At 42.8% G+C, this 72,089-nt stretch overlaps 2 protein-coding genes across 10 annotated transcripts; both read left to right on the forward strand.

Moving 5' to 3' along the window:
* Positions 1–4,104: 4,104 nt before the first annotated feature.
* On the forward strand, positions 4,105–46,921 carry LOC110487638 (protein PRRC2A). Of its 8 annotated transcripts, none has more exons than XM_036971664.2 (16): positions 4,105–4,426; positions 7,431–7,582; positions 16,411–16,588; positions 16,903–16,999; positions 17,095–17,188; positions 17,329–17,472; positions 19,177–19,433; positions 23,729–23,969; positions 24,495–24,618; positions 24,868–25,072; positions 25,250–25,348; positions 27,655–28,249; positions 31,003–31,259; positions 41,854–42,196; positions 42,452–42,674; positions 43,117–46,921. In XM_036971664.2, exons 2-16 carry the CDS (start codon positions 7,468–7,470, stop codon positions 46,157–46,159), a joined length of 6,015 nt encoding a protein of 2,004 aa, XP_036827559.2. In that variant the 5' UTR covers positions 4,105–4,426; positions 7,431–7,467; the 3' UTR covers positions 46,160–46,921. The 8 variants fall into 8 exon arrangements, with proteins under 8 accessions (XP_036827559.2, XP_036827561.2, XP_036827562.2 ...); XM_036971666.2 differs by having other exon boundaries at positions 23,774–23,969; XM_036971665.2 differs by having other exon boundaries at positions 4,108–4,230.
* A 9,790-nt stretch (positions 46,922–56,711) lies between these two features.
* LOC110488421 (casein kinase II subunit beta) lies at positions 56,712–63,842 on the forward strand. Of its 2 annotated transcripts, none has more exons than XM_036971229.2 (7): positions 56,712–56,850; positions 57,553–57,633; positions 57,903–58,005; positions 61,438–61,553; positions 61,670–61,745; positions 62,088–62,277; positions 62,526–63,842. In XM_036971229.2, exons 2-7 carry the CDS (start codon positions 57,562–57,564, stop codon positions 62,614–62,616), a joined length of 648 nt encoding a protein of 215 aa, XP_036827124.1. In that variant the 5' UTR covers positions 56,712–56,850; positions 57,553–57,561; the 3' UTR covers positions 62,617–63,842. The 2 variants fall into 2 exon arrangements, with proteins under 2 accessions (XP_036827124.1, XP_036827125.1); XM_036971230.2 differs by lacking the exon at positions 56,712–56,850 and adding an exon at positions 56,944–57,071.
* Positions 63,843–72,089: the final 8,247 nt, after the last annotated feature.

A 72,089-nucleotide genomic window follows, 5' to 3' on the forward strand; every position in this document is an offset into this window, starting at 1 on the left:
GCAGGTCCGAGATACTGTTGTGAAGAAGTTTAAAGCCGGATTTGGATACAAAAAGATTTCCCAAGCTTTAAACATCCCAAGGAGCACGGTGCAAGCGATAATATTGAAATGGAAGGAGTATCAGACCACTGCAAATCTACCAAGACCTGGCCGTCCCTCTAAACTTTCAGCTCATACAAGGAGAAGACTGATCAGAGATGCAGCCAAGAGGCCCATGATCACTCTGGATGAACTGCAGAGATCTACAGCTGAGGTGGGAGACTCTGTCCATAGGACAACAATCAGTTGTATATTGCACAAATCTGGCCTTTATGGAAGAGTGGCAAGAAGAAAGCCATTTCTTAAAGATATCCATAAAAAGTGTTGTTTAAAGTTTGCCACAAGCCACCTGGGAGACACACCAAACATGTGGAAGAAGGTGCTCTGGTCAGATGAAACCAAAATTGGCAACAATGCAAAACGTTATGTTTGGCGTAAAAGCAACACAGCTCATCACCCTGAACACACCATCTCCACTGTCAAACATGGTGGTGGCAGCATCATGGTTTGGGCCTGCTTTTCTTCAGCAGGGACAGGGAAGATGGTTAAAATTGATGGGAAGATGGATGGAGCCAAATACAGGACCATTCTGGAAAAAAACCTGATGGAGTCTGCAAAAGACCTGAGACTGGGACGGAGATTTGTCTTCCAACAAGACAATGATCCAAAACATAAAGCAAAATCTACAATGGAATGGTTCAAAAATAAACATATCCAGGTGTTAGAATGGCCAAGTCAAAGTCCAGACCTGAATCCAATCGAGAATCTGTGGAAAGAACTGAAAACTGCTGTTCACAAATGCTCTCCATCCAACCTCACTGAGCTCGAGCTGTTTTGCAAGGAGGAATGGGAAAAAATGTCAGTCTCTCGATGTGCAAAACTGATAGAGACATACCCCAAGCAACTTACAGCTGTAATCGCAGCAAAAGGTGGCGCTACAAAGTATTAACTTAAGGGGGCTGAATAATTTTGCACGCCCAATTTTTCAGTTTTTGATTTGTTAAAAAAGTTTGAAATATCCAATAAATGTCGTTCCACTTCATGATTGTGTCCCACTTGTTGTTGATTCTTCACAAAAAAATACAGTTTTATATCTTTATGTTTGAAGCCTGAAATGTGGCAAAAGGTCGCAAAGTTCAAGGGGGCCGAATACTTTCGCAAGGCACTGTATATGAAATCCCACTACGACCTCCGACGAGCCATCAAACAGGCAAAACGTCAATACAGGACTACTACACCGGCTCTGACACTCATTGAATGTGGCAAGGCTGGCAAGCTCTCACAGATTACATGCGTACTCAGAGCATGAGCTGACCAGCTGGCAGGTGTCTTCATTTTCAACCTCTCAACCTCTCTCTGTAATACGTACAGGTTTCAAGCAGACCACTATAGTCCCTGTGCCCAAGAAAGCCAAGGTAACCTGTTTAAATGACTATCGCCCCATAGTACTCACATCTGTAGCCATGCTGGGCATTTATGAACATTTGAACATCTTGGCCATGTCCTGTTATAATCTCCACCCGGCACAGCCAGAAGAGGACTGGCCACCCCTCATAGCCTGGTTCCTCTCTAGGTTTCTTCCTAGGTTTTGGCCTTTCTAGGGAGTTTTTCCTAGCCACCGTGCTTCTACACCTGCTTTGCTTTCTGTTTGGGGTTTTAGGCTGGGTTTCTGTACAGCACTTTGAGATATCAGCTGATGTACAAAGGGCTATATAAATAAATTTGATTTGATTTGTAGCCATGAAATGCTTTGAAAATCTGGTCATGGCTCACATCAACACCATCATCCTAGACACCCTGGACCTCATATAGAGATGATGAGACCTCATATAGAGAGAAGGTGAGTGACCTGGCATTGTGGTGCCAGAACAACAACATCTCCCTCAATGTCAGCAAGGCAAAGGACCTGATCGTGCAATACAGGAAACTGGCTGCTGAGCACGCCCCATCCACATCGACGAGATTGTAGTGGAGCGGTTCGAGAGCTTCAAGTTCCTCGAGGTCCACATCACTAAAGAATTAACATGGTCCACACACACCAACACACGGTAGTGAAGAAGGCACGACAACGCCTCTTCCTCCTCAGGAGGCTGAAAAGATTTGGCATGGGCCTTCAGATCCTCAAAAACTTCTACAGCTGCACCATTGAGAGCATCGACTGGCTGCATCACAGCTTGGTATGGCAACTGCTTGGTTTGATTAATAAATGCATTTCTATAGCTTTCAAAAAAAAATTACAATAGTGAGGGAGTGCAAATATTTAGGTATGGTGGCTTCAACACAGCACCCCTTGATAGTCATCTAGTTAAGATATAAAACACTGCGAAAATGGCTGAACTGATTTTTAAGCTTTACATTTTAAAATGACACTAGTGACCGGGGCTTTCAAAAAATTATAACACACAGACAGGCAAAGAAACTTCAAACTTATTTTACAATGTATTTTCCTACTGGAAACAAGTGAAATAAATGAATGATGCATATGGAGGATAATTTCAAGGTAATGACACATTAAAAGTGGATGGAAAAGAAATGTGTTGCATTACGATGACCACCAGGGTGTACCCTTTCCATGCATACAAAATGTTTACACTTTTGGTGACTTGATCTAAATTGAACATGACCATTGCCACTGGTGGAAAAAGTACTCAATTGTCATACATTAGTAAAGATACCTTTAATAGAAAATGACTCAAGTATAAGTGAAAGCCACCAAGTAAAATACTACTTGAGTAAAAATCTAAAAGTATTTGCTTTTAAACATACTTAAGTATCAAAAGTAAATGTAATTGCTAAAATATACTTAAGTATCAAAAGTAAAAGTATGAATCATTTCACTTTCCTTATATTAAAGCAAACCAGACAGCATGATTTTCTTGTGTTTTAATTTGCTGATAGCCAGGGGCACACTACAACACTGACATAATTTACAAACAAAGCATTTATGGTTAGTAAGTCCGACAGATCAGAGGCAGTAGGGATGACCAGGGATGTTCTCTTGATAGGTGTGTGAATTGGATAATTTTCGTGCTTGCTAAGCATTCAAAATGTAACGCAAACTTTTGGGTGTCAAGGAAAATGTATGAAGTAAAAAGTACATGATTTTCTTTAGGAATGTAGTGGAGTAAAAGTAAAAGAAGTACAGATTTAAAAAAAAACGATTTAAGTAGTACTTTAATGTATTTTTACTTAATTACTTTACACCACTAACCATAGCTGGTGATTTACGGCCTCTGGCCAAAATTGACAGAGTGGGTACCACTTAAACTCCGCTCAGAGTTTAACAGGTTGAACTTCTGGTCTAAAAAACATGTTAAAAACCGCTACAAAACACTCCAAGCCAACTCACAATACATCAATCAACAATAGGTTTGGAGTGTTTTGGAGCGTTTTCTAACATGTTTTAGACACATTTTCATAATTAATTGTAATCAATGGCAATGTGACAACCATTTTTTTTCTGTAATGAAACAAAATATTTAAAAACTGTTTGGGTGATCAGCTACAAGCACAGAAAGATTGAACATGTAAACATGGGTGAACTTCTCCTTTAATTATATGGTCATGCATGAGAGATGATCAAGAGGGATAAACCATAAACTATTGAATTGCATTATAGTGAGAATGAAAAACACACACTTGATTTTGTTTTAGTGTTCATAAATAGCAGCCAGACAGTGTGACACGATAAACAGTGCGTTCAAAACAACTGGGGACTCTGGAAAAATATGAGGTCAAATCAGTGATCTTCAAGTACGACAGTCAAAGTTCTCGAAAGTGGTCCGAGATCCCCAGTTGGAAATTCGAGTTGGGATGACCGTTCAAAATGAGTTTCCCTCGTCTGACCACATTTTTCCGAGTTCCCAGTTGTTTTGAACGCGGCAACAGTAGACTGTTCACTGGATGAACTGCTACAAATACATTACGTAAATGTTTCCACGACATGACAATGTAGGGTACAGGGCGTGATTTAAATCCATGCAAATTGAAAATAATCCAACATTTTAGATCTGATAGGCCAAAATGCGGATTCGGAACTCATTATTTTAATCTGACCCCGCCCTCTTTGCGTGCCCTCCGCCCCCCTCTGCACTACGGTCTGTAGTAGCCGTTGACGGCTCTTGTAGTGACGGATCAAGTTCTCCTGTAATATTTTTATTTTGTTTTGTGGAAAAAGAAAAAGGAGTACAAGTAAGCCGCTTTTACACACGTCAATCTACAGTACCCCCTCTCTGGTTTTATAATATAAATACATTTGTAGTTTCAGCTAGCAAGCTAGGGTAAACGTTACTTTATAGCACCAGCGTGAGCAATAAGCTAGTGTAGTGAGCTAACGTGATTACATTATTCTGCCGTACAACCTCGAGACAAGTCGGGACAAGACCAGGTTAGTAGCTACATATTGTATTTCCTGATGTAAAAAAAAGCTAGTTATATTATAGTGGATATGTAACGATGGCAACCGCAATAGATGTGTGCTAATGAGGTAACCTTAGTTAGCTAGCTAATGTTAGCGTCGGCTAACAGTCACTCGCTAGCGAGAATAGTGTTGTTTAACAATCTGCTCAATTGCTGTCTGGTTTGGTTCTTAACAGGACGAGTTGTAGGAAGATATATTGGAGATGGCTAGGTTACTATTTTCGATTCGATAGTTATACAATAATCTGGTTACACAACAGCCAATTGTGTTTTCACAACGTGGGTGAATGTTCAATGTTCGTATCGTCAACGCAAGTAACGTTAGCTAACTAGCTAGATTCATTTCTCACCGGTTTGTTCTAAAGATGGGCCTACCCGCACCGCCATTTTGTTTTGTTATCTTAATGAAATAATTTGCCAAATCGCCTAGTTCCTAGTATTTGGGCTTTATACGATCATTATTATCGCATTAAATGTGAGTTATGATTGACGTATCCACTGTGATTCCACGAGGAATGCAACTAAATTCATTTCACCAACTGGATATGCATTACGAAACATCGCAGCCCCCCCCCCCCCCAACGTGAATATGGAGGCCGCATTAACTACCTGGCTAGCTGTTCACTGAGCTAACGTTGGCTACAGTGAATTATATGTGCTAACAAACGTTCTTGTTTAAGCATATTCTTGGGATGTGTGTGTGTTTGACTATTGCCGTTGAGGGTACTGTGTTGGCGGTTATGATGCTGATGATGACAGGCTGTAGCTGGTCCTGAACTCCTTTCTGTGTTAAAGGCCCTTTCCTGGTGTATTGTAGCGATGGCTTCCATAGCTGCCCTGTTAATCCCCGCACAACATGCAATTTGCCGGCCATCCCACGACCTAATTTTCTAATCTCATTGGGCTACTTAGGCACACGAGGTTCATTGCTATTTGGTAGTTTTTGAGACAGTAGTATGACTTTCAAGTATATTTAAATCATTAAGGCAATCTTCACTAAATACAATCGTGCATTGAAAACATTCTTGATTCATCATCTGGCATAGTTATTGATGGGTGCCTTCCTGTCTTTATTGTTGCAGTCTTTAAATGTGTCAAGTTATCTTGTCAATTGCTCTTGTGGTTTGCAGTGCACTATTGAATACCCATCTAACATGACACTGTTTATGCTGTGTACTCATGGCTTGTCACTGCTCCTTCTCTCTTGATATAACTACATGAAATCACAGTATAGTGATGCTGCCCATTTTCTGGCAAGATTGTCAGAGCTCAACATTTCAGTTACAGCCTAAACAGTTACTGTTTATTTCAATCTTGCAAGAAAATGTTACCGAAATGTTGAGCTCTGACAATCTTGCCAGAAAATGGGCAGGATCACTATATATATTATGTGTTTGTATATATATATGTATATATATCTCACACACACAAAAGTTTGGATACGCCTACTCATTCCAGTGGTTTTAAATGTTATTTTACTAGAATAATAGGGAAGACATCAACTATGAAATAACACATAACTATCCTGGCATTGCAAATACCATGCTCTACCACCTGAGCTACAGAGGACCTCCGATAAGCATATATTAATTTGATATTCCTCAACTCATTGTGCATCTTCCAATTTATCTCCATCTTGTTAAATTACATTGAGGGCAACATTTACCTCTAACAAGATGGCACTGCCTACAAGACTGAGATTGTTTTTGTAATGTTTGACAGGGTTTGTACTGAACTAAATTATAATCAATCGCAACATGTAAGGTGTTGGTCCCATGTTTTAATGAGGTAAAATAAAATACCCCAGAAATGTTAAATCTCTCTCAAATTGTGTGCACGGAGTTGTTTACATCCATGTTAGTGAGTATTTCTCCTTTGCCAAGATATTTCATCCACCTTACAGGTGTGGCATATCAAGAAACTGATTAAACGGTATGATCTTAACCCAGGGACACCTTGTGCTGGGGACAATAAAAGGCCTCTCAAAAATGTGCAGTTTTGTGACACAACACAATGCCAAAGATGTCTCAAGTTTTGAGGGAGCATGCAATTGGCATGCTGACTGCAGGAATGCCCACCAGAGCTGTTGCCAGATACTTTGTTAATTTCTCTACCATAAATTGCCTCAACATCATTTTAGATAATTTTGTATTATGTCCAACCAGCCTCACAACTGCAGACCACGTGTATTCACGCCAGCCCTGGACCTCCACATCTGTCTACTTCACCTGCGGGATCATCTGAGGGGTGGGGGGGTGCTGAGGAATATTTCTGTCTGTAATAAAGCCATTTTGCGTGAGAAAAAAAATTTCTGATAGGCTGGGCCTGGCTCCCCAGTGGGTGGGCCTATGCCCCCCCCCCCCCTTGCCCACCCATGGCTGCTCCTCATGAAAAATCTGTAGATTAGGGCCTAATTTATTTATTTCAATTGACTAATTTCCTTCTATGAACTCAGTAAAATCTTTGGAAGTTTTGAGTGTTGTGTATATATTTTTGTTCAGTATACATACACATAACACCTCTAGCTGTCACCAAATCTTTGAATTGGACAGATGTCAACCCAGTGGATTGTATTGGTGAGCAGTACAATTGGCTCAACCCTGGTGTTGCCATGGAGGCAACCCCTCTCAAGGCAAACCTAGTAGAACTGAACATAATTTATAATGCATCACCATGGCAACTGTGCCATGGATTGCATTATTCTCTCGGTACAGTATTTCCTGTGTTGACGTGTTTATGGCAATGTACTAGCTCTGCTCACACACACAGGTCTCTGTAATGCTACTGACCTGTCCTGAGCACGGTCTTCTCCCTCTTTGTCCACACTACAAACTTTGTCACGCACACACTGCAAACCAAAGACTGGATATCTGGACGTGTTTTGTTTAGATACCTGCGTGAACTCAACACCACATTTACCCCCACGTTCTAGTGCTGCATCAAATGTCTCCATTTCTTTCTCTCTCTCCCAGTCTCAGGGCTCACCATACTCAATGAGCGGACAGCGCAATGTCAGAGCGCTCTGGGCAAACTGCAAAGGGGAAGGATGGCAAATCCAAGTATGCGTCTCTCAACCTGTTTGATACCTACAAAGGAAAGAGCCTTGAAGCACAAAAGCCTGTTGGTGAGTATTCTCGTTTCCGTTGTCCAAGTTTTCTGTGTGCGGATAGTGCAAAGCCTTCCCTTTTAAAAGTCGAACATTGTCAGGTGTTGATGGGAGGTGTCCCGATCGGACCGTCGTGTTCTGATCATAGTTTGATTGTTCTTGTTGATACAAGTTATAATAAACGGGTCATATTATACACTAATTTTGTCAACATAGGATCTATGGGCCGACTTGGTTGTGCATGCACACCTAGTCCACTTGTTTTAGCACGTTGCATCAAATACATCCTTCACAAGAACTGGAGTTATTGTGTCCCCATTACATATGAATGTCTACATTATTTTTTCCCCCTTTGATCACTTAAACTCGGTTATTGATTTAAAAGAAAACAGACTCTGGCATTGTGTTGTGTGACAACTGCACATTTAAGAGTGGCATTTTATTGTCCCCAGCACACCCGTGTAATGATCATGCTGTTTAACCCTAAGGTCGATGTCCACGCCCCCTCTGGATTCAAACTTTCCTCCACATCCGCCTATGAAACATTGAATGGCAGTATATATGGAGACAGTTTAGTGCCAAAAAATAAGGGGATAAGTACATCAACAACAAAAAAAGTTTCCTGATCTCTCACATGACAGACACTTCAAAACAAACTTCCTTTTGATTTGTTTTGGGACTTTTGTGATCTGTTGTTCCATGTAGTGAATCTGTTGTTGACTTGATTTGTGTGGGCTAATAGCAGGTGGGTCCCAAAAAATGTTTTTGTCAAATAATTGTTATATATTTTCTTAAAATTCTAAATCAAATAGCAAAATGATCCTTGGTATGACCTTGAAACAATTCCATATACAGTGCATTCAGACCCCATTACTTTTTTCACATTTTGTTATGTTCCAGCCTTATTCTAAAATGGATTAGATAGTTTTCCCCACCCCCCTCATCAATCTACACACAATACCCTATAATGTGAAAGCAAAACAGTTTCAGATTTCTTTTGCAACTAAAAAAAAAATAATAATAACTTAAACATCACATTTACGTAATTATTCATACCATTTACCCGGTACTTTGTTGAAGCACCTTTGGCAGTGATTACAGCCTCAAGACTTCTTGGGTATGATGCTACAAGCCAGGTTGGGTGCAGATCATTGGTGCACAGCTATTTTCAGGTCTCTCTGATTGGGTTCAAGTCCGGGCTCTGGCTGGGCCACACAATGCCATTCAGAGACTTGTCACAAAGCCATCTCTTGGCTGTGTGTTTAGGGTCGTTGTCCTGTTGGAAGGTGAACCTTCGCCCCCAGTCTAAGAACCTGGTCCCACCGTAGTTTCCTCCAGACAGGATGCTTGGCATTCAGGCCAAAGAGTTCAATCTTGGTTTCATCAGACAATAGAATCTTGTTTCTCATGGTCCGTTAGTCCTTTAGGTGCCTTTTTGGTAAACTCCAAGCTGGGTGTTATGTGCCTCTTACTGACGAGTGGCTCCGTCTGGCCATTCTACCATAAAGGCCTGATTGGTGGAGTGCTGCAGAGATGAGCGAACCTTCCAGAAGGACAACCATCTCCACAGAGGAACTCTGGCGCTCTGTCAGAGTGACCAATGGGTTTTTGGTCACCTCCCTGACCAAGGCTGCAAACATTTTTTGTTACCATTCCCCAGATCTGTGCCCCAACAAAATCCTTTATCGGAGCTCTACGGACAATTACTTAGACTTCATGGCTTGGTTTTTGCACTGACATGCACTGTCAGCTATGGGAACTTAGACAGGTGTGTGCCGTTCCAAATCACGTACAATCAATTGAATTTACCTCAGGTAAACTCCAATGAAGTTGTAGAAACGTCTCAAGGATGATCAATTAAAATGTGATGCACCTGAGCTCAATTTTCGAGTCTCTTAGTAAAAGGTCTAAATACTTATGTATGGTATTTCTGTTCAAAATTTTGTTAATTCAATAATAAAAAACTAACAGCCAGTTTTCGCTTCGTCATTACAAGGTATTGTGTGTAGATTGAGGAACATTTTGTATTTAGTCAATTTTATAATAAGGCTGTAATGTAACAAAATGTTGAAAAAGTCAAGTGGTTTGAATACTTATCGGATGCACTGTAGTTTCTTAGAACCTGTCTCCCGGCTTAGACGGGGCTTAGACTCTTATGGGTTAATGAGCTTCATGATATGCCACACCTGTCAGGTGGATGGATTATCTGGCAAAGGAGAAATGCTCACGAACAGGGATATAAACACATTTTTACACAGAATTTGAGAGAGAGGGCTTTTTGTGCTAAAGAAAACGTAGGGGATTTTTTCCCTTCAGCTCATGAAACTTGGGACCAACCCTTTACATGTTGCGTTAATATTTTTGTTCAGTGTATGAGAAAATGACCCGTTCTATGCAGTGTTGTTATCTTCTTATGGCTTGAATCCCGTTAACAGCCAGTGAAAGTGCAGGGCGCCAAATTCAAACAACAGAAATCTCATAATTAAAATTCCTCAAACATACAAGTATTTTTACACCATTTTAAAGAAACTTGTTGTTAATCCCACCACAGGGTCCGATTTCAAAAAGGCTTTACAGCGAAAGCACACCAAACAATTATGTTAAGTCACAGAAAACACAGCCTTTTTTCCAGCTAAAGAGAGGGGTCACAAAAAGCAGAAATAGAGAAAATTAATCACTAACCTTTAATCTTCATCAGATGACACTCATAGGACTTCATGTTACACAATACATGTATGTTTTGTTCGATGAAGTTCATATTTATATCCAAAAATCTCTGTTTACATCGGCGCGTTATGGTCAGTAGTTCCAAAACATCCGGTGATTTTGCAGAGAGCCACATCAATTTACAGAAATACTCCTAATAAACGTTCTTAATTTTTTTTTTTTTAAACATAAATCTTCAGTAATGTTCCAACCGGAGAATTCCTTTGTCTTTAGAATTGCAATGGAACGCAGGTCGCTCTCACGTGAGCGCGCGTGATCAGCTCATGCCACTCTGGCAGAGCCCTTACTCAAACAACTCTTATTCCCTCCTCCTTCACAGTAGAAGCCTCAAACAAGGTTCTAAAGACTGTTGCTATCTAGTGGAAGCCTTAGGAAGTGAAATATGACCCCATAGACACTGTGTATTCGATAGGCAATGACTTGAAAAACTACAAACCTCCTTCCACCTTCCTGGTTGGATTTATCTCTGGTTTTTGCCTGCCATATGAGTTATGTTATACTCACAGACATCATTCAAACAGTTTTAGAAACTTCAGGGTGATTTCTATCCAAATCTACTAATAATATGCATATATTTGCAACTGGGCCTGAGTAGCAGGCAGTTTACTCTGAGCACCTTATTCATCCAAGCTACTCAATACTGCCCCCAGCCATAAGAAGTTATCTAGTGAACAGTGTTCAGTTCAATTCAATGTATTTTGTATTGAGTAAAAGTGTGAATATCAGTGACCATTTCTTTGTGTAGCACATGCTCATAATGTTTAGAAAACGGGAACAAGCATAAGGGAACAAGCATATGCTATGCCACTGAATTTTTCCCTTTTGGTATTGCAATGCTACTCGCTATCGTGATACTTGGCCTGGTATTGGATCTTCAGTAAAATGTTGATATTGTGACAACACTGTGTTGTGCTATTTTTGTGAAACCAAATGAGACACTTCGCCTATAGCTGTGTCCTCAACTGGAATCTGCTGCCTTTTGCACTGAAACATACCAAGCATTTAGGGTGTCATACATGACTCTTACTGTCAGTGAAAGAGAGATCTCCAATACATGGTGACAAGCCATATTAGCTGCCATCTAGGCCCCTGTATAAGGAATATCGATGGAATTGTTTTGGCTTGGTGCAGTCGATTGCGCTGATTGCAAAAAACTGTCTCTAGAATGATTTCAGCATTCGATGAGTCTGAGGAAAAGTTAACTGAATATTCACCTTTTCTTCACTGAAAAGCAACATTATATGGGAAGTGATTGACAAGCCTTGTATGAACTGTAGTCGCTGGGCGCAGGCCCCATGGTCTGGTGGTCTAGGCATATGCAAACTCAATTATAATGTAAAAAATGTTTTGTCACATTCCCCGGTGCAGTGAAAGGTGGTGTTTTACATGATCAGCCATAGTAGTATGGCATCCCCGGATAAAATTAGGGTTTTACGTGCCTTGCTCAAGAGCCAGCGACCTTTTGGTTACTGGCCCACCGCTCTAACTACAACGCTACCTGTCACCTTACCAGGGCACTTAGAGCTGCCCCGGTCAACTATCAGGGCAGAAAGTTGACGAACTGACTTGTTGGAAAGGTTGCGTCATATGACGGTGCCACTTTGAAAGTCACTGAGCTCTTCAGCAAGGCCATTTTACTGCCATTGTTTGTCTATGGAAATTTGAATAGTTGTGTAAGATTTTATACACCGGGCAGCAATGGGTGTGGCTGAAATAGCCGAATCCACTCATTTGAAGGGGTCTCAACATACTTTTGTATATACAGAGCACTCAAAACATATTTAGATCGCTTCCCAATTTTCACATTTTGTTACGTTACAACCTTATTCTAAAATGGAGTAAAAAAAAACAACTCTTCAATCTACACACTACCCGATAATGATAAAGCGATAATAGGGTTTCAGACATTTTCAAATGTATTTAAAATAAGAAAACAAATACCTTATTTACATAAGAATTCAGACCTTTTGCTATGAGACTCAATTAAGCTCAGGTGCATCCTGTTTCCATTGATCATCCTTGAGATGTTTCTACAACTTGATTGGAGTCCATCTGTGGTAAATTAAATTAATTTGACATGATTTGGAAAGGCACACACCTGTCTATATAAGGTCCCACTGTTGACAGTGCTTGTTAGAGCAAAAACCAGGCCATGGGGTCGAGGGAATTGTCCTTAGATTTCTGAGACAGGATTGTGTCAAGGCACAGATCTATGGAAGGGTACCAAAAAATGTCTGAAGGATTGAGGGTCCCCAAGAACACAGTGGCATCCATTATTCTTAAATGGAAGAAGTTTGGAACCACCAAAGCTGTGTTCGAATACCCATACAAACATACTGTTTACGCCATACTTAATGAGTATATACTTAAACTATGTACTATTATTTCATTTTAGTATACTGTAAACTAACAGTATCCTTTCAGTTGAGCGTACCAGCGCTTCGTCTGTCTACCGTAAGTTAATGCAGTTTCTATGCAACTTCTAGCTAGCTTGTTAGCATAACAAATTAATAGCTAGATATCTTACAATTTCGGGTGTGTTCGTAAATTCAATCTGGAGTGCCAAAGTGCGCTCTGGGTGTTCATCAATTCAGAGCGTTTTGCTCACGGAGCGTTGAGAGTACACACTGGACGCTCTGGCCAAGGTGTAGTGAGGTCAGAACGCTCTGATCAACCCAACGGCACCCAAGCTAACTTGCTAACAGATTCCAGGAAACAAATGAGAGAACACCTCACTCTGACCATTTTACTCACCCTAGCAGAGCTGGTTAGGCTGTTTTCATGTTATCCAGCGTGTTGGTGACTGTAACTGTGCTGCTGGCAGCAATTTAATGACACTTTTTTGCCGGCGTTTACTCACCGGCCATATTCAACAGGTGTTGTGCGTTCGTAAATTCATCTGTTATTCTGTGCTCTGGCACAGGTACACGTCAGACGAGGGTGCTCTGAAGTCGGAGTATATAGCCAGAATTAACAATGTTCACTGAGAACGCATAATGACTTTACCATTTAGATAAGCTAAGAATTACGTGAATAATCAAGTCAATAAATAGTTACATAGCATACGGTTAATATACTGGCAAGTTCGGCAATCTATTAGTAGCCAACTAACGCTAGCTAACATACTGCTACATATTGCTGTAGCTAACAAATTGACAGACAACGTATCCTGTAACGTAACTTATTTGAAAAGTCATTACTTTATTACATTGCTCAACATATTTTCTTTTGTCATAATTAGTTAATTTAATTTGTATACACTCTTGTCGGACTTCGGCTGCATATTTTCCGCCATTTTCATCAAATCTGATAACGTTATGAAGTCATGACATTTGCATTATTGGCTCTAAAAGCACAAGAATAGTGTCCAATGCTTATATACTTTGTGTATTTTGGCGAATTTAGTACGACGTCCGGGAACTTTTGGCATACTAACGATATCCATGCTATGACCAATAATCATACTCAATTTACGTCACAATAGTACAGTTAGTGTGGTTAGTATGAGTATTCGAACACAGCTCAAGACCCTTCCTAGAGCTGACCGCCTGGGCCAAAATGAGCAATCGGGGGAGAAGGTCCTTGGTCAGGGAGGTGACCAAGAAGCCGATGGTCACTCTGACAGAGCTCCCGAGTTCCTCTGTGAAGATGGGAGAACCTTCCAGATGGACTACCATCTCTGCAGCACTCCCCCATTCAGGCCTTTATGGTAGAGTGGCCAGATGGAAGCCACTCCTCAGTAAAAGGCACATGACAGCCTACTTGGAGTTTTCCAAAATGCACCTAAAGACTCTTACACGGAACCCAAACCGGCTGCGCTCATGCGCCATCGTGCATAAATGTATTTTGTCCCCCCACACCAAAAGCAATCACGACATGCAGGTTAAAATATCAAAACAAACAATAAACCAAATATATTAATTTGGGGACAGTTCAAAAAGCATTAAACATGTATGGCAATTTAGCTACATAGCTTGCACTTGCTAGCTAATTTGTCTTATTTAGCTAGCTTGCTGTTGCTAGCTAATTTGTCCTGGGATATAAACATTGAGTTGTTATTTTACCTGAAATGCAAAAGGTCCTCTACTCTGACAATTTATCCACACACAAAACGGTCAACTGAATCGTTTCTAGTCATCTCTCTTCCTTCCAGGCCTTTTCTTCTCTTGACTTTATAATGCGATTGGCAACTTTCATAAATTAGGTGCATTACCGCCACTGACCTTGTTCGTCTTTCAGTCACCCACGTGGGTACCTGCTTCTATAAACAAATGAGGAGATGCAGAGAGGCAGGAATTGCAGCGCAATCTGCATCAGAAATAGAACTGACTTCTATTTTAGCCCTTGGCAACGCAGGCGCTCGCGAGCTGTGTGGGTGCAATAATTGAATAACATAGACTTCTACATTTATTTTGCAACGCGCGGCGAGCAGTGTAGTCACTCTGTCAGACCATGAGAACCAAGATTCTCTGGTTTGATGAAACCCGAGCTTGAACTCGTTGGCCTGAATGCCAAGCGTCACATCTGGAGGGAACCCGTCGCCAACCCTACGGTGAAGCATGGTGGTGGCAGCGTCATTCTGTGGGAATGTTTTCCAGGGACTGGGAGACTAGTCAGGATCGAGGGAAAGATAAACGGAGCAAAGTACCCAGAGATCCTTGATGAAAACCTTCTCCTGGGTGCTCAGGACCTCAGACTGGGCAATGGTTCAGCTTCCAACAGGACAACGACCCTAAGTACACAGCCAAGACAACGCAGGAGTGGCTTTGGGACAAGTCTCTGAATGTCCTTGAGTGGCCCAGCCAAAGCCCGGACTCGAACACGATCAAACATGTCTGGAGAGAGCTGAAAATAGCTCTGCAGGGTAGGTCCCTATCCAACCTGACAGATCTTGAAAACTCCCCAAAAACAGATGGGCCAAGCTTGTAACGCCATACCCAAGAAGACTCGAGGCTATTAACACCGCCAAAGATGATTCAACCAAGAAATAGGTAAAGGGTCTGACTACTTATTTAAATGTGATTTTTCAGTATTTAAAAAATAAATACATTTGCTAATTGATATTCCGTAGACTCACTTTTTACAGAAGGTGCCCGTATAAAATGGCTGCAGCCTTTCCAACATTGCTTGAGCACAATTTCTTTCTACTGGCCTCGAGCAAACAAAAACTAAAATCTTCTATGCAGTTGAAGGCAACTGCTACATTTTAGTGATGGGCACGATTATTTGAATATCCAAACATACGTTTGTGTATACTCTCCGAAGTAATAGAACACTATTATTTATGTGACATTGCTATGTAGTCTACAAGGATGCACCATTACATTTGACATTTTCAGTACAACTGTTTTATGACAGGTTTTGTGAATGCGCCCTATTAAAGACTCACTGGTAGCCTACATGTGTAGCTTATTGTCAACGTCGGTCAATCAAAGCAGCGCTACAGTCAGAGGCTCCATGTGTAGCAAGTGAAATGGGACATCTTTTTTATCAATGCAAAATGTAATTAAAGTTACAGAATTACGTTTGCTAAGTGAGGAGTAGGCTAGTGTTTCATATGAATAGAGTTGTTATAGACATTGGACAGGTAGTGCCACAAAATATCCTCAATCAGCCTTGCTACTTTAGCTAGCTAGCTGGCTAACTTAGCTAGCTAGCTAAATTAATTACATTTTGCATTGATAAAAAAAGATGTCCCATTTCACTTGCTACACATGGAGCTACACTCGAGTTACCCTCCCCCACATTCTGCTGAAATAAGAGGAGCGCAGCTCACCGGCTCTCTCAAGCCAGCGCGAGCAAGTCTCTATTTGAAGTATCTCTCCAAAAAATGTCCCTTTAAAACATGTATTCCGACTATCCAGATATCCAGAAAAAAATAGTGACATCATTTGAATACCGAAATCATTTCAAATGCCGTCCCTATTAATTATAACCCAGCATATGTCAACTCGTGTTGTAAAGCAGTTCTCTATCGAATTCCTACATATTGTGTCGGCGATCACCACTGTCGTTCTCATGTCCCCCTCTCCCCTCCATTTTATTCTTAGTGGTCTCGAGTTACTTTGGTCTTTCTGCTAATGACCTCATCTCACTCCTCTTTTCCTCCCCCTAATCAGTTCCCCCCCGCCATGGCCTTCAGTCTCTTGGTAAAGTTGCCTCTGCGCGGCGCATGCCACCCCCTGCCAGCCTGCCCAGTCTGAAGGCAGAGAACAAAGGCAACGATCCCAACGTCTCGCTCGTTCCAAAAGACGGCACAGGATGGGCAAGCAAGCAGGAACCAGCAGACCCAAAGAGGTGAGGAGGCCCCCCTGACATGAATATACCAAATCCTTGTCAGTGTTCGCTCTAATCTTCACTATGTTATCTGCAGTAAAAAAAAAAAAAAAAGAAGAATTGACTAGCACATCTACTAGTGATTTGAATGCGCAGATGCTATATTATCTCAAGAAATAGCAGCAATAATGATGTGGAACATCACTAATAGGCCCCTACTAGCTCGGTAATTGGCGCAATTGTCTGTCTGACTGACTGGTGCATCTGACACTTACCACTTCTGGTGTTTCTCTCCTTTTTCTCTCTCTCTTCCTCTCTCTCTCTCCATCTCTCAGTACCGATGTATTGTCAGCACCGCAGCTGGAGTCGCAGCAGCCTGTGGTTTCACAGACGCCTGCACCGACCCGCCCGAGAACCCCGCCAACTCCAGAGGTACACAACAATTCGATGCCAATGTAAACCGAAACACAAAATGGTTCCATCCTGCCAATGGTGCTTAATGTTGTGCTTTTTTGTGTGTCTCTCAGGTTCCACCTCCGGTTCCGGCCACGGTTTCAGCCCAGGCCGCAGGGGCAAGGTCCTGGGCTCAGGCCAGTGTTACACATGGAGCACAAGGAGATGGTGAGTATCTTTACATCTGTCTGTCACTTCCCTCTCCTATGGTACTTTGCAGCAGACTTGACTGCCGCATCAATTGCCTAATTAACTCACGTTTGGAGATTCGACGTTGAGCAACCCCTCCTCTCTCTCGCACCATACAGGTGGAAAGGGATCAAACCAACGGTCGCCATTCTCTCGCGAGGAATTTCCCACCCTGCAGGCGGCTGGCGACCAGGAAAAAGCTGGCAGGGAACAGGGCACTGCAGATCAGTTGTATGGGCCCGGACCAAGCCTCCGCCCCCCGAGTGAGTAACGCTAAATCTCCTCTTTGTATTGTTTATTGTAGACCACACGTACAGTGAAGAGGGTTGCCGACAGAACAGAAGAACCAGCGTTCAGAGCAAGAGCTTATTTTAACGACTATGATTACAAAATTCCGGTAACTGTCCTAAAATTTCCACATTTTCCAGAAATACCAGTTGTAGGATTGCCACTTGGAGGATTAACTCCCTGCTTATTCACACCTGATACTGAGAATCCTCCAACTGGGAGGAGAGAAAAAAGGATTTCTGGGAACAGTTTTATTAGTGATGCATCGTCATGATGTTTTTGGCCGATATCCGATATTTTTTTTTGCCCCCCAAAAAAACCTGATACCGATATTTGAATTTTTAGCGGCCTTTTAACTATTTAACTGTACTAGAATGCTTAACATACACACACACATGGACGCAACGGTCTAAGGCACTGCATCTCAGTGCAAGAGGCGCCACTACAGTCCCTGGTTCGAATCCAGTCTGTGTCACATCCGGCTGTGATTGGGAGTCCCAAAGGGTGGTGCACAATTGGCGGTCATTGTAAATAAGAATTTGTTCTTAACTGACTTGCCTAGTTAAAGAAAGGTTACACACACACACCACACTAACCAAAAAGTTATTTTGTTAGCATTTACGTATGTCCCCATTACCAGTAAAGCATAATCAAAACCTATTTCTTTCACTTACTTTCTGTGTTTCATTGTTCATTTGTTCAGTCGTTTCATTCTCAACCAGGATTTCTCATACTATGGAATGCCGTTTGGGTCTTTGCATGTCAAATAAACTTGTTGACCAATCAGGACCTGAATATGACTGCACGCCACATAATAATTTAACGCGTCCATACCTTTTTTTACGTAGTTATTCCACATAGATTACACTCACTCGTATTTCATATGTCACAACGATTCATCGATACGTATGCTATGATGCTGGTAGAGTTGTCTCACGCACCTACAGTGCTGGTCATAAATAAAAGCTAGCTTGCTCATGGATGCAAACAATGTCGTTTTGCTATGTTTTTGGGGAAGAACAATCTGTTTCAGTAGCTATAGCTAGCTAACTATATAGCTAGGTGTCATATAAAATAATCCTCATTTATAAGACCGGTCTTATTTGATTAATGGTAGTCGGACCTATCTAGATGAAGCTAGGTCGTTATTGCGTTGGACTAGTTAACTGTAAGGTTGCAAGATTGGATCCCCCGAGCTGACAAGGTGAAAATCTGTCGTTCTGCCCCTGAACGAGGCAGTTAACCCACCGTTCTTAGGCCGCCATTGAAAATAAGAATGTGTTCTTAATTGACTTGCCTAGTTAAATGAAGGTATAAAAAAAAAATGGCGCCCAGAAATACCGATTTCCGATTGTTATGAAAACTTGAAATCGGCCCTAATTAATCGGCCATTCCGATTAATCGGTCGACCTCTAGTATGCACATCAGCTTTGACATCGGTTTTGCACATCGCCGTTAAACTAGACATCGGGCTGTTGGCATTTTTTAGCTAATATCGTCCGATTCCGATATGTTCCCCAATATATCGTGCATCCCTAATTTTTATAACTATGACATTCGCTGTGGCATGATTCTATTGCATGTCTATTATTAATTTCTGAATACAAACGCTGGTATAAGTGGCTCCTATTCCATCCATTTTTTAACCTTTTTTCCTCGTTTTCCCTTTCTCTCCCCAGACATGACGAGCTGGCGGGACGGTGGGGGCCGTGCCTTGGCGCCCACCGGAGAGGGGGTCGCAGAGGGTGGCCCGGACGGGGTGCTGGCAATGGAGGGGGCTGCCGGTGGTGGCCAGGCAGGCCCCCTTCTTCTCCAGCAGCAGCAAAACCCCCAGTCCCATGGGCTGCCTAGGAATCCCCCCGCTGGCAGCCCTGGCGTGCCCCAGCCCCCCATGGGCCCTGGGTTCCCCCAGTACAGAGGGATTATGCCTCCATTCGTAAGTCTACTCCTGAGCTGTGTTTGAATACTCATACTAGACATACTATTTGTGACGTATATGGAATGCTGATTAGTCATAGTATGGATATAGTTAGTATGTCAAAAGTTCCCGGATGTCATACTACATTCGTATACAAGCAGTGGACACTATTTCCGTGCTTTTAGGGCCCATAATGCAATTCTTCCAAAAATGGGCGTGGCCTCATAACGTTTTCAGATTTGAAGAAAATTGCGGAAAATATGCAGCCGTGAGTAAAATGGTCAGCGTGAGGTGGTCTATCATTGTGCCTTGAAGTAGTTAGCAAGTTAGCCAGTTAGCTTGGGTGCTTGACTGCCGTTGTGAGTTAAGAACGCCCGGATCAACCCTACTCCTCGGCCAGAGTGTCCAGTTTGCGTTCTGAACGCTCCGAGAGCGAAACGCTCTAAATTTACAAACAGACAATCTGACAATGCTCTGAATTTGCGAATGCCCAGAGCGCACTCTGGCACTCCAGATTTAATTTATTAGTAACACACCCGAAGTCATAAAATGTCTAGTTAGTCATTTATTATGCTAACAACCTACTAAGAGGTTGCATAGCAACAGCATCAACTTCCAGTAGAGAAGCAAAGCGCTGGTACGCTCTCAACTGAAAGGATACCGTTTGTTTACAGTATTCTAAAATGAACTAATTGTATGTAGTGTATATACAGTGCTTTGCGAAAGTATTCGGCCCCCTTGAACTTTGCGACCTTTTGCCACATTTCAGGCTTCAAACATAAAGATATAAAACTGTATTTTTTTGTGAAGAATCAACAACAAGTGGGACACAATCATGAAGTGGAACGACATTTATTGGATATTTCAAACTTTTTTAACAAATCAAAAACTGAAAAATTGGGCGTGCAAAATTATTCAGCCCCCTTAAGTTAATACTTTGTAGCGCCACCTTTTGCTGCGATTACAGCTGTAAGTCGCTTGGGGTATGTCTCTATCAGTTTTGCACATCGAGAGAATGACATTTTTTCCCATTCCTCCTTGCAAAACAGCTCGAGCTCAGTGAGGTTGGATGGAGAGCATTTGTGAACAGCAGTTTTCAGTTCTTTCCACAGATTCTCGATTGGATTCAGGTCTGGACTTTGACTTGGCCATTCTAACACCTGGATATGTTTATTTTTTAACCATTCCATTGTAGATTTTGCTTTATGTTTTGGATCATTGTCTTGTTGGAAGACAAATCTCCGTCCCAGTCGTAGGTCTTTTGCAGACTCCATCAGGTTTTCTTTCAGAATGGTCCTGTATTTGGCTCCATCCATCTTCCCATCAATTTTAACCATCTTCCCTGTCCCTGCTGAAGAAAAGCAGGCCCAAACCATGATGCTGCCACCACCATGTTTGACAGTGGGGATGGTGTGTTCAGCTGTGTTGCTTTTACTCCAAACATAACGTTTTGCATTGTTGCCAAAAAGTTCAATTTTGGTTTCATCTGACCAGAGCACCTTCTTCCACATGTTTGGTGTGTCTCCCAGGTGGCTTGTGGCAAACTTTAAACGACACTTTTTATGGATATCTTTAAGAAATGGCTTTCTTCTTGCCACTCTTCCATAAAGGCCAGATTTGTGCAATATACGACTGATTGTTGTCCTATGGACAGAGTCTCCCACCTCAGCTGTAGATCTCTGCAGTTCATCCAGAGTGATCATGGGCCTCTTGGCTGCATCTCTGATTAGTCTTCTCCTTGTATGAGCTGAAAGTTTAGAGGGACGGCCAGGTCTTGGTAGATTTGCAGTGGTCTGATACTCCTTCCATTTCAATATTATCGCTTGCACAGTGCTCCTTGGGACGTTTAAAGCTTGGGAAATCTTTTTGTATCCAAATCCGGCTTTAAACTTCTTCACAACAGTATCTCGGACCTGCCTGGTGTGTTCCTTGTTCTTCATGATGCTCTCTGCGCTTTTAACGGACCTCTGAGACTATCACAGTGCAGGTGCATTTATACGGAGACTTGATTTCACACAGGTGGATTGTATTTATCATCATTAGTCATTTAGGTCAACATTGGATCATTCAGAGATCCTCACTGAACTTCTGGAGAGAGTTTTCTGCACTGAAAGTAAAGGGGCTGAATAATTTTGCACGCCCAATTTTTCAGTTTTTGATTTGTTAAAAAAGTTTGAAATATCCAATAAATGTCGTTCCACTTCATGATTGTGTCCCACTTGTTGTTGATTCTTCACAAAAAAATACCGTTTTATATCTTTATGTTTGAAGCCTGAAACCTGGCAAAAGGTCGCAAAGTTCAAGGGGGCCGAATACTTTCGCAAGGCACTGTACTTATTAAGTATGTAGTATTTAGTTTATGTATTATTATTTTTGTTAACCTTTTTAACTAGGATAGTCAGTTAAGAACAAATTCTTATTTTCAATGGCGGCCTATCCCGGCCAAACCCGGACGGTGTGGTGCCAATTTTCCGCTGCCCTATGCGACCGGTTGTGATACAGCTTGGATTCGAACCAGGGTGTTTGTAGTGACACATCTAGCACTGAGATGCAGTGCCTTAGACTGCTGTGCTGTGCAGACTGCTGTGCCACTCCCTCGATTGTATGTTAGTATGGATATTCGAACACAGCTCTGGTATAATCTCTGCATGTGTGCTATCTATTATAGCTACAGTGTATTTGGAAAGTTTTCAGACCCCTTGACTTTTTCCACATTTGTTACATTACAGCCTTATTCTAAAATAGATTCAATTGTTTTTTTGTTCACACAATACCCTATAATGATAAAGCCGTTTAGAATTTTTTGTACATTTAAATTTAAAAAATCAGTTACATATGTATTCAGACCCTTTGCTTAGTACTTTGTTGACGCACCTTTGTCATTGATTACAGCCTTGAGTCTTCTTGAGTAAGACACTACAAGCTTGGCACACCTGTATTTGGGGAGTTTCTTCCATTCTTTTCTGCAGATCCTCTCAAACTTTGTCAGGTTGGATGAGTTGGACAGCTACTTTCAGGGCTCTCCAGAAGTGTTAGCTCGGGTTCAAGCCTGTGCTCTGGCTTGGCCACTCAAGGACTTTGAGACTTGTCCCGAAGCCATTCTTGTGTTGTCTTGGTTGTGTGCTTAGGGTCGCTGTCCTGTTGGAAGGTGAACCTTGGCCCCAGTCTGAGGTCTTGAGCACTCTGGAGCAGGTTTTAATCTGTGATCTCTCTGTACTTTGCTCACGTCATCTTTCCCTCCATCCTGACTAGTCTCCCAGTCCCTGCCGCTGTAAAACATTCCCACCGTGTAATGCTGCCACCACCATGCTTCACTGTAAGGATGGTGTCTGGTTTACTCCAGACGTGACGCTTGGCATTCAGGCCAAAGAGTTCAATCTTGGTTTCATCAGACTTGTTTCTCATGGTCTGAGAGTCCTTAAGGTGCCTTTTGGCAATCTCCAAGTTGGATGTCATGTTCCTTTTACAGAGGAATGGCAGAGTGACCATCGGGTTCTTGGTCACCTCCCTGACCAAGGCCCTTCTCCCCCGATTGCTCAGTTTTGCCAGGCAGACAGCTCTAGGGACAGTCTTGGCAGCTCCAAACTACTACTTCAATTTAAGAATGGAGGCCACTATGGTTTTTTGGGACCTTCAATGCTGCACAAATGTATTGGTACCTGTCCCCAGATCTGTGCCTCGACACGATCCTGTCTCGGCGCTCTACATACAATTCCTTTGACCTCATGGCTTTGGCTCTGACATGCACTGTCAACTATATAGACAGGTGTGTGCCAAATGTCCAATCAATTGAATTTACCACAGGTGGACTCCAATCAAGTTGTAGAAACATCTCAAAGATGATCAATGGAAACAGGATGCAGCTGAGCTTAATTTCGAGTCTCATAGCGAAGGGTCTCCATACTTATGTAAATAAAGTATTTATGTTTTTTATTTGTAATGCATTTGCCAAATTTCTAACAACCTGTTTTCGCTTTGTCGTTGTGGGGTATTGTCTAGATTGAGGAAATGTTTCTATTTAATCCATTTTAGAGAAAGGCTATAACGTGACTTTTTCAACATTTTGTTAAGGCATCTAAATGCTTTCCGAATGCAATGTATGTTTCCATCCATTTGGCAAATATTTTCAAGAGAATATACAAATAGTGGCACAGAAGCAGTGTTAGAACATCTCACTGTTAGAGGTGTGCGCACAGATGGGCTCTCACCCTGTTACCCACCAGTGTAGCATTAGTGTACTGTCAATCTCTGCTTTTGTGCATCTCAGGGTCTCTAAATGTTTTCTACCCTCTTTCTGTGTCTCTCGGTCTCAGATGTACCCTCCCTTTCTGCCCTTCCCGCCTCCCTACGGCCCCCAGGGGCCCTACAGGTACCCCCCTCCTGGTGAGGCCCCTCCCAGGTTTCGCCAGCAGGGTCAGGATGGCCGCGGGCGTCCCCAGGGCGGTCCCCGTGGTGGGGGAGGGGAGATGGTGAAGCGACCCTCCATTCTGAAGCAGGATGACCTGAAGGAGCTAGATGAACTAGACCACCAGGACGGAGACGAGGGCTGGGCAGGTGAGAGAGAGGAGACGTCAGGACTCATGAACACTTGTAATTATTGGTAGAGTATACTGCTCAGAAAGCAGTGGCAAGTGCAAAAAGCCATCACATTAAGAGTAGAGACCTGTACACTGTTAAATTGATATGAGAACCTTAAACAACGTGGGACAATTGACTGGATAGCCTGAAAGTATTACAAGAAAGCCAGCCACCTTCATTATTTTAGAATCCGAGAGACTATCACTCTCTATCATATCAATTGTATGATGCTGATATGGTGGGAGTTTGCTAATACATGGAGAAACACAGTGGGTAGCACATTCGACGGCATCATCTCATCTCATGGACTCAGTAGTGCTTTGTGTGGGGGAGGGGAGACATCAGGTTTATCCAAGTGAGGGAGAGATGAGAAGCATGCATTGTTTCAAGTCTCCCTCATAGTGTGTGTGGCTGTGTATAATGGTCGAGGATGGCAACGGTGCAAATGCGGTCCGCATGCCTATTATGCTTCCCCTCTGAACCATTGAGTCTGTCAAACAGGGGCACACGAGGAGATCGACTACTCGGCCAAGTTGAAGTTCAGCGACGATGAAGGAGAGGAAGATGAGGAGAGGAACGAGAGACCCGAGAGGAGTGAAAGAAGCGAGAGCAAGAACGGTGCACGGTATGTCCCACAGTACCTGCCCAACATAAGATTCACATGGTTTGGAAAATACAGTTTAAACGTTTAAAACTATTTGTACTGTGCTGTGCTAGCAATCCTCCTTTCTGCCACGAAGAGCCACACGCTCACATAAATTGTTTCTGAATTAATAAATGACGGAGCCAGAATGTAATGAATTCTTGAAATGGTTGTTGAATGTGGGATTGCTTTTGACGTGACAAATGTGTCGTCTCTTATTTCCTTCCCCAGGGAGATGCAAAGGTCTCAGGAAGGTCCCCCTCAGGTGGTGCAGCGCTCCCGAGTCTCTGACAGCGGAGTGGACAGGGACACCCGCCGCACCCCTCCCTCCAACGCCGACCACGACGGCCCCCCACCCCCCTCCAGCAAGCCAGGATGGGCCGAGGAGGGGGGCAAGAGCGGCTGGGGGAGCCAAGGCGCCCATGCCACCTACCAGGTACGACCCTCTGCAAGGGCTAGTCTTGTGGACTTTCAGAGGCATCTCAAGTGAACAGTGACCATTTTATAGTAAAAAGCAGGATTGCTTTGAGGACATGGATATTAGCGTATTTAGCATAATAGTTAACTAGATGCATCTGGCTAACTGTAACCTGTGGCTGCCTGTACACTACAGGGGCGTAGGCCTGGACTGGGTGGGTCCCGGGAGCAGCTCCCCCCCCCACCAGGGCCTCTCCTCCACCAGGGACAGGGGCCTTACTCCTACTACCGACAGGTATCTGCCTACCTGGGGAGAGAGAGGGCCTCGTGTGTGTGTGTATATATATGCGAGAGTGTGTGTACAAAACATTAGGAACACCTGCTCTTTCCATGACCGACTGGGTGAATGCAGGTGAAAGTGATGATCCCTTATTGATGTCACTTGTATATCCACTTCAATCAGTGAGTGCGTTCAGAAAGTTATCAGACCCCTGACTTTTTCCACATTTTGTTATGTTACATCGTTATTCTAAAATGTATTAAATTGTTTTTTTCCCTCATCAATCTACACACGATACCCCTTAAAGACAATGCAACATTTTTGCAAATGTATAATTAAAAAAAAAAACTGATATGATATTTACATAACTATTCAGACCCTTACTCAGTTTTTTGTTGAAACACCTTTGGCAGCGATTACAGCCTTGAGTCTTCTTGGGTATGATGCTACAAGCTTGGCACACCTGTATTTGGGGAGTTTCTCCCATTCTCTGCAGATCCTCTCAAGCTCTGTCAGGTTGGATGGATAGCGTCGCTGCTCAGCTATTTTCAGGTCTCTCCAGAGATGTTCGATTGATTTCAAGTCCGGGCTCTGGCTGGGCCACTCAAGGACATTCAGAGACTTGTCCCGAAGCCACTCCTGCATTGTCTTGGCTGTGTGCTTAGGGTCATTGTCTTGTTGGAAGGTGAACCTTCAACATAGTCTGAGGTCCTGAGCGCTCTGGAGCTAGTTTTCATCAAGGATCTCTCTGTACTTTGCTCCGTTCATTTTTCCCTTGATCCTGACTAGTCTCCCAGTCCCTGCCTCTGAAAAATCCCCACAGCAGGAAGCTCCCACCACCACCATGCTTCACCGTAGGGATGGCGCCAGATTGTCCCCGGATGTGATGCATGGCGTTCAGGCCAAAGAGTTCTGTCTTAGTTAATTCAGACCAGATAATCTTGTTTCTCATGGTCTGAGTGTCCTTTAGGTGTAATTTGGCAAACTCCAAACGGGCTGTCATGTGCCTTTAACTGAGTAGTGGTTTCCGTCTGGCCACTCTACCATAAAGGCCTGATTAGTGGAGTGTTGCAGAGATGTTAGTCTTTCTGGAAGGTTCTTTCATCTCTACAGAGGAACTCTGGAGCTCTGCCAGAGTGACCATCGGGATCATGGTCACCTCCCTGACCATGGGCCTCTCCTGCTCAGTTTGGCCGGGCGGCCAGCTCTAGGAAGAGTCTTGGTGGTTCCAAACTTCTTCCATTTAAGAATGATGGAGGCCACTGTGTTCTTGGAGACCTTCAATGCTGCAGAATTGTTTTGGTACCCTTCCCCAGATCTATACCTCGACACAATCATGTCTCGGAGCTCTGCGTAGAATTCCTTTGACCTCATGACTTGGTTTTTGCTCTGACATGTACTGTCAACTGTAGACCGGTGTGTGCCTTTCCAAATGATGTCCAGCCAATAGAATTTACCACAGGTAGACTCCGATCAAGTTGTAGAAGCCTCTCAAGGATGATCAACGGAAACAGGATGCATCTGAGCTCAATTTCGAGTCGCATAGCAAAGGGTCTGAATACTAATGTAAATATCTATCTGTTTTTTTATCTTCAATACATTAGCAAAAAATTCTAAAAACATGTTTGCGCTTTGTCGTTAAGGGGTATTGCTTGTAGATTGATGAGGAAAACAATTTATTTAATCATTTTTAGAATACGGCTGTAATGTAACAAAATGTGGACAAAGTCAAGGGGTCCGAATACTTTCTGAATGCGCTGTAGATGAAGGAGAGAAGACTTGTTAAAGGATTTTTAAGCCTTGAGACCATTGTGTATGAGACATGGATTGTGTGTGTGCGCCAATCAGAGGGTAAATGGGCAAGACAAAAGATTTAAGTGCCTTTGAACAGGGTATGGTAGTAGGTGCCAGGTGCACCGGTTTGTGTCAAGAGCTGAAACGCTGCTGGCTTTTTCACGATGAATAGTTTCCTGTGTGTATCATGAATAGTCCACCACCCAAAGGACATCCATACACAACTGTTTGAATCATTGGAGTCAACATGGGCCAGCATCCCTGTGGAACGCTTTCAACACCTTGTAGAGTCCATGCCCTGACTAATTGAGTGTTCTGAGGGTAAAATATTAGGTGGTGTTTTTAATATTTTGTACACTGTGTATAGCCGGACAGCATTTTCACACACTTTTTTTGCGGATCAGTTATTTGGAATTATTCATACCATCCTAGGAAAGTTTTTTTTTTAAAATTATTATTATTTTTTTTATTTTTTTTATATTGCAGCAGAGTTTGTTGTCATGTGTGTCCTCATTCAATCTCTCCAGGACCGCAACTCCCCTAATCAGTCCAGCCCGGTGGTAGCCCCTGAAACTGTCTCCCTGGCCCCCGGGAAGGTCGCCCCCTCCTCGCAGCTCCAACAGCAGCAGGCTACTTCCCCCATCCCCGGAGGCCCCACCCCTCCACCTCAGACGACTGGCCAGCTGGCCCCGCCCACCGGCGAAGATGAAGAGGAGACATGGCGCCAACGCAGGAAGCAGTCCTCCTCAGAGATCTCGGCCGCTGTTGAACGCGCCCGCCGGCGCCGCGAAGAGGAGGAGCGAAGGATGGAGGAAGAGCGGCGTGCGGCCTGCGCTGAGAAGCTGAAGAGGCTGGATGAGAAGGCCCAGCAGGGTGGTGGTGGGAGCAGCGGAGGCTCCAAGCCCCCCAGTCTGGACGGCAACTCCACCACGGCCGGAAGCCCCAGCCCTTCCCTGTCGGCCTCAGCCTGCTCCCCCAACATCAGCCAGCCCCCGTCCCCCTGCGTGGACCTTGAGGAGCCCCCCCTGGCTGCCCAGGCTGTTACCAGGGACCTAGTGCCAGGGCCCAGTCCCACCGACCGACAGAGGGCCAATAGCAATAGCAGCTATGATTCCAATGCTGGTGAGTTCTGACAAGAGCTATGGCGGTCATAAAATTGTCAGCAGGTGATTGTCATACAAATAACTGCAGGTTGCAAGGTAATTTACCATTTAATTAACATAAACATGTTTAGCATGTTCTGGCTTCCATGCACAGCCTACAAGCCAGTGATGCAGCGCTTTTGAACATCTACATTTTAAAGTATAATAAATCCATTTAATAAAGCCTACACATCACAATAAATCCATTATTTATTGTGGGCATGCCTAAAGAAACATGATATTAAGAAAATATAGCCTACTTCAGAAGAGCATATTCTGAGTCGTTCTTATGTTAGGCCCTGATCTGGCTCTGCCATATGGCTGTGGGCCACAGTAGTTTGCAAGACAAGATTTGCTTATAATTCCCGTGGCATTATATTATAGTAAGAAGAATACAATTGAACAAAGCTGAATAAAATAGAAGATATATTTAAAAGAAACAGGTTCTCCTAAATTATTAATTTTGTTATTTATTCAACTTTAGTTGTGATTCTAACGTTAGGCTATGTGTTTAAGGCTGCATGATATAAAAAGTCGCATCAAAGCCATGAGCTCTGCTCTGTTTCTTGCGCAGGCTGCACACACTAGAGGTCGACCGATTATGATTTTTCATTATAGATACCGATTATTGGAGGACCAAAAAAAGCTGATGCCGATTTTTATATATATTTGTAATAATAGCAATTACAACAGTACTGAATGAACACTTTTATTTTAATATAATACATAAATAAAATCCATTTAGTCTCAAATAAATAATGAAACGGGCTCAGTTTGGTTTAAATAATGCAAAAAAAACTGTGTTGGAGGAGAAAGTATAAGTGCAATATGTGCCATGTAAAAAGCTAACGTTTAAGTTCCTTGCTCAGAACTGTTGGTTCCTTTTAACATGAGTCTTCAATATTCCCAGTTAAGAAGTTTTAGGTTGTGGTTATTATAGAAATTATGACGTGTCGATTATTTCCCTCTATACCATTTGTATTTCGTATACCTTTGACTATTGGATGTTCTTGTAGGCACTTTACAATTGCCAGCCTAATCTCGGGAGTTGATAGGCTTGAAGTCATAAACAGCACTGTGCTTCAAGCATTGCTAAGAGCTGCTGTCAAACGCAGTAAAGTGCTGTTTGAATGAGTGCTTACAAGCCTGCTGCTGCCTACCACCGCTCAGACTGCTCTATCAAATCATAGACTGAATTATAATATAATAAACACACAGAAATACGAGCCTTTAGTCATTATTATGGTCAAATCCGGAAACTATAATTTAGAAAACAAAACGTTTATTCTTTCAGTGAACTATGGAACCTTTCCATATTTTGTCGAACGGGTGGCAACCCTAAGTCTAAATATTGCTGTTACATTGCACGACCTTCAATGTTATGTCATACCATGTCGACCCTGCTTGCACTGAAAAGTGACACCATTTCCCTAATTAATATGGCCTGCTAACATGAATTTATTTTAACTAAATATACAGGTTTAAGAAAATATACTTTGTGTTTTGATTTTAAGAAAGGCATTGATGTTTATGGTGAGGGACAACGCATGGTATTTTTTCGCGAATGTGCTTTTGTTAAATCACCCGTTTGGCTAAGTTGACGTAGGCTGCGATTCGACGATAAATTAACAGGCAACGCATTGATTATATTGGACGTAGGACAAGCCAGTTAACGTAGTAATATCATCAACCATGTGTAGTTAACTAGTGATTATGTGAAGATTGATTGTTTTTTATCCGATACGTTTAATGCTAGCTAGCAACTTAACTTGGCTCCTTGCAGCCACAAGGTCCTTCGATGTTGCACTCATGTAACAGGTGGTCAGCCTGCCACGCAGTCTCCTCATGGATTGCAATATAAACGGCCATAATCGGCGTCCAAAAAGGCCGAATTAATCGGCCATGGCGATTTAATTGGTCGACCTCTAGCACACACATAGCTGTCATCAAGGCAAAGGGTGTCTACTTTGAAGCATCTCATGTAAATTATATTTAGATTTGGTTAACACTTCTTTTGGTTAGTACATGATAATAACATGTGTTATTTCGTAGTTTTTATGTCTTCACTATTTTTCTACAATGTAGAAAATAGTAATAAAGAAAAATAACTGGAATGAGTAGGTGTGTCCAAACCTTTGACTGGTACTGTATGTGTGAAATTTTGATTTAGAATGGGCCATTATCATGCACCTGTCGGTCACGGGCAGGGGGAAAAAATACATGTAATCCGTATGCACTTAAATATCAAATGGAGGATGCTTTTTCCGCAGTTCATTTTCATGCCAGGCCAGGTAGGCTACTCCGGTTGTAAGGCGAAGCAGTGTGCTTAATATTAGGATAGTTGAGAAGTAAATATAGTAGGCCTAGCCTATAGCGGCATCAGAGTGCAGTTTTTGAGAAGCCTATTTACTGTGACTGCCAGTGTGGTGGTAATAAGGTCACCGTAACAGCCCTATTTTTTTTACCCAGCATTCTGGTGTTGTCTTCATATTTCAACTTGTATCTCTAAAAAGGTATGTTTGGGCCAGTCGACAAAAGGCTTGTATGTGTTTCGCCAAACGATTGTTCATCTTTGAAGTTGTTGTTTTTATCACGTCTTAAGTTCACAATAGTACCTTTTACTGACCTTCCTTAATTGTATAGCACATGACTTGGTATTATTCACATCTGCTTACCTCTTCCAACAACCAGTAGCATATCATTGCTATATTCTCTCCCCTTCCTCCCATCCAGACGCCCAGGTGTGTCCCCAGCCCCCCACTCCCCAGCTGCAGCAGCCCCCTCTGGAGGTCCTGGTGCCTGGGGAAGGGAAGGAGGAGATCCTAGATAGTGCTCACGTCCGCAGCGGAGGAGGTGGTGGAGGGGTGGTAGACCCAGTGAAGGTAGAAAGCATGGGAGGAGGAGCAAGTCGCCAAGCCAGCGGCCCCCCGGGACAGGGCTACTCCAAGTACCAGAAGTCCCTGCCTCCCCGCTTCCAGAGACAGCAACAGGTCAGTCTAATAACCTACTGAAGTCATTACCGAATGGTAAATCTATGGATAATGATCTTATGGACAATATTTATCTTCGCTATGCTACTCCCCAATTGCAGCTCCTCTGAAATATATATTTAATTGGTCACTGGAAAACAGTCAATATCCAAATGTATGGGAGCATGCTAAGGTGTGTCTAATCCCAAAAGACGACAACAAATTCCTTACGTCTGCTAATAGTCGACCAATTAGTTTACTCCCTTCAATCAGTAAGATATTAGAGGGTATTGTGAGTAAACAAATAAGCGACTACATGGAAAATAATTATTTGATCACAGCCAATCAGCATACTTACATCTGTTTTTTTTTCATGAGACTGACCAGGTCAAAATAGAATCCCTTGATTTTTGTCACTTGTTAAATCCACTTCAAGACCAGTTAAAGACCAGTTAAAGTCTTGAGAATAGAGGTCGACCGATTATGATTTTTCAATACCAATACTGATTATTGGAGGACCAAAAAAAGCAGATTCCGATTAATCGGCCGAGTTAAAAAATAATAATAAAATAAAAATGTATTTATTTGTGATAATGACAATTACAACAATACTGAATGAACACTTATTTTAACTTAATATAATACATCAATAAAATCAATTTAGCCTCAAATAAATAATGAAACATGTTCAATTTGGTATAAATAATGTGAAAACAAAGTGTTGAAGAAAGTAAAAGTGCAGTTTATTCTTTCAGTGAATTACGGAACCGTTCTGTATTTTATCTAACGGGTGGCATCCATAAGTCTAAATATTCCTGTTACATTGCACAACCTTCAATGTTATGTCATAATTACGTAAAATTCTGGCAAATTAGTTCGCAACGAGCCAGGAGGCCCAAACTGTTGCATATACCCTGACTGCGTGCAATGAACGCAAGAGAAGTGACACAATTTCACCTGGTTAATATTGCCTGCTAACCTGGATTTATTTTAGCTAAATATGCAGGTTTAAAAATATATACTTCTGTGTATTGATTTTAAGGCATTTTAAGAAAGGCATGTTTATGGTTAGGTATAGTCGTGCAACGATTGTGCTTTTTTCGCAAATGAGAATTTGTTAAATCATCCCCCGTTTGGCGAAGTTGGCTGTCTTTGTTAGGAAGAAATAGTCTTCACACAGTTTGCAATGAGCTAGGCGGTCCAAACTGCTGCATTTACCCTGACTCTGTTGCAAGAGAAGTGACACCATTTTTCCTAGTTAGAAGAAATTCTTGTTAGCAGGCAATATTAACTAAATATGCAGGTTTAAAAAATATTTACTTGTGTATGGATTTTAAGAAAGGCATTGATGTTTATGGTTAGGTACACGTTGGAGCAACGACAGTCCTTTTTCACGAATGCCACCGCATCGATTATATGCAACGCAGGACACGCTAGATAAACTAGTATTATCATCAACCATGTGTAGTTAACTAGTGATTATTATTGATTGATTGTTTTTTATAAGAAGTTTAATACTAGCTAGCAACTTACCTTGGCTTCTTACTGCATTCGCGTAACAGGCAGGCTCCTCGTGGAGTGCAATGTAATCAGGTGGTTGGACTAGTTAACTGTAAGGTTGCAAGATTGAATCCCCGAGCTGACAAGGTAAAAATCTGTCGTTCTGCCCCTGAACAAGGCAGTTTACCCACCGTTCCTAGGCCGTCATTGAAAATAAGATTGTGTTCTTAACTAACTTGCCTAGTTGCCTAAAGGTGTAAAAATGTATTTTTTTAAAAATATAATAAAATTCTGCAAAATCGGTGTCCAAAAATACCGATTTCCGATTGTTATGAAAACTTGAAATCGGCCCTAATTAATCGGCCGACCTCTACTTGAGACATCAAATTATATTTTATTGGTCAATTACACTTGTTTAGCAGATGTTATTCCGGGTGTAACAAAATGCTTATGTTTCTAGCTCCAACAGTGCAGTAATATCAAACAAGTAATATCTAACAATTTCACAACATATACCCAATACACACAAATCTAAGTAAAGGAATGATGAATTATAAATATATGGATGAGCAATGTCAGAGCGGCATAGACTAAGATACAGTAAAATAGAATACAGTATATACATATGAGATGAGTAATGCAAGATATGTAAACATTAAAGTGGCTAGTGATTTCAAGTCTATGTATATAGGCAGCAGCCTCTAATGTGCTCGTGATGGCTATTTAACAGCCTGATGGTCTTGAACTATAATCTGTTTTTCAGTCTCTCGGTCCCAGCTTTGATGCATCTGTGCTGACCTCCCCTTCTGGATGATAGTGGGGTGAACAGGCAGTGACTCGGGTGTTGTCCTTGATTTATCTTTTTGGCCTTCCTGTGACATTGAGTGCTGTACGTGTCCTGGAGGGCAGGTAGTTTGCCCCGATGATGCGTTGGGCAGACCACACCACCCTCTGGTGAGCCGTACCAGGCGGTGATACAGCCCGACAGGATGCTCTCAAGGACTTGAGTTCCTGTATGTTATCTCAATTGCACCATGAGTTGTTAATCATGAAACATATAGCCCCGCCCTTCTTCTTCCCGGAGAGTTGTTTATACCTGTCCGCGCGATGAACTGAGAACCCAGCTGGCTGGACCAACTCAGACGGTATATCCCGGGAGAGCCATGTTTCTGTGAAACAGAGTATGTTACAATCACTTGTGCTTCTCTGGTAGGAAATACTCGCCCTGAGCTTGTCAACTTTATTATCCAGAGACTGAACATTAGTGAGTAATATACTCAGAAGCGGTGAGTGGTGTGTGGACTAAGTCAGACTAGAAGATCCCTCCGAGTACCTACCCTTTGCCGGCGTTGTTTTGGGTCGGCCTCTGGAATCAGTTCAATTGCCCTGGTGGGTGCGAACAAAGGATTCGCTTCGGGAAAATTTTATTCCTGGTTGTACCTGCAAGCCTGCAGGCGCGACACAAAACACAGAAATAAAAATATTAATCATGCCTTACCTTTGACGAGCTTCTTTTGTTGGCACTCCAATATGTCCCATAAATATCACAAATGGTCCTTTTGTTTGATTAATTCCGTCGATATATATCCAAAATGTCCATTTATTTGGCTTGTTTGATCCAGAAAAACACTGGTTCCAACTTGCGCAACGTGGCTACAAAATATCTCAAAAGTTACCTGTAAACTTTGCCAAAACATTTCAAACTACTTTTGTAATACAACTTTAGGTATTTTTTAAAGTAAAAAATTTATCAAATTGAAGACGGGATGATCTGTGTTCAATACAGGAAGAAAACAAACTGACACTACCTTTCTGGTCATGCGCCTCTATCTAACAGTACACTTGAAGTGACCCTCGTTTTGAACAGGGCTACTTCTTCATTACTCAAAGAAAAAACCTCAACCAATTTCTAAAGACTGGTGACATCCAGTGGAAGCGGTAGGAACTGCAAGAAGGTCCCTTAGAAATCAGGATTCCCAATGAAAACCCATTGAAAAGAGTGACCTCAAAAACCAAAATCTGAATGGTTTTTCCTCAAGGTTTTGCCTGCTACATAAGTTCTGTTATACTCGCAGACATGATTCAAACAGTTTTAGAAACTTCAGAGTGTTTTCTATCCAAATCAACTAATAATATGCATATCTAATCTTATGGGGATGAGTAGCAGGCAGTTAAATTTGGGCATGCATTTCATCCGGACGTGAAAATACTGCCCCCTGTCACCAAGCAGTTAATGCTCAACAGTTTTCTGTGTGTATCAAGAATGGGCCACCACCCAAAGGACATCCAGCCAACTTGACTCAACTGTGCCAAGCATTGGAATCAACATGGGCCAGCATCCCAGTGGAACGCCTTTGACACCTTGTAGAGTCCATGCCCCAACAAATTGAGGCTGTTCTGAGGGCAAAATGGGGTGCAACTCAATACTTGAAAAAAAAACACACAAGATAGAGAGAGAGATGGATGGATGGATATTCATTCCCTAAATAAGCTTTGTTGCACAATTAAGTCAATACACTACATTTCAAACGGTCAGCATTCTAAAGAATTCAGGGATTGTCAAATTATACCTAGGCTAAATTATAAGCCTTTCACAACCACAACCATTTCTCTCAATCACTCATCTGGCGTCCATGTCTTATCTATGAAAATCCCCCTTTTGTGACAAATTCAACCAAAACCATGCACATCTAATAATGACAAACAGGGTATTACAGAAAATGAACACATGATTCCAAAACAATCTTTTAAGCACCGGCCCATGTGCTAGTGAGTAGCCTGCTAATCTTTTGTATTTCAAGTCTAGCCAACTTGGATCTATTTGCTAGCTAACAAGGTAGAACAGTTATGAACCCTCCTGTCCATCTCCAACTGTTTGAACTGTCCACTTTGTTTAGATGTTAATTAAGTGGCCTACCTGGCTATTATTTCTCAGAATGAGAATTTGTTGTCAATTCCTGACATAAATCTGTATTTTTATGCTCATTGCACATTTGACAGACTACACGGCTAGCACGTCTGGCTAAAATGCTGCCAGCTAGCGGTACTGTAAGGCTGCACGCAACAAACTGAGCATTCATTTTCCAGAATCAATTGTCTTTGAGTAGTGTATGCTCTCTGTCAATTTTGTTAGTTGAGCCAATAAAAGGGGTATCCTCTCTTACAGTAAAATGTCTTAATGTGTTTCGGTGTACATTTGACCGATTTCTGTTGGACCAAACCTCAAATTATTTTTATTTATTTATTTTTCTTCTTGGGCCTCTATAACTATATCTATTGTTTTTATTTTTGTTGTTGTGTGATTTGGATTAATCCCCTCTACCACACGGAAACCCACTAATCTACTGACGGAACGCAAGAGTTGGCTAATAACAGACCTCCATCCTATGCTAGCTTGCTCCTATGCTAGCTTGCTACCGATTTAGCTGTCTAAATTGCCGTGACCCCCAACCAACCTCTCCACTCACTGGACCCTTTTGATCACTCGACTGAGCATGCCTCTCCTTAATGTCAATATGCCTTGTCCATTGCTGTTCTGGTTAGTGTTTATTGGCTTATTTCACTGTAGAGCCTCTAGTCCTGCTCATTATACCGTATCCAACCTATTAGTTCCACCACCCACACATGCAATGACATCTCCTGGTTTCAATGATGTTTCTAGAGACAATATCTCTCTCTTCATCACTCAATACCTAGGTTTACCTCCACTGTATTCACATCCTACCTTACCTTTGTCTCTACATTATACCTTGATGCTATTTTATCGACCCCAGAAACCTCCTTTTACTCTCTGTTCCAGACGTTCTAAACGACCAATTCTTATTGCTTTTAGCCGCACCCTTATTCTACTCCTACTCTGTTCATCTGGCGATGTAGAGGTGAATCCAGGCCCTGCAGTGCCTAGCTCCACTCCTATTCCTCAGGCGCTCTCTTTTGACGACTTCTGTAACCGTAATAGCCTTGGTTTCATGCATGTTAACATTAGAAGCCTCCTCCCTAAGTTTGTTCTATTCACTGCTTTAGCACACTCTGCCAACCCGGATGTTCTAGCTGTGTCTGAATCCTGGCTTAGGAAGACCACCAAAAATTCAGACATTTTAATTCCAAACTACAACATTTTCAGACAAGATAGAACTGCCAAAGGGGGCGGTGTTGCAATCTACTGCAAAGATAGCCTGCAGAGTTCTGTCCTATCCAGGTCTGTACCCAAACAATTTGAACTTCTACTTTTAAAAATCCACCTCTCTAAAAACAAGTCTCTCACCGTTGCCGCCTGCTATAGACCACCCTCTGCCCCCAGCTGTGCTCTGGACACCATATGTGAACTGATTGCCCCCCATCTTTCTTCAGAGCTTGTGCTGCTAGGCGACCTAAACTGGAACATGCTTAACACCCCAGCCATCCTACAATCTAAACTTGATGCCCTCAACCTCACACAAATTATCAATGAACCTACCAGGTACCTCCCCAAAGCCTTAAACACGGGCACCCTCATAGATATCATCCTAACCAACTTGCCCTCTAAATACACCTCTGCTGTTTTCAACCAAGATCTCAGCGATCACTGCCTCATTGCCTGCATCCGTAATGGGTCAGCGGTCAAACGACCTCCACTCATCACTGTAAAACGCTCCCTGAAACACTTCAGCGAGCAGGCCTTTCTAATCGACCTGGCCGGGGTATCCTGGAAGGATATTGATCTCATCCCGTCAGTAGAGGATGCCTGGATATTTTTTTTAAATTCCTTCCTAACCATCTTAAATAAACATGCCCCATTCAAGAAATTTAGAACCAGGAACCGATATAGCCCTTGGTTCTCCCCAGACCTGACTGCCCTTAACCAACACAAAAACATCCTATGGCGTTCTGCATTAGCATCGAACAGCCCCCGTGATATGCAGCTGTTCAGGGAAGCTAGAAACCATTATACACAGGCAGTTAGAAAAGCCAAGGCTAGCTTTTTCAAGCAGAAATTTGCTTCCTGCAACACTAACTCAAAAAAGTTCTGGGACACTGTAAAGTCCATGGAGAATAAGAACACCTCCTCCCAGCTGCCCACTGCACTGAAGATAGGAAACACTGTCACCACTGATAAATCCACCATAATTGAGAATTTCAATAAGCATTTTTCTACGGCTGGCCATGCTTTCCACCTGGCTACTCCTACCCCGGTCAATAGCACTGCACCCCCCACAACAACTCGCCCAAGCCTTCCCCATTTCTCCTTCTCCCAAATCTGCTCAGCTGATGTTCTGAATGAGCTGCAAAATCTGGACCCCTACAAATCAGCCGGGCTAGACAATCTGGACCCTTTCTAAAATTATCTGCCAAAATTGTTGCCACCCCTATTACTAGCCTGTTCAACCTCTCTTTCGTGTCATCTGAGATTCCCAAAGATTGGAAAGCAGCTGCGGTCATCCCCCTCTTCAAAGGGGGTGACACTCTTGACCCAAACTGCTACAGACATATATCTATCCTACCATGCCTTTCTAAGGTCTTTGAAAGCCAAGTCAACAAACAGATTACCGACCATTTCGAATCTCACCATACCTTCTCTGCTATGCAATCTGGTTTCAGAGCTGGTCATGGGTGCACCTCAGCCACGCTCAAGGTCCTAAATGATATCTTAACCGCCATCGATAAGAAACATTACTGTGCAGCCGTATTCATTGATCTGGCCAAGGCTTTCGACTCTGTCAATCACCACATCCTCATCGGCAGACTCGACAGCCTTGGTTTCTCAAATTATTGCCTCGCCTGGTTCACCAACTACTTCTCTGATAGAGTTCAGTGTGTCAAATCGGAGGGTCTGCTGTCCGGACCTCTGGCAGTCTCTATGGGGGTGCCACAGGGTTCAATTCTTGGACCGACTCTCTTCTCTGTATACATCAATGAGGTCGCTCTTGCTGCTGGTGAGTCTCTGATCCACCTCTACGCAGACAACACCATTCTGTATACTTCTGGCCCTTCTTTGGACACTGTGTTAACAACCCTCCAGGCAAGCTTCAATGCCATACAACTCTCCTTCCGTGGCCTCCAATTGCTCTTAAATACAAGTAAAACTAAATGCATGCTCTTCAACCGATCGCTACCTGTACCTACCCGCCTGTCCAACATTACTACTCTGGACGGCTCTGACTTAGAATACGTGGACAACTACAAATACTTAGGTGTCTGGTTAGACTGTAAACTCTCCTTCCAGACCCATATCAAACATCTCCAATCCAAAGTTAAATCTAGAATTGGCTTCCTATTTCGCAACAAAGCATCCTTCACTCATGCTGCCAAACATACCCTTGTAAAACTGACCATCCTACCAATCCTCGACTTTGGCGATGTCATTTACAAAATAGCCTCCATTACCCTACTCAACAAATTGGATGCAGTCTATCACAGTGTAATCCGTTTTGTCACCAAAGCCCCATATACTACCCACCATTGCGACCTGTACGCTCTCGTTGGCTGGCCCTCGCTTCATACTCGTCGCCAAACCCACTGGCTCCAGGTCATCTACAAGACCCTGCTAGGTAAAGTCCCCCCTTATCTCAGCTCGCTGGTCACCATTGCATCTCCCACCGGCAGCACACGCTCCAGCAGGTATATCTCTCTAGTCACCCCCAAAACCAATTATTTATTTGGCCGCCTCTCCTTCCAGTTCTCTGCTGCCAATGACTGGAACGAACTACAAAAATCTCTGAAACTGGAAACACTTATCTCCCTCACTAGCTTTAAGCACCAACTGTCAGAGCAGCTCACAGATTACTGCACCTGTACATAGTCCACCTATAATTTAGCCCAAACAACTACCTCTTTCCCTACTGTATTTAATTTATTTATTTATTTTGCTCCTTTGCACCCCATTATTTTTATTTCTACTTTGCACATTCTCCCATTGCAAATCTACCATTCCAGTGTTTTACTTGCTATATTGTATTTACTTTGCCACCATGGCCTTTTTGCCTTTACCTCCCTTATCTCACCTCATTTGCTCACATCGTATATAGACTTGTTTATACTGTATTATTGACTGTATGTTTGTTTTACTCCATGTGTAACTCTGTGTCGTTGTATGTGTCGAACTGCTTTGCTTTATCTTGGCCAGGTCGCAATTGTAAATGAGAACTTGTTCTCAACTTGCCTACCTGGTTAAATTAGTGAAATAAAAAATAAATAAAAAAAATACAAATAGCGAGTTTAAACTGCTTGTCAGATAGGAAGACGTGGTATTTCATCTCTTGTTGCTTGGTGTGTGTGTGTGGTTGTGATTTATTTATTTTTTGTGGGAAGGTGCACACAGCACAGAACGAGCCAAGGAGACGAGACCAAAAAGACATGAGAACAAGCGGACATAAACGCTGATAAAAACAAAATAATGTGATTCTTGTGATACTGGCATTTGAAATTTTGCGCTAAAACATACATTCAAATTAATCGAATTAATGCTTTATCGCCCAGCCCTACACGCATGATTAAGTAGCTTTGGATAAAGCATCTGCTAAATGGCATACGGTGCATTTGGAAAGAATTCAGTCAGACCCCTTCACTTTCTCCACATTTTGTTACATTACAGCCAATTCCAAAATGGATTAAATAGTTTTTTCCCCCCTTATCAATCTACACACAATACCCCATAATGACAAAGCAAAAACCTGTTTTTTATAAATGTTTGCAAGTAAATATTCATACCCTTTACGCAGTACTTTTTTGAAGCACCTTTGGCAACGAGTCTTCCTGGGTATGATGCTACGCTACAAGCTTGGTGAACCTGTGTTTGGGGAGTTTCTCCCATTCTTCTCTGTAGATCCTCTCAAGCTCTGTCAGGTTTGGTGGGGAGCGTTGCTGCACAGCTATTGTCCGTTCTCTCCAGAGATGTTAGATCGGGTTCAAATCCGGGCTCTGGCTGGGCCACTCAAGGACATTCAGAGACTTGTCCCAAAGTCACTCCAGCGTAGTCTTGGCTATGTGCTTAAGGTCATTGTCCTGTTGGAAGGTGAACCTTCGCCCCAGTCTGAGCGCACTGGAGCAGGTTTTCATCAAGGATCTCTGTACTTTGCTCCGTTCCTCTTTCCCTCGATCCTGACGAGTCTTCCAGTCCCTGCTGCTGAAAAACATCCCCACAGCATGATGCTCCCACCACCATGCTTCACCGTAGGAATGGTATTGGTCAGATGATAAACGGTGGCTGGTTTCCTCCAGACGTGACGCTTGGCATTCAGGCCAAAGAGTTAAATCTTGGTTTCATCAGACCAGAGAATCTTGTTTCTCATGGTCTGAGCCCTTTAGGTGCCTTTTGGCAAACTCCATGCAGGGTGTCATGTGCCTTCTACTGAGGGGCTTCCGTCTGGCCACTCTACCATAAAGGCCTGATTGGTGGAGTGCTGCAGAGATTACTGTTCTTCTGGAAGGTTCTCCCATCTCCACAGAGGAACTCTGGAGCTCTGTCAGAGTGACCATCGGGTTCCTGGTCACCTCCCTGACCATGGCCCTCCTTCTCCGATTTCTCAGTTTGGCCAGGCGGCCAGCTCTAGGGAGAGTCTTGGTGGTTCCAAACTTCTTCCATTCATGAGTGATGGATGCCACTGTGTTCTTGGGGAACGTCAATGCCGCAGACATTTTTTGGTACCCTTCACTAGATATGTGCCTTGACATAATCCTGTCTCAGATCTACGGACAATTCATTCGGCTTGGTTTTGGCTCTGACATGCACTGTCAACTGTGGGATCTTATATAGACAGGTGTGTGCCTTTCCAAATCATGTCCAACCAATTGAATTTACCACAGGTGGACTCCAATCAAGTTGTAGAGATTTCTCAAGGATGATCAATGGAAACAGGATGCACCAGAGCTCAATTTCGAGTCTCATAGCGAAGGGTCTAAATACATTTATATAAATATGGTATTTGTTTTTTATTTTTTTAGATATTTTTTAAAAACATTTTTTTCCCTTTGTCGTTATGGTGTATTGTGTGTAGATTGATGAGGAAAAAATAAATTATAATAAATTTTAAAAAATTAGAGTAAAGCTGTAACATAACAAAATGTCAAAAGTGAAGGGGTTTGAACACTTTACGAATGCACTGTATATTATAACATCTCTCCCATTTGGTGTCTTCAGGAGCAGCTGATGAAGCAGCAGCAGCAGTGGCAGCAGCAGCACAGCCAAGCAGCCCAACAGAGCCAGCAGCAGCTCCCACCCCAGCAGCCTCAGCAGGCCCCCCAGCAGCAGGGCCCTTCTCCGGGGGCCACCACTCAGACCCAGGGTCCCAAGCAGCAGCAGTCAGGGTCCCTTCAGTACCCGCCACAGGGCTCCATGGGCCGTGGCCCCCAGCCCCTGCCCATGAACTTTGACCCGCGCTGGATGATGATGCCCTACATGGACCCCCGGATGATGCAGGGGGGCATGCAGGGTCGACCTCCAGGGCCCATGGACTACTACCCGCCCAACATGCAACATGCAGGTGGGTACTCATGGTAGTCTGGTTTGATATATAAAATATTCAGTCAAGGAGTTGGTATTTTGCCATAGGGCAGAATCTGAATTTGCAGGTCAATGGCAGATTTGTGCAAACCAGATTCAAATGTTGAATATTTAGATTATGATAATGCAATAATGTTTATACGTTATAGGAAATAGCACCAGCTATTTGCTATGGTTGCCAGCTATAATTTTTATAATTGAGTATGACTTTTTTTCCTAACCATTTCTGTTTCAGGGATGATGGGGCGAGAGCGCTCCGATTCGGGGGGCTCTGGTTCGGACACCTTCGACAGGCAGCAGCACCCGGGACACCCCAACCGTGGGACACCTCCCATGGATCCCAAACTGGCCTGGGGGCCTGAGGTGTTCCCTGGGGGCAGTGAAGGCAGGGGACTGAGCTCCCCTCTGAGACAGAAGCAGGCACTGGAAGAAGATGATGTCAGTGGCAAAGGGCCTAGGTAAGACGGACGGAGGGGGAGGGGGGGGGGGGGGGGGGTCAGATGTCACTCACGATCATTTAAAGGGATATTTTTGGCAATGAGGCCCTTTATCTCCTTCCCTAGAGTCCGATTAATTCGTGGATACCATTTTTATTTCTGCATGTAGTTCGAAGGAAGTTGCTAGTTAGCTTTGGCTCGTGAAACTACCTCTAATTTCCTTAATACTTGACACAGAGACATAAAAGTGGTATCCACAAGTTCATCTGACTGTGTGGAAATAGATAAAGGGCCAATCCTCAAGCATCCGTTTAATGAGCAAATCATACAATACTGTTTGAATAGGAAAATATGTATTAGTTGAAATCAAATTAGATTAATATATGAATCCAGTCAGTTTTATAAGTACAGTATACGGTTTATGGAATAAAGGTTTTTATTAAATCGCTGGTTTTTATTTTAGGAGTGACACCCCTCCAGTCCGTGGTATGCGAGAGGGAGGGCCAGGCCCCATCCAGCAGCCCAACTCTGTTTCGGGCTCCTCCAACCAGACCCCACCCCCTGTGGGCACTCTGGTGGGGGGCCAGGGAGGAGGCAGCCACCACCCCCACCACCACCAATCCTACATGGGTGGCCGGGGCAACTACAGCAACTTTCCCGACCAGGGCTCCCGCATGGCCCTACACCAGCAGCAACAGAGGGGGAGTGGTGGAGGCTTCAGCCACCAGGATGAGGGCCAGGGCCACAAGGGTGGCCAGCAACAGGGCCAGGTCTGGGGGGCCCCCCACCCCCACTACGACCGCAATGGGCGCACTGACCTCTCCCCCCTGGAGAATAACAACCTCCACCACCCTCAACACCAACAACACCATGGTCATCAACAACACCAAGGCCCTTCCCACTTTCCCCTCCACCCCCACAAGCCCGAGAATGGCCGCGGTGAGAGAGGAGGCGAAGCCCCCAAGAAGGGTGACCCCTCGCCCCCACTCCAACAGCCGTCCCTCTCCTCCTGCTCATCATCCTCCTCGTCATCCTCAGCCAGGGACGACGGCAGCGGCAAGGCGGTCGTGCATCTCCTCCCACCTCAGCGCAAGGCTGACACAGGAACCGGGCAGAGACATGATGCAGGAAGCAGCAGAGAGATGAAGCAGGATAAGATGGGCCACAGCCACTCTCAGTCCTCTGTGACGTCTCAGCAGTCCCAGCAGCAGCCGCAGAGGCAGGGCCAGGAGCAGCACCACCACCGTGATCCTAAGCCCAACCAGCGGGAGCGAGGGGGGAGGGAACACAAGACTGAGACCCAGTGGGGGCCACGGCCCGGCAGCAGCAACGCAGGAGGCCCCTCGAACAACAGAAGAGGAGGGAGCGGAAACAACCGCGGAGGGGAGGATTCATCCAATCACCCAACAGCGTCTGACCACAACAAACCTTCCGGCGGCAGCAACACCAATAAGAGGGCAGGGCCTATCAAGAGGCCTGTGCTGAAGGAGATGAAAAGAGAGGGTGGGGAGGGCGAGGGAGGAGAAAAGACCAGCGGAGGAGGCTCTGGAAAAGACAAAGACGGAGGCAATTCATCAGTCAAGCAGGAAACATCCTCTGGCCCACAGAGCTCCTCTGTAGTGTCTGGTAAAGAAGAACTGGCTCAGACTGGTCCCAAACCCAGAAACGGATGGAAGGACCGAGCGGCGAACGAACGAGGAGGAGTGGGCAAAGGTCCCAAAGACGGTGTCAACCCCACCCCCTCATCAGGGTACTCCGGCCCCCCATCCAATAGGCGGGACAGAGAGCGCTCGTTGGAGAGGGGCGGGGGTGCATCATACCACGGCGGCTCGGCCCGTGGTAGCAGAGCCAGCCGAGGACGAGGTGGCGAGTTCTACGGGCGTGGCCGAGGTTACCGGGGCACTTACACGGGCACGGCCGGGGGTGGCAGTGTTAACCGTGGCAGGGCAGCAGGCAGCAGGAGCAGCCGGGACTACCGAGCTGGCGGCGGCTACCACCAAGAATTCAATGACGAGGCATCGGGGGCAAGGCGCAACCGAGGGGGGTCGCAAGCCAACCCGGGGCGCGCGCGTAACCACAGCGAGACCCGCAGCGAGGGTTCAGAATACGAGGAGGTCCCCAAGAGGAGGAGGCAGAGGGGGTCGGAGACGGGCAGTGAGAGTGCCGCCAGCGACCTGGCCCAGTCGGACAAGGAAGACCGCAAATCCAGCACCAAGAATGGCAGTGGCACAGATAACTTTACCAGTGGCGGCTCCGCCCCATCCAGAGGCTCCCAGGCCCGGGTGTTCACCCCCAGAGGGGTGCCCTCTAGGAGGGGTAGGGGGGGTGGCGGAGGGGGAGGAGGAGGTGGCAGCATCTATAGAAGTGGTGGAGCCGGAGGAGGAATGGCTGGAGGTCATAGGTCAGGATCCAGGGCCGACCCTCAAGGCTGGGCCTCCAAGTCCTCAGCCTCGGTCCGCAAGCAGCAGGGCCCAATGCAGTCGTCTGCACCCAAAGACATGGGTCGTGGAACCAGTGGGGAGGAGAAGTCAGTGGACGGAAGCCAAGCTCAGAATCAGGGAGGAGCAACCCCTCCACAATCTATCCTTGCTGCACCTACTCCAGCCCCGCAGGGCTCCATGGAGAATGGAGGAGTTGGGACCCAGCAGTCCACGGCTAATCCCACTACCAACTCCAGCGGGCCCCTTCCTCTCTCTGGCTCGGACGGGCGTGGCTTTCCTTGCGTCCCTCGGGATGGCTTTGAGCGCCCCCCGAGACGCCGTCGCCACGGGCGCTCCCAACACCAACAGGACAAGCCACCGCGCTTCCGCAGGCTGAAGGAGCGAGAGAACGCCGCTCGCATCAACGGAGGAGGACGACCCTCCTCGCCCTGCCAGAATTACATTCAGGATGTCACTGAAGGCGCACACAAAGCGGTGCCCTCGACCGGCACTGCCCCCAACGCTAACCACATTGCTACCACAACTACCAACAACAACAGCAGTACCGGCACCCATCTTGGAAGCTCTAACGCAAACAGTCACCACCATCACTACAACCAGGGCAACTCTGGTCCTGCCCACTCTCAGCAGCACCACAACCCAGCAGGAGGCGCCAAATCCCCTGACTTCTCTAACCAGAACTCAGACCAGGCCAATGAGGAGTGGGAGACCGCCTCCGAGAGCAGTGACTTCACCGAGTTCCGGGAGAGGGAGGGAGGAGGAGGGAAGTCCTATTCCTCCCATCACCATCATCACCCACCCGGAAGAGGAGGTGGAGGTGGGGGAGGAGTCGGAGAGCGAGAGATGACTGCGAAGGAGCAGGCGGCAAACAAGAGAAGCTTCTCCAGCCAGCGTCCCGGTATGGAGCGACAGAACAGGAGGGTCAACGCTGGAGGAAGAGAGGGAGGTGGGGGAGGAAGAGGCCCACGGGGCCCGCCCAGTGGGGGAGGAGGCGGAGCTGGAAACGGAGGGGGCCAACGCGGTGAGCGCCGTGGAAACTGGCCCTCCCCCAAAAACAGGAAGTGAAGTAGAAGATCTGAAAACATTTCAAATGCATCCCCCTGCCCCACCCCTCTTCTTTATCCCTTTCTGTATCTATTGTTCCCTCAGCCTCTTATCTGTTCTCATCCCTTAACATATTAGCACATAGTTATGGAGACAGTGTACACACTCATGTTAAACCCCCCCCTCGCTTCTTTCTCCATCCGATTGCAATCTACCGTCCGTTATTGTAGTGTCAACTCTGCTCCCTCCCTGTCATGTCCCCCCACCCTACAGAATTCCACCCAAATTTAGGTTTGATTAGACACCCTTGTTCGTTTCGAACACACACCTCTTTTGACTGAGAACACAACTACAAAAAACATGTTTGCATTTACAAGCACAATATGACATATAACAGACATACACAACCACGCGCAGTAGTGTGTGTACGCAGTGTGACATGTCATGATAAACATGTTGGAGGAATTGGCTAGCCAGGAGAAGGCAGATTTTTATATTGATGTTACCTGTGTATATTTCTACCATGCTTTTGGTTGGGGTGGTATTCGGTAGGGCAGTTAACTTCATTATATTTTCCCACACGGGGTGGGGGGGGGTTTCATGTTCTTCTTTCAACGAGAACAATTGTACCATAGATTATAATAAAAATTCTCTACCTTGTTTTTTTCCCTCCTTGGTCAGTTTTGTTTCACCCCCCCCCCCCCACCCCCCACCCTTTAAAAAGTTAGGTATGTGTATTTTTTTCTTCTACAAAGCAGGTCATTAAAATACCTTTTTATACAACTCCCCCCACCTCTTGAGTTTTTGATCTCCTGATCTGTTTAATTACTGTGACAGCCACAGTAGACCAGTTGAAATACTACTGCTCACCCATCCACACTCTCCTCACATTGATTGTATCTCGAATATCAATGTCTTTGCTGCTTGTTCAGAACTAGGCTGTGTGATTGAGTTTTTGTTGACCTGCTCTTATTACTTTCCAATGCTCTTTTGGTTCTGTTAGATAAAAGGCTCTCTCAACATAGCATTCTCTTCTCTGTTTTGCAGAAGAAAGATTCTCTCCTGTTCATTTTGAAGTTTGTTTACCCTAAGAAGACTGAATTAATAGCTTGAATGCTTTATATACACACACACACACACACACACACACACACACACACACACACACACACACACACACACACTACCGGTCAAACGTTTTAGAACAACCTACTCATTCAAGGGTTTTTCTTTTTTTTCCTCTTTTCAACATTGGATAATAATAGTGATAACACATGGAATCATGTAGTAACCAAAAGTGTTAGACAAATCAAAATATATTATATTTGAGATTCTTCAAATAGCCACACTTTGCCTTGATGACAGCTTTGCACGCTCTTGGCATTCTCTCAACCAGCTTCACCTGGAATGATCATCTGTTCACCCACACTGCGTCTCAAAGACAGCGGTTGGAACCAAAAATCTCTCATTTGGACTCCAGACCAAAGGACAGATTTCCACCGGTCTAATGTCTTGCTCGTTTTTTTTGCCCAAAGCAAGTATCTTCTTATTGGTGTCCTTTTTAGTAGTGGTTTCTTTGCAGCAATTCAACCATGAAGGCCTGATTCCCTCTGAACAGTTGATGTTGATATATCTGTTGCTTGAAGGATTTATTTGGGCTGCAATTTCTGAGGCTGGTAACTCTAATGAACTTATCCTCTGCAGCAGAGGTAACTCTGGGTCATCCATTCCTGTGGCGGTCCTCATGAGAGCCAGTTTCATCATAGCGCTTGATGGTTTTTGCGACTGCACTTGAAGAAACTTTAAATGTTCTTAATGTTCCGTATTGACTGACCTTCATGTCTTAAAGTAATGCTGGACTGTCATTTCTCTTTGTTTATTTGAGCTGTTCTTGCCATAATATGGACTTGGTCTTTAACCGAATAGAGCTATCTTCTGTATACTTCCCCTACCTTGTCACAACACAACTGATTGGTTCAATAAGAAGGAAAGAAATTCCACAAGCTAACTTTTAACAAGGCGCACCTGTTGTATTACATTCCAGATGACTACATCATGAAGCTCGTTGAGAGAATGCCAAGAGTGTGCAAAGCTGTCAAGGCAAAGGGTGGCTATTTGAAGAATCGCATCTCAAATATATTTTGATTTGTTTAGCACTTTTTTTTTGGTTACTACATGATTCCATATGTGTTATTTCATAGTGTTGATGTCTTCATTGTTATTCTATAATGTAGAAAATAGTAAAAATAAATAAAGAAAAACCCTTGAATGAGGAGTAGTTCTAAAAATGTTGAACGGTAGTGTGTGTGTATATGTATATATATATATATATACATACATACACACACATATATACATACACACACACACATATATATATATATACATACATACATACATACATACATACATACATACATACATACATACATACATACATATACACACACACACACTACCGTTCAAAAGTTTATATATATAGATATTTTCGCATGAAATTTCTTGTTAGGGAAAAATCTGTTCATTGAAAATGCGAGAAGTAAATGCAAAGTTATTTAATCTTATTTTAAGATGCTGTTTATTCTTTTTACCTTACTTTTTTTTTTTTGCTTCAAGAGATGAGTCCACACCTATAGTATAAAGAAATGGTTGGTGTATTTTTATTGAGCAAAGATGTTACATTATGCAGCTAGGTATCGTACTCAGTGTTAAGTTTGGCCATGGGCATATTGTGCTTTTATTATATTCATCTGCTGTCCTACTCGATGCAGGAAGGCTCTCTACTTAAACACAACTAACTGCACTGTGCTGTAGAAGAGACACTTGTAACCAAAGTAAGGCGGGCAAGAGCTCCATATTGAGGAAGTATTTTCAACGCATACATTAATTCAAGATGGCCTTTCCAAAAACCTCTGGCAACTAAATAGCTCAATTGAACTGAATCTTGGACTATGGTGGGAAGGGGCAAGGGTGGTCTGTGTTCACACCACTGATTTCCAAATACATTTGCAAAGTATAATATTATTCTCCAAGAGTATTAGAGGGAATACAAGGGTTTAGAACTTTTGATTTCACAGACGGATGTATCACACGACGAACGAAATGGCACACAGCTTGTTTTGAACATTTTGATGGGGGAGGGAGGGAGGGAGGGAGGGGGGGGGGGGCGGGCGCATCCTACCAAATAATAGATTAATTTCTAACTTTTATTTGTATTTTTTTATCTTCATCTGCATACATTTTTCACAGCTTGTAAGTTGGGGTTTGTTTGTTTACTGACACCCACCGTTTTAAGATTCGCTTTGGGATGTTGTGAGTAGGGAATTTGAGTGTATGTGTGTGTGCATTTTCTGGTGTCTGTATTATCTTATTTTTGGGGGGGTTATGTGGATGGCAAACACTTTTGCCTTGTTTGCCCACACTTAGTTTTAACAACTATTAAGGCAATTTACAGTTTTTTTTTCTTATATACATTCACGTATATACATTCAAGTGTGTGTGTGTGTGTGTGTGTGTGTGTGTGTATATATATGTTTATCCAAATGAAGTACATAATCAGTTCTTGGGGTGTATTGAAATGTTTACCATACTCTCTTAAGGCAGTCAAAATGAAGTGGGTATATTTTATTTTTCACTATGACTTCTACTAAGCATGACCACATCCACGGGTGCAGCTCACCTTGCCTGTGAAAACAACAGTGGTAGCCATACACTTAACACAGGCTTGTATGAGCCCTGCATCCTTCCCTAACACTTACTGTTGATGTGCTCATATTGTATGTACCCATGTTTAAAGAAAAAAATAGTGTATTCTTGAAAACCTCAAAGATTGTACTATATTTCCAGCATCACACCAAGGTACCTGGAGTGGTTAAAGCTGTTCTATAATTTATGGTTTATTAATGGAACCGTATTATACACACATGTATGTATATTGGTATGTATCTAAGTTTTTGTCTACCCCAACTTACAGTCCCACAAACTAATGTTGCCATTTCTTAAGTTCAAGGGAGCAATGTACAAGCAGAGGAGTGTCTTATTATAATAAAATTATACAGAGAAAGTTAAATAAACTTTTTGTTTTAATGGAAAATCTGGTTTTGTTTTGATTTTATTATGAATTGCCACCCCCTGTAAAGAAGAGGTGGACACAAATTAAATCTATTATTTTAACCACCTGGGCAATGGTAGGTGGTTCTCTGCACTGATATGTACAGTGCATTTTTCCACATTTTGTTACGTTACAGCCTTGTTCTAAAATTGATTAAATAGTCCCCCCCCCCCCCTCAACAATCAACACACAATACCCCATAATTACAAAGAATAAACAGGTTTTTAGAAATGTTAGCAAATGTATTAAATAAAAACTTAAATTATCACATTTGCATAAGTATTCAGACCCTTTACTCAGTACTTTGTTGAAGCACCTTTGGCAGCGATCACAGCCGGCAATCACAACCCCAGTCTGAGGTCCTGAGTGCTCTGTCGAGCAAGTTTTCATCAAGGACCTCTGGGTACTTTGCTCTGTTCATCTTTCCCTCGATCCTGACTAGACTCCCAATCCCTGCCGCTGAAAAACATCCCCACAGCATGATGCTGCCACCACCATGTTTCACCGTATGGATGGTGCCAGGTTTCCTCCAGACGTGACGCTTGGCATTCAGGCCAAGGAGTTCAATCTTGGTTTCATCAGACCTAGAGAATCTTGTTTCTCATGGTCTGAGAGTCTTTAGGTGCTGTTGTGCCTTTTACAGAGGAGTGACTTCCATTTGGCCACTAACCATAAAGACTTGATTGATGGAGTGCTGCAGAGATGGTTGTCTTTTTGGAAGGTTATCCAATCTCTACAGAGGAATCTGGAGTTCTGTCAGTTTCCATTGGGTTCTGGGTCCCTATCCTGACCAACGCCCTTCTCGCCCAATTGCTGTTTGACCGGGCGACCAGCTCTAGGAAGAGTCTTAGTGGTTCCTAACTTCTTCTATTTAAGAATGATGGAGGCCACTGTGTTCTTGGGGACCTTTAATGCTGCAGGCATTTTTTTGGTACCCTTCCCCAGATCTGTGCCTCAACACAGTCATGCCTCAGCTCTACAGACAATTCCTTCGACCTCATGGCTTGGTTTTTGCTCTGACATGTAGTGTCAACTGTGGGACCTTTGTACATAGACAGATGTGTGCCTTTCCAAATGTCCAATCAATTGAATTTACCACAGGTGGCCTTCAATCAAGTTGTAGAATCATCTCAAGGATGATCAATGGAACAGGATTCACCTGAGCTCAATTTCGAAAGTCTGCAAAAAAGGTATTTCTGGTTTTCATCTTTTATAAATTTGCCCAAAAATCTGAACCTGTTTTCGCCTTATGTGGTATTGTGTGTAGATTGAGGGAAAAAATGTATTTAATCCATTTTAGAATAAGGCTAACGTAACAAAATGTGGGAAAAGTGAAGGGGTCTGAATTCTTGCCGAATAAACTGTAGCTAATAGAACACGTTTGTAAACCCACTACAATCATGCAGTACAGTCAAATAGTTACACCGGCAGGGCCTGGTGGTATGACATTAGTCAAACCAAAAGCATACCTTGACTTGTTAGAGTTCAAGTGTTGGATAGTCATAGCCAGCTAGGTAACATAGCATCCCTCTGTTTGAGCCAGGTGTTTTCTAACTAGCTGCATTTGCTAAGTGAAAGTGAAAAATGACTAAATATATCTAGCTCTCTTTCTCCTCCCTTTTTGAAGAAATGTATTTGTTTAAAACTGTTCAACTACTGTCTTTCTCTCTTTGAGTCAACTCACCACATTTTATCAAATCACATTTTTTCATATGCGGCTTCTAATACAACAGGTATACCTTACAGTGAAATGTACACTTACAAGCCCTTAACCAACAATGCAGTTTTAAGAAAATATGAAATAAAAAAAATTAAGAGAGAAGAATAACAATTAAAGAGCAGCAGTAAAATAACAGTAGCAGGGCTATATACAGGGGGTACCGGTTCAGAGTCAATGTGCGGGGGTACCGGTGTCGAGGTACTTGAGGTAATATGTACATGTTATTAATGTGACTATGCATAGATAATAACAGAGTAGGAGAAGTATTGAAGATGGGGGGGGGATGCAAATAGTCTGGGTAACGGTTTGACTAGATGTTCAGGAGTCTTATGGCTTGGGGGTAGAAGCTGTTTAGAAGCCTCTTGGACCTAGACTTGGCGCTCTGGTACCGGTTGCCATGTGGTAGCAGAGAGAACAGTCTATGATTTGGGTCTCTGGAGTCTGACAATATTTAGGGCCTGGTATAGAGGTCCTGGATGGCAGGGAGCTTGGCCCCGGTGATGTACTGGGCCGTACGCACTACCCTCTTGTAAGGAATTTTATGAATAATGACTAAACAATATCTACATTTAAATAGAACTATAACTAATTAAACTCTACTCTGTTTTATATCTGATTAATAATGTTAATTCATAAGGAAGGGATTGTGTAGCATGAAACAGGGGGTAATTAAACATAAATACCATTCCAGCTGGGTTGTGGAGGAATGGATTGTGGGTTTTTAAGTAAGCAAAGAAGGTCGTTAACCTGTGGTTGAACCGACTCAACTTAGCTCTGGGATGTTTAGATAAGGCAGCGAGTGTCTCCCTAGGTTTTCCATTATCTGGAACTGTCTGCTGAATAGTGATAGATGAAGACTTCAGAAGTTAACCTTTAAATAAGTGTGTGTCTGGAGTGAGCGAGCTAGGGGGTTGGAATAAACTTTTGAACCTGCTTTGTCCTGGTCGATAGGAGGAAGGACATTTTATAACCTATGACATCATATTCTGTATATAAACTGTTGTTTGTGGTTCCATGGGAGCGAGCTCCGAGAATAAATACTATTATCTAATTTTGATAAGACTGGTCTCTGTCTATTTTATGCAAATAGGAATCTTACAAATTCTTATAAAATAGACTGAGTGAATTTAATTATAGGAATTATGAAATTCCGATGACACCTCTGTAGTGCCTTGCGGTCGGAGGTCGAGCAGTTGCCATACCAGTCAGTGATGCAGCCAGTCAGGATGCTCTCTGGTGCAGCTGTAAAACATTTTGAGGACCCACGGCAAATCTTTTCAGTCTCCTGAGGGGGAATAGGTTTTGTTGTGCAATAGGTTGGATCATGTCAAGTCAATGTACCCAGAGGAGGACGAAAGATAGCTGTCCTCTGGCTACACCATGGTGCTACCCTACAGAGTGCTGCTGAGGCTACTGTAGACCATTGCAGAAGTGTTTTACTAAGTTATTTGGTGATGTGGATATATGTTGTCTAGTTTTATGTAAAAAAGGATAAACATTTAAAAAGTTTCCATTTTTATTAAATTCGCTGAGGAGGGAGGTCCTCCTCTGAGGAGCCTCCACAGCTCTATGCCACTACACGCTCAGCCATGCATTGAACATTGCAGTATTTTTTGTGAACAGTGATTGAGTTAGTGTGCCTTCAGAAAGTATTCATACCCCTTGACTTATTTCTAATTTTGTTGTGTTACAGCCTGAATTCAAAATGGATTAAATAGATTTGTTCCTCACACAATCACGCAAAATCCCCATAATGACAAAGGAAAAACATGTTTTTAGAAATGTTTGCAAATATATATATATTTTTTAAATGAAATACAGAAATATCTGATTTTTATAAGTATTCATACCCCTGAGTCAATACTTTGTGGAAGCACCTTGGGCAGCGATTACAGGTGTGAGTCTTTCTGGGTAAGTCTAAGAGTTTTCCACATCTGGATTGTGCAACATTTGCCCATTATTATTTTCAAAATTCTTCAAGTTTTGTCAAGTTAGGTGGTGATCATTGCTAGACAACCATTTTCAAGTTTTGCCATAGATTTAAACAGATTTAAATCAGAACTAACCAGGCCACTCAGGAACATTCACTACCTCCTTTGTAAGTATCTCCAGTATAGGTTTGGCCTTGAGTTTTAAGTTATTGTCCTACTGAAAGGTGAATTCATCTCCCAATGTCTGGTGGAAAGCAGACTGAACCAGGTTTTCCTCTAGGATTTTGCCTGTGCTTAGCTCCATTCCGTTTCTATTTAATCATAACTTTCCAGTCCTTAACCATTAAAAGCATACCCATAACATGATGCAGCCACCACTATGCTTGAAAATATAGAGCTATGGAGTGCTCACGTCGGTAGCCATGATGTGCTTTGAAAGTCTGGTCCATGGCTCAAATCAACACCATCATCCTGGAAACCCTAGACCCACTCCAATTCGCATACTGACCCTAACAGATGACGCCATTTCAATCGTACTCCACACTCCACTTTCCCACCTGGACAAAAGGAACACCTATATGAGAATGCTGTGCATTGACTACAGCTCGGCGTTTAACACCATAGTGCCCACAAAGCTCATCACTAAGCTAAGGACCCTGGGACTAAACACCTCTCTGCAACTGGATCCTGGACTTCCTGACGGGCCACAACCTCAACCTCTCCCTCAAAGTGAGCAAGACAAAAGAGATGATTGTGGACTACAGGAAAAGGAGGGCCGAACCAGACCCCATTCACATCGATGGGGCTGTAGTGGAGCGTGCCGAGAGTCTCAAGTTCCTTGGTGTCCACGTCACCAACAAACTATCATGGTCCAAACACAGAGAAAGTTGTGAAGATGGCACAATAATGCCTTATCCCCCTCAAGACACTGAAAAGACTGGGTGTATTGATACACCATTCAAAGTGTAATTAATAACTTCACCATGCTCAAAGGGATATTCAATGTCTCTTTTTATTATTACCCATCTACCAATGGGTGCCCATCTTTGAGTCGTGAAAACCTCCCTGGTCTTTATTGTTGAGTCTGTTTGAAATTCACTGCTCGATTGAGGGACCTTACAATTATCTGTATGTGTGGGGTACAGAGATGGTCTGGTCATTCAAAAATCATGTTAAACACTATTATTGCACACAGTTAGTCCATGCAACATATTATGTGACTTATTTAGGCTTGCCATTACAAAGTGGTTGAATACTTATTGACTCAAGACATTTCAACCTTTCTTTTTTTTATTAATTGTAAATATTTCAAAAAACATATTTCCACTCTGACATTATGGGGTATTGTTGACAAAATATCTCAATGTAATTCATTTTAAATTCAGGCTGTAACGCAACAGAATGTGGGAAAAAGTCAAGGGGTGTGAATACTTTCTGAAGGCACTGTATATTATTAGCCTAAATTATGACTCCAATCTGCTCAACATAGTAGAAATAGTAGGCTATTTTACATAAGCCTCAATGCAATGAAAGATGCATGAAATGCTTGATTATAAAGGTGCATTTTTATGGTGAGAATATGCGTCCCCCAACTTAAATCATGCGCTGCCTATGGGAGCGAGGAGAAGGACAGAGGAAGAGAGAGGGACCCGACTCAACTCAAACTAAACTGTTTATTGTCCAGCAGAATACATGTCTGACTCCAAACCCCTACAACTGAAAAGATAAGAGCATATAACCGCTTTAAAAACAGAGCTGAGAGCTCTCCATACAGAATGGTTCCCATATATTCTATAAATATCCAATGTTTTTTTTGTCTACCCTACCCCAAACCCATGACAATTTATATAAATAATGTAAATTAAATGTTATGTTCTTTGACACATTATTGCAGTTACCATCTCACCAACAGGGGGTGCTGCAGCACCTCCAGCACCCATACTTTGCATGTCTATGCCTGTATGTACATGCATGTTCACACACACAAATAAACAGTCTTGCACATCAGATATAAGCCCTTTGTGACTATTCCTTCACATTGTATAGTAAACAATCGCAGATCAGGCAGATAGACATACCAAAGTGATCTGCATGTATTATCCAGCTCATCATTGACACCACCATTGACATCATTGACACCACACCAAGAGACAGAAGAACAGCTGTATCTGATGGGTTTGTTATATTTCCAGTATCGGACAGGAAATGAATGAGAAGATTAGTGTACATTTTCACAATTCTCAAGATGCTCACAGAAATGCTGATTTGCAGGGCAGCTAGCTATGTATACTAGTGGCTTCTCTGTGATGCCACAGAACAGTGCAGTATCAAACCTATTGAGCGGTATCTCTTTATTAAAGTGGCCTGAATACTTTCCAAATGCACATCATGGTCTTGCAGATTGATGATTAGTGTATGGAGGACAGGACCTTGCAATTTATTTGATTGGGGAATACTGCTCAGCTATGGTGTTATTGAAATCTGGATTAAGAAAACTGCATTAATAAGAATTGACTGGCTACTGCAAGCCATGTAAAGTCAATCCCACCACTACAGAACTTGGTCACCTTTGTTACAGCATGATTCACGAAGGACCCAAAAATATGAGGAACCGTATTCCTGCATTACCCAAAGTAGTAAAGTCAATACAAGCAAAGGAGGAAATATCAAATACATTTGTTATAACTTCTGTTCCCACCCTATATTTAATACTTAACAATATATTAGTCATATAATAAAACCTACGTTTTTCAGATTTTCAGTTGATAACTAAAAAAAAGTAGTTGTTGAAAAACTACAGTATCCATAGACGTGTCTCTGAATTTGTACGTCATCAATTTGCCTACAACGAAAACGAGTACCTCTGCAGTGGTTAACTGGGAGGTGGTGTCCTTTTAATTTACAACACTAAATATAAAATTTTATTGGTGTGAAAATCACGTAACAGGGGGTAAGTTACCCAAATTGCTATATGTTTTCATATGAGATATGATATAGCTTTAGAGGACTTGCGACTAAAAACTGAACAAATTTCATCCGGCCTAGTTTGGACGTTGCGCCATATTGAATGTAACTGCTAGCTAGCTAAGGATGTAGATAACATTTTCTCCTGCTGGTCATTTCTCATAACTCTTGTGTATGCTACTAACTACGATTGTTGATGTGACATAGGTAATATCCTTATTTATTACACTTCCAATGTCAACTACCAATTTTATTTTAACTAGCTACAGTAACTTTAGTCACACATTTGCACGGTGGGTTGCGCGAGCTAACTAGTAGGTAAGCTTCTTATAGTTAACATGTTCTAAGTTAGTTATCTAGCTAATTGCTCCGTTATGTTTTAGAAAAGAGTCTTGAGTGTAGTTAGCGACCTATAATAAGTTTGTGTTGCTAAACTATCAAGTTCAGTCCGTTTTCACATAACTGTATTCAATCGACCCTTCAAACTCAACTCTGGACCTCAAAGTCAAGTCCACTGTATTTTTGTCATTGTTCCCATCTAATCATGGACTGCGTTAGACCTGGGACACCATGTGGGTGCAATAAATTATCAAGTAGAACAGAAAATCAGCAAGCTCCGGGGACCTCTTAGGGTAAGAGTTGCAATAGGCTCAAATCTATGTCTGTGTTGAATGTCTTTACCCATTAGTCTCCCGAGATGAGCAGTTCAGAGGAAGTGTCATGGATCTCCTGGTTCTGTGGACTGAGGGGAAACGAGTTTTTCTGTGAGGTCAGTATCTAATAGCACCCAGAGCAATATTGTCACTCATTGACCAAAAAGTTAATGTCAGCTAAGACATGGGTGGCCAACCCTTATCCTGTGTGTGCAAAAACCTGATTCGGCTAAGCAAGGACCTGATGGACAGGTGGTGAGTTGAGGGCTGGAACAAAATCGTATTATTCAAAGCCACCTCTTACTACACAAACTCTTTCAAGAAGGAATAGGTCTGATATTTTTCTAATTTCTGTCACCCCTTCTGTCCTCTCCTCCATTGACAGGTGGATGAGGACTACATCCAGGACAAGTTCAACCTGACTGGGCTCAATGAGCAGGTTCCCCACTACCGCCAGGCTCTGGACATGATCCTGGACCTAGAACCAGGTCAGACCAACTCTAGAACCATCTCTACCGCACTCGGAAGTACAGAACATTCCACACAATCGAGATCGGAATACCAATGTTATGGTTGCATCTAGGGTTGTGGCGGTCACAAAAATTGTCAGCTGGTGATTGTCAAGGAAATAACTGGTTGGTCTCACTGTAATTGACCGTTAATTAACTAAAACATATTTAGCATCTCCTGGCTTCCCAACAAGCCACTGATGCAGGCCTTTGGAACATCTACATTTTAAAGAGTCTTATATAGCATACACCTTCACAATAAATCCATTATTTATTTTAGACAGGTCTAAAGACCCATGATATGAAGAAAATGTAGTCCATTTCAAAAGAACAGAATAGTATACTCAGTTATCCTTATGTTAGGTCCTGATCTGGCTATGCCAAATGGCTGTGGGCTACACTAGTTCATATAGCAGACAAACTTGCTTAGAATTCCGTGGTGTTATTTTATAGTATCAAGAATACCATTTTTTTTTTTTTTTTTTACTTTAGTATTTTTAGTAAATATTTTATTTAATAAAGTAAGCTTTTCACGCTAGGGCCTAAACCTGTTATATTTGGCATAAAATTTGATTTTAGCGTAAACTGCACCTCAGATTGCAGCCCAAATAAATGCTTCAGTGTTCAAGTAACAGACACATTAACATCAACTGTTCAGAGGAGACTGTGTGAATCAGGCCTTCGTGGACGAACTGCTGCAACAAAACCACTACTAAAGGACAAGAAGAAGAGACTAATAAAAAGAGATTGATTGGACCAAGGAACACGAGCAATGGACATTAAACCGGTGGAAATATGTCCTTTGGTCTGATGAGTCCACCGTGTCTTTGTGAGACGAAGAGTTGGTGAACGGATGAACTCTGCATGTGTGGTTCCCACCGTGAACCATGGAGGAGGAGATGTGGGGCTGGTGACACTGTCAGTGATTTATTTAGAATTCAATGCACACTTAACCAGCATGGCTACCACAGCATTCAACACATCCCAACACATCTCCATGCTGTGTAAGCACTATTTGACCAAGAAGGAGAGTGATTGAGTCATGCATCAGATGACCTGGCCTCCACAATCCCCCGACCTCAACCCAATTGAGATGGTTTGGGATGAGTTGGACTGCAGAGTAAAGGAAAAGCAGCCAACAAGTGCTCAGCATATGTGGGAACTCCTTCAAGACTGTTGGAAAAGCATTCCTCATGAAGCTGTTTGAGAGAATTCCAAGAGTGTGCAAAGCTGTCAAGGCAGAGGGTGGCTACTTTGAAGAATCTAAAATATATTTTGATTTGTTTAACACTTTCTTGGTTACTACATGATTCCTTTTGTGTTATTTCATAGTTGATGTCTTCACTATTATTCTACAATGTAGAAAATAGTAAAAATAAAGAAAAACTTTAAATGAGTAGCTGTGTCCAAACCTTTACTGGTACCGTAGGTACTCCTATTTGATTAATTCAGAGTTACTAATGTAACTTTAGTTGTTCTACAAACGTTGGGCTATACAGTGCCTTCGGAAATTATTCAGACCCCTTTACTTTTTCCACATTTTGTTAGGTTACAGCCTTATTCTAAAATTGTTTTTCCCCCAATCTACACACATTACCTCATAATGACAAAGCAATAACAGGTTTTTAGAAATGTTTTCTAATTCATAAAAACAAACAAATAATATTGACTTTACTCAGTACTTTGTTGAAGCACCTTTGGCAGCTATTACAGCCTTGAGTCTTCTTGGGTGTGACGCTACAAGCTTGGCACACCTGTATTTGGGGAGTTACTTCCGTTCTTTGCAGATCCTCTCTAGCTCTGTCAGGTTGGATGGGGCGTGTCACTGCCCAGCTATTTTCAGGTCTATTCAGAGATGTTCGATGTGGGTTGAAATCTGGGCTCTGGCTGGACTACTCAAGGACATTCAGAGGCTTGTCCCAAAGCCACTCCTGCGTTGTCTTGGCTGTGTGCTTAGGGTCGTTGTCCTGTTGGAAGGTCAACTTTGGCCCCAGTTTGAATTCCTGAGAACTCTGGAGCAGGTTTTCATCAATGATCTCTCTGTACTTTGCACCATTCATCTTTCAGAGTGACCCCAGCCCCTGCTGCTGAAAAACATCCCCACAGAATGATTTCCTCCAGACGTGACTCTTGGCATTCACGGCACAGGTTTCCTCCAGACGTGACTCTTGGCATTCACGGCACAGGTTTCCTCCAGACGTGACTCTTGGCATTCACGGTATAGAGTTCAATCTTGGTTTCATCAGACTAGAGAATCTTGTTTCTCATGGTCTGAGAGTCTTTTGGCAAAATCCAAGTGGGCTGTCATGTACTTTTTTACTGAGGAGCAAAAGCACTGGCCTATGTTAAGCTACTATCCCCCATAGTATAAAAGTTGACCTATTCTGTCCGAGGAAATAAATATTCCAAACATAGTCCGGGACAGATGTGGGATGCGATAGATCCCAAATTAATACAACTAGCATCAAAAAAACTGTTTTACGCAATGTGGCTGACGCAACAGATCAGAACGTTTCAGCTTAAAATGTTGATAAACCATTACGCTATTTCTTCACATTCATAAGGACAGCAATGCACACATGGCAGTTAGACTATAAGCGTGAATGTTCCATTAGCGGAAAACAGTGACAGCAAATGCGATTATGCATGTAATGTTTTAATTATAAATGCATTTTTATGTTAAATTCTCTTCACCAAACTTGAAACTCACACACTGCTTATGTATGCCAGTTAGGCTCTATACGCCTTGTAAAGCGGATTCATGTGCTTCATTTTAAGAAGTTACTTTTAGTTGTGATACAAACCTTATCAAAATATGGGCTAGGCTGCGACTGATTCGAAAAAGTCGCCCAAAAATAGGCAGTAATTTTGCTGGGCATCATTCACAAGTGACAGGCTAATATTGTCACCCATCAGACTATTCTTGATTTAATATTGTCTTTACATATACTAAATATATGTGAAATTTGTTTTGATTTAGAATGGACCATTTATCACGCACCTGCGTCTAAAGCCTTACAGAGTACAGATGAGTTTATTATTAATGTAAGTTCACATGTTCAAGAAGGGATTTCTGCAGAAAACATTACAGCTTTCTGTAATGGGTCTGTACCCATTATTATGTACATGTGCACAATTCTGCTTTTGTGAGTAATCTTTAGTAATTTTAAAATCAAATCAACATTTATTTATTTTTAACTAGGCAAGTCAGTTAAGAACAAATTCTTATTTTCAATGACGGCCTAGGAACAGGGGCAGAACGACAGATTTGTACCGTGTCAGCTCGGGGGTTTGAACTTGCAACCTTCCGCTTACTAGTCCAACGCTCTAACCACTAGGCTACCCTGCCGCCCCATATGAATGGCCTCTTCCCCTCTCTCTTATAACCTGTTCTATCTCTTTGTTTTACAGATGAGGAGCTGGAGGACAACCCTAACCAGAGTGACCTCATAGAGCAGGCAGCAGAGATGCTCTACGGGCTGATCCATGCACGATACATCCTCACCAACCGGGGCATCGCTCAGATGGTACAGCAACTACCCTTTTCTGTTTCCAATGTTTGTTGAAAGGCTGCATGTCAAATATATGCAGCATTTTTCTGGAAACGTTTTTCACGTTCTCAATTTATATCTCTCTTTCTCAGTTGGAGAAGTATCAGCAGGGGGACTTTGGCTACTGCCCCCGAGTCTATTGTGAGAACCAGCCCATGCTTCCCATTGGTGAGTGTGTGTTGGTCTTGTTTGAACCATTACCACTCAGTTGACACTGTGTGTTTGTTTTGATCCACCTCCGAGCACTATTTGCATCATGGCTTTGCATGTTCAGTCTTTATCATCCAGCCACATTGCAGCATTCATAACCCAAACTATGCAAAGCAGATCCTCTATACAGTACAGTATCTCTGAATCCTCTGTGTAAGGTTTTTATGTATCATATCACAACCAATCTAATTTCCAAGAGACATGGATGAATACAATAGTGTGCCCGAGCATTTCCTAATAACTTCAGACCAGTAATGTGTCAAAATTATTTCCCCTCTCCTTCCCCCTATCCCTCCCTAGGTCTGTCGGACATTCCGGGCGAGGCTATGGTGAAGCTGTACTGCCCCAAGTGTATGGACGTGTACACTCCCAAGTCCTCCCGGCACCACCACACGGACGGGGCCTACTTTGGCACTGGATTCCCCCACATGCTCTTTATGGTGCACCCCGAGTACAGGCCCAAGAGGCCCGCCAACCAGTTTGTGCCTAGGTCAGTACAACTGTGTCACCCTACAATAGGGGTGTGCATTTTCGAGTCATGTCAACGTAATGCACTGAAAGCAAAAAGGTCCTTGATTAATTTCTACTCATTGATAACAGATAACTTTCTAAGAAATTCCAAGTACATACCAGAGGAAAGAGTCATGTAAATTAAATGTTACCATTAATGCTAATCTCTTTATAGACACCTGTCACACTCTCATCAAGATGTAATGAATTCTCATGTCCTCACAACAGGCTCTATGGATTCAAGATCCACCCCATGGCTTACCAGCTCCAGCTGCAAGCTGCCTCCAGCTTCAAGAGCCCTGTCAAAGCCATCCGCTAAAGCCCAGAGCGAGAGTGGGAGAAAGAGAAAGGGATGATTGAGGAGACGGGTCATCTGCACAAAGCTCCTTACAGATGCCTCCTCTCTGTTCTGCAGACTTTATTATTTAGTTTAGATTAGGATGATTGAGAACAATGTGTAAAGACAAAAACGCCCAGCTTCGATCCCAAACCCTTACACATACATACGCATTTAGGATTCCATGCATCTACGTCACCAAACTCATCAGCGTCGAAACATAAAAGGGGTAGGGGAAGAAAGTCCATGGATGTTATTGGATTTGACGCTGCTGTTTCTTTTAGTGATATTACCACATGTTGCCCCTATGAACTCGCTCCACGTTGAGTTGTTTTCGGTCCTGTCTTTGGCACAGTTTGGTAAAGGGTCATGGTAGACCATCACCACTGGTTGAATAACAATTCCTCCGCTACCCCCCCCCCCCCCCCCATACCCATGTACACTGTGGCTGGCACTCAGAGACCGCTTGGTTGATGATGATGATAAGGACAAAGTTTGTCACTGAGGGTGTTGCCATTTCACCTCTTCTGTAAACCATTGTTTTACCAAGGCACTCGTGCAGGCTTGTATCACTCTTTTATTGTGTGATACTCAGACGCCAGTGTGTCAAGGCGGTCATTCACAATACAAGTGTTCTGTCAAATTTGCCTTAAACTTTGAGAAACTGCACAGGTGCTGTGGTTAACAAGGAAGTCCACATCTAGGGCATAGTATAGCTGTGCATTTTTACACGCTAGATGTAGGATAGACACGAATAAACCTGAAATGAATTAAATGTTCTAGAAGGACCGGGAAAATACATAACAAAATCACCTGCTGTCTCTGTGTGTCACCCAAAACAACAGTCCTGTTTGTGCGGCACAGTGAGAATGTCAGCTCTGTCACATGTTGCTGGGTTAGTATCACTGCAACAGTACCCATCTCTCCACAACTGCACTGATTTAACTGGTGTCCCTCCACACATTATTATAGTATTATTTATGTAAAATCTAGTGACAGAAAATCCGTTTTTATTTTGTGATGCAGTTGGGGTTTTGGCGCCCTACTACAGGTGTACTTTTGATTCCTTATTGCAAAAAGTAGAACTCTTGATATGTTTTGATCCAGAACAATAAGGAGGATTTGTCAAGATTATGATTAATGTGTGTCTGTGTTTTTTTGAAGAGTGACCAGGATTCAGAATTCTCAATAAATGTTTTCTTTTCATACAATTGTGTTGATTGGTTTATGTATAAATTAGGTTGTTATTTCTCCATACTCACCATGACATTTTTATCTAAAAAAAATAGAATCCCTTGAAAGTATGGGTCTACTGTATGTCCCTCTGAATCTTTTAAGAGACACCACTCAATAGGTTTGATACTGCACTGTTCTGTTACCTCACTGTGGCCAGTAGTATACATAGCTGGAAGTCAGCAGTTCTGTGGGCATCATGAGAATTGAGAAAATGTTTATTCTCATATACCGGAAATATTTTAGCAAACCACACAGATACAGCTGTACTTCTGCCTCTTGGCCAAATGGTGTCAATGGAATTTTGGAATGTCTGATCTGTGAAGGAGAGTGATGGAGTGCTGCATCAGATGACCTGGCCACCACAATCACCCGACCTCAACCCAATTGAGATAGTTTGGGATGAGTTGGTCCCCAGAGTGAAGGAAAAGCACCCAACAAGTGCTCAGCATATGTGGGAACTCCTTCAAGACTGTTGGAAAAGCATTCCAGGTGAAGCAGGTTGAGAGAATGTCAAGAGTGTGCAAAGCTGTCATCAAGGAAATGGGTGGCTACTTTGACTGGCACTGTACATCAGTATCATTGGAGAAAGGGATTTCGGCAAGGCAATTTTCTTGCCTGCCAAAATCCCACTGCCCCCTTCTATCTTGGGACTGCAAGGCCTGACACACTTCAGAATAATTTTGGTAGCTCATGTTGACCAGTAGTGTGTGCCCCAGAAAGTATTTTATTCTAGCCACAAAATTAAGGAAATTAGAAAGGGGGCGAAAAAGAAAGTTCAAATATGTAAGTCAACATGAGTGCATGTCCATAATCACAGTAAACTGTTATAATAATAGAAGAAAACAATAATAATAAATGTATAATAATATAATAAACAAAACTATGACTATTTGTATTTTGTATTTATTATGGAACCCCATTAGCTTAGTTCAGAAAAATGTAGGCAGTTTATACAATTTAAAAACATTACAATACATTCACAGATTGCACAACACATTCTGTGCCCTCAGGCCCCTACTCCACCACTACCACATCTACAGTACTAAATCCATGTGTATGTATAGTGCGTATGTTATCGTGTGTGTGTGTGTGTGTGTGCATGTGTGTGTATGCATCTGCCAATGTTTGTGTTGCTTCACAGTCCCCGCTATTCCATAAGGTGTTTTTTTAATCTGTTTTTTTTTAATCTAATTTCACTGCTTGTGTCAGTTACTTGATGTAGAATAGAGTTCCATCTAGTCATGGCTCTATGTAGTACTGTGTGCCTCCCATAGTCTGTTCTGGACTTGGGGATTGTGAAGACACCTCTTGTGGCATGTCTTGTGGGGTATGCATGGGTGTCCGAGCTGTGTGCCAGTAGTTTAGACAGACAGCTCAGTGCATTCAACATAAATACAAGTAGTGATGAAGTCAGTCTCTCCTCCACTTTCAGCCAGGAGAGATTGACATGCATATTATTAATAAACAGCTACCCAGGGGAATTCCTGATTCTAACTGGATTATATTTGAGAGGCTTCCATTAAAGAACACCCTCTGTGTTCTGTTAGACAAGTAACTCTTTATCCACATTATAGCAGGGGGTGTAAAGCCATAACACATATGTTTCTCCAGCAGCAGACTATGATCGATAATGTCTTACAAGACAGCCCCCACAATCATTTGATCATCAATTTCTCTCAGCCAATCATCAGTCATTTGTGTAAGTGCTGTGCTTGTTGAAATTCTGTTTTTCAATTTATTTACTTTGAAATAGCATTGTCTGGTCAAACACCACTTTTTCCAGAAGTTTACTAAGGGTTGGTAACAGGCTGATTAGCTGGCTATTTGATCCAGTAAAGGGGGTTTTACTATTCCTGGGTAGCGGAATGGCTTTAGCTTTCCTCCAGGCCTGAGGGCAAACACTTTCTAGTAGGCTTAAATTGAAGATGTGGCAAATAGGAGTGGCAATGTTGTCTGCTATTATCCTCAGTAATTTTCCACCCAGATTGTCAGACCCCGGTGGCTTGTCATTGTTGATAGACAACAACAATTTTTTCACCTCTTCCACACTGACTTTACAGAATTCAAAAGTACAATTCTTGTCTTTCATAATTTGGTCCAATATACTTGGATGTGTTGTGTCAGCATTTGTTGCTGGCATGTCATCCCTAAGTTTTCTTATCTTGCCAATGAATGAGTCATTAAAGTAGTTTGACTGAATGTGCCTCCTTGAAGAATCCCCACCCCAATAGGTCTCTCCACCCTCAAGAGGACATCCCCAGCACCTCCCCCATCCCCATCAACCTCCCCCCACCCTCAACCACAAAACACAATAATGATAATAATAATAATAATAGAAATTCAAATTTAAATTAAAAAAAAATATATATATATATATATACACATAGACACACATATACATAAACATATTCACTGGACACTCAATTTATCTCTTATCTCTTTTCCTACGCCAGTTATGCAGGTGACATTTCTGCCTTGATGACAGCACATAATCAACAAGACGGAGATGCTCTTCATCCGAGGGAATGCCTGCCCGTTCTCAGATGTTAGATAATACGAGATGATCACATGTCATTTACATTCCTGCCCTTGTCAGCACCAGAATTGGCTACATCAACTCACACCCTGCTGGAATCTCTGCATTCTCAGATTCCCATCTGTTATTAATCTCTATATTGTAATCAATAAAGTGTTTCAAAATGCTGTACTTTTATTAACATATATGTTCAGATCATTCCTGAGAGAGAAGGGTTGTAATATCTCCAGATGGGTGTTACGCCCTGACCTTAGTTATCTTTGTTTTCTTTATTATTTTGGTTAGGTCAGGGTGTGACGATGGTGGTATGTGTGTTTTTGTCTTGTCTAGGGTTTTTTGTATCTATGCGGTTTTGGTATTGCCTAGGTAAATGTAGGTCTATGGTGGCCTGAATTGGTTCCCAATCAGAGATGTTTATCGTTGTCTCTGATCCTATTTAGGTTGCCATTTTGGTTTTGTGGGTTATTGTGTCTGTGTAGTTGCATGTGTCTGTGTAGTTGCATGTCAGCACTCGTTATTATTATCATCACGTTTGTCTTGTTAGTATGTTTAGTGTTCTTCATGTTCAGTAAATAAAATAATGTATTCAAATCACGCTGCGCCTTGGTCTCATCTTTACGACGAACGTGACAATGGGTGTGTGGTACCCTTCCTCACCATGCCAACAAGATGTTACTTCTTGTGGGGTCTTTGCCTTGGAAGTAAGTGAGAGTATAAGTGATGTACAGTTAACCTACTGAAAGTCTGAAAACCTACTGAAAACTGTCAAATTATATTTTAGCTTTGTCGTTGTATACTTGAGAATTAGTGTAACACAATTTTGTTGGGGGTAACTGAAATGCCCATCATACTTTTTTCCCCAGTTTGCTGAATGTGTTCTGAAGGAGGAGTCGATTGTCTTTTTATAAATGGGGACAAAAATGTTAACATCATGAGAGAGGAAATAGCAGTCACTCTCCTCAAACACTGGTATGTTCAATTTCTAATTTAATATGCTTCTACACCTGCATTGCTTGCTGTTTGGGGTTTTAGGCTGGGTTTCTGTACAGCACTTTGAGATATCAGCTGATGTACGAAGGGCTATATAAATACATTTGATTTGATTTGATTTGATTTTGAATATAATTGTAGATTAAAAAAACAAAAAAACGTATGGCTCTTTCAAGGTTCTTTGATCCATCTTCTGACTAGATGGCCACTAAAACTTGTATTTAAATAACTATGTTATAAGAAACCTATACTATTCCCTTGTTTCCTGTTTGCGCTGAAAAATACATGTAAAGATGTATAGACTACTAGACATTATGTTTTGCTAGATGACCTGAGCCAACTGTGCCACTTCTGTGGGGAGATGGACAATGAAGACACTAACTGGGTAATTACTTGTTCACTTCATTAAGGCACATTTTTAGGTGTATGAATTTGCATAAGCAGTAATATTTCTAGAGGTAGTACCATCTGTTTTTTCTGATAATGAAATAATTGTAATTCAATAATGTTTTTAATGTGTTAAATATATTAACATTTTTATCATAAATTTCAGATTGGTTGTGTCCGCTGCCCACGATGGTTCCAACAGTCCTGTATGAAAACCATCCCACCATTGGAGGATAATGTCTGCGCTGCCTGTCAGGACTAGGTTAGGCTTGAGTTCCATAAATATAGAGATTAAACTTTCCATAAAAATTGGACTAAATGTTCAGTTGAGCTGTTGCAGCTTTTCAATATTTGTTTATGCTATTTATTGTCATTTAATATCTTATTATGCAAAGATTGAAATTTGTATTTCATATTTAATGTTTGTTATCAAACTTAACTTTCTGTGTTATTGTGTGATATTTGTATTCTATTTCTTAAACACACTATTTCAGAAACATTATGTTTGTTTATACTCTAAATTTGCTTTCTGTGGCACACACTACTGGCCAAAATTATTCTGAAATGTGCCAGGCCTTGCAGTCCCAAGATAGTAGGGGGGGATTTCGGCAGTCAAGAAAATTGCCTTGCCGAGATCCCTTTCTCCAATGAAACTCTGACGTGCAGTACCAGTCAATGTAGCCACCCTTTTCCTTGACAGCTTTGCACACTTGGCATTCTGTCAACCAGCTTCATCTGGAATGGTTTTCCAACAGTCTTGACGAAGTTCCCACATGCTGAGCACTTCTTCGTTGCTTTTCCTTTACCCTGCGGTCCAACTCATCCCAATCCATCTCAATTGGGTTGAGGTCGGGTGATTGTGGAGGCCATGTCATCTAATGCAGCACTCCATCAATCTCCTTGTTGGTAAAATAGACATTACACAGCATGGAGGTGTGTTGGGTCATTGTCCTGTTGAAAAACAATGGGCTGGCGTATTGCTGCGGCAGACATGAATTCTAAATAAATTACTGACAGTGTCACCATCAAAGCACCCCCACATCACACTTCCTCATCCATGCTTCGTGGTGGGAACCTCACATGCGGAGTTCATCCGTTCACCTATGCTGCGTCTCAAAGACACAGCGGTTGGAACCATAAATCTTAAAAGGACAGATTTCCACCGGTCTAATGTCCATTGTTTGTGTTTCTTGGCCCAAGCCAGGTTCTTATTATTATTGGTGTCCTTTTAGTAATAGTTTCTTTGCAGCAATTTGACCATGAGCACGCAGTTGATGTTGAGATTTGAACTCTGTGAAGCATTTATTTCTCGGCTTTAATTTCATGTGTTCCCTCAGTCTGGTGAACACGACATCCAACTTCTCACAGTGCTCATCGAAACCCTTTGAAAAAACAACATCATCCGGATACACTAGTAGAGTCAAGGGCCAGGTCTTCCAAGCACCACCTTCATGAGGCACTGGAATGTTGCCGGCGCATTGCGTTACCTGAAGGGCATACGGGTCCACTTGAACCGGCCAAAGGGAGTGGTCACAGCAGTCTTCATTTGATCCTCACTCACCTTAACCTGGAAGTATCCAACGTCGAGAAGATGCAGGATTTGCCCAAAGCATCTAGGAACTCCTCCACATGGGGAAGGGGGTAAGCATCCTTGCAGGTCACCTGATTCAACCTCCTATAATCGCAACACGAGTACACGACCATTCTTGATGAAGATGACTGCTAGCGAATCCTGCCGACTGCAACTTCCCTTCAGTGTTCCTTGTGACACCAAGTTGAACACCTGTTTTACTTTCTGGAGAACTTGAGGTGAGATCCATCTATGTTGTTGTTTAATTGGCTCCGTAAATCTCCCGTTGGTATACAATGTATCACCACTACTGCATGGCCAGCGTAATTTTCAGTCTTGGAGAATACATCCTTGTGCTCTTCCAACAACGCCCTCCAGGTTCACTCCAATTGACACAGGTAAGACGTCAGCCTTTACCTTGGTTACGCCAGTTTCAACCTTGTTCAGCACCTGGATGTGCAGGGCATTATCTTCTACCTCAATGGTAATTGGCTCTTTCAGATGAACCTCCAGGGGTTTGCAAATTTCAGCCAGTCTAATCTGGGGCAGCAGCCTAACAGTCTTGTCTGTAGCATTGAGCAGTCTCACATGCACCTTGCCCTCATGGGTGTGGGTAAGAACACTGGCCAACAGGACTCCATTTGGCAGGTTCGCCCCAGCCATCTTCTCTACCAAAACCTGCCACTTCTGCGTCGCAGGAACTCTGTATCGACCCTCAACAATCTTCTCACTGTACGGAGGGATTGTGACTTTCGATCTTTCCGCTACCTTTATAAAGCCAATCCTACCTGTTGGAGCAACATAACTGGTCTGCCTCTCAATTTTCGCCATGATGGCTTTCAGCATTGCTTTCTCTCGAGCCAGTTGATGGCGATCTAATTTTGTCACCCCTTCCTGGTAAGAGACAAGGAGTCCTTGAAGGTTGCTGAGGACATTCATTCCCACGATGCCGGGTACCCCTCGTTTCTTCTCTCTCAGACGGAGGATCCTTCAAGATTAAGACACTTCCCAAGGAGGGTTCTTCCAATGCACTCGATGTTTGTCTCCAGACAGCCTATAACAGGAATCTCCAGCCCGTTGGCAGCAGGGAGACGCACTCACTTTGCACACAAGTTCTGGATCACCGTCCCCAACGTGCTTCTTAAAGTGTGTCTCAGTAATGGTGGTGACCTCTGACTCCGTATCAAGTAAACACCTCGCCTAGACTCCAGCGATTGCCACGTCAACTATCAGACGGTTACCAAAAGCTTTAGAATTCTGACTAGCCTGGGTTTCTTTCAAAGAGTTGTAAACAGCTGACTGACTACTGATGGTTGATGGGCTTCTCTCATCCTGGTCATCAGTGTCTGTTAGTTGGCCCAACATGGCATGGTCCTCCCAGTAGTCTCTACCTGAACCCCCACCGAGATATATCTACCATTGTCTTTTAGTGGATTTCTCCTGCGTGGGACCTGATCATCTTGGGGGGTTCGCCCTCTCTTGGTCTGGCGAACTTTCTGAACCAGATCTTCCCGACAAGCAGCGATCTTCTGAATTGCTTCTTGGAGCCTTTCTATGGTTATAGAAGATGACTGGGTTACTGGCGCTACTGCCGCAGCTGCACTCACTGTGCTTCGTGTTTTGTTGCTGTTCAATGCCGGGGTTAGAGCGTGGTTCTCCTCCACCTCTGACCATCACATAAATGAAGGACATTTTCTTCTCGTTCAGGACTCTTTTTCATCTCCCGATGCAAGGCGTCATCCCGGAATCCCAACACCAGCTGTATTTCTTCAGTTTGAGATTTCTTTCTCACTCTAACTTTGTTTGCAGGTCATGCATACGCCCAAATGGTTTTGCCAGCTTCTTGTAGTGTAAAAATGCTGGCAACATCTTCTAACATCAGCTTCACAATTGCACTGGCCTCTCCTTTCAGGTGCTGTTTGATTAGCTCAGCCCAATCACTCACTGGCACACGTGAAACCCGACTGGTCAACTTTACTAGAGCAATCCATTCCTAAACAGCACACTGAAGTCAGGTAGCTTTCATTCTCAAGGAATGTACACAGTTGGTGCAGAAACCTTATTTTGCTGCTCGATTACAGCATGTGCCAGCGACATAGCTTCTCGCTGATCTTCACGGGTCTGCTGCAGTGCTCCACATTGCAACAGCAATCTCTCATCTCTAACCTAGCCTCAGACCCCTCTTCCATTTTTCAACAAGGAAAAACAGTTTGATTTATATTTTTGTGACAACAAATGTAACAGGTAGGAAATGCCTGTTTTTGTAGGGTTTTTCTCAGATCAACCTTGGAAGGTTGAACATCAAACAGAGCGGTGTCCCTGTTTCCCAACCCATTTAACCTCACGACAGTACTTACTAGTAATGGCACCTTTCCTGATAGTCTGAGTTATTTTTGTCCTATACTATGTGCTTAATCCTCCTGTTGTGTTCGTTTCATGTTAATTAATTCTGTGTTTCCGGTCCAAAATGACCGCCCCATTATAACTGACTTATAAATCCATGATACATATATTATCACCTAATGTTGTGTTAGATCTTTTTATCAACTTAAGTTCTTATGAACATTACAAGTTTTGAATATCTATTTGCTATTTATGGCCTGTAGGCCTCATTGACCTGAGCTCATACAAGTTGTTTTTGAGTTAAAAAAAAAGCATAATGTATGTATTATTTTGACTATAACAAATACTCAGATTAAACATATTGTGCTATTTATCACAGACTACAAGGACATT

The sequence above is a fragment of the Oncorhynchus mykiss genome, chromosome 30 (genome assembly GCF_057628025.1).
Source record: "Oncorhynchus mykiss isolate SJ-2025 chromosome 30, ASM5762802v1, whole genome shotgun sequence".
Classification (NCBI taxonomy): Eukaryota; Metazoa; Chordata; class Actinopteri; order Salmoniformes; family Salmonidae; genus Oncorhynchus; species Oncorhynchus mykiss.

Bases quoted from the DNA above. Each gene is read 5' to 3' on its own strand.
- LOC110487638 (XM_036971664.2), top strand. From the start codon at position 7,468: ATGTCAGAGCGCTCTGGGCAAACTGCAAAGGGGAAGGATGGCAAATCC. The intron at 7,583-16,410 runs GTGAGTATTCTC...CCCCCTAATCAG, and splicing joins TGAAGCACAAAAGCCTGTTG to TTCCCCCCCGCCATGGCCTT. The intron at 17,000-17,094 runs GTACACAACAAT...TGTGTCTCTCAG, and splicing joins GAACCCCGCCAACTCCAGAG to GTTCCACCTCCGGTTCCGGC.
- LOC110488421 (XM_036971229.2), top strand. From the start codon at position 57,562: ATGAGCAGTTCAGAGGAAGTGTCATGGATCTCCTGGTTCTGTGGACTG. The intron at 57,634-57,902 runs GTCAGTATCTAA...CTCCATTGACAG, and splicing joins GAAACGAGTTTTTCTGTGAG to GTGGATGAGGACTACATCCA. The intron at 61,746-62,087 runs GTGAGTGTGTGT...ATCCCTCCCTAG, and splicing joins CCAGCCCATGCTTCCCATTG to GTCTGTCGGACATTCCGGGC.